This window comes from Ochotona princeps, chromosome 20, assembly GCF_030435755.1.
Source record: "Ochotona princeps isolate mOchPri1 chromosome 20, mOchPri1.hap1, whole genome shotgun sequence".
In the NCBI taxonomy this organism is placed as follows: domain Eukaryota; kingdom Metazoa; phylum Chordata; class Mammalia; order Lagomorpha; family Ochotonidae; genus Ochotona; species Ochotona princeps.
In genome coordinates, this window is record NC_080851.1 from 3511601 (window position 1) to 3579214 (window position 67614).

At 51.1% G+C, this 67614-nt stretch overlaps 3 protein-coding genes across 5 annotated transcripts; 2 read left to right on the forward strand and 1 right to left on the reverse strand.

Annotated features, from left to right (window-relative positions):
- Positions 1–14636: 14636 nt before the first annotated feature.
- PURB (purine rich element binding protein B) lies at positions 14637–15963 on the forward strand. The gene has a single exon (XM_004582235.3). It carries the CDS (start codon positions 14923–14925, stop codon positions 15865–15867), a length of 945 nt encoding a protein of 314 aa, XP_004582292.2. The 5' UTR covers positions 14637–14922; the 3' UTR covers positions 15868–15963.
- Positions 15964–34659: 18696 nt separating this feature from the next.
- LOC101516897 (histone H2A.V) lies at positions 34660–47944 on the forward strand. Of its 3 annotated transcripts, XM_004582236.3 has the most exons (5): positions 34661–34814; positions 40747–40824; positions 43895–44008; positions 47023–47152; positions 47698–47944. In XM_004582236.3, exons 1-5 carry the CDS (start codon positions 34812–34814, stop codon positions 47757–47759), a joined length of 387 nt encoding a protein of 128 aa, XP_004582293.1. In that variant the 5' UTR covers positions 34661–34811; the 3' UTR covers positions 47760–47944. The 3 variants fall into 3 exon arrangements, with proteins under 3 accessions (XP_058534207.1, XP_004582293.1, XP_012781561.1); XM_058678224.1 differs by lacking the exon at positions 43895–44008 and having other exon boundaries at positions 34660–34814; XM_012926107.2 differs by lacking the exon at positions 40747–40824 and having other exon boundaries at positions 34691–34814.
- A 3394-nt stretch (positions 47945–51338) lies between these two features.
- PPIA (peptidylprolyl isomerase A) lies at positions 51339–53825 on the reverse strand. Its single transcript, XM_004582237.3, has 5 exons — positions 53691–53825; positions 52365–52395; positions 52190–52278; positions 51882–52054; positions 51339–51665 (listed from the first exon to the last, which is right to left on the reverse strand). The coding sequence occupies exons 1-5, from the start codon at positions 53757–53759 to the stop codon at positions 51533–51535; spliced, it is 495 nt and encodes a 164-aa protein (XP_004582294.1). The 5' UTR covers positions 53760–53825; the 3' UTR covers positions 51339–51532.
- Positions 53826–67614: the final 13789 nt, after the last annotated feature.

A 67614-nucleotide genomic window follows, 5' to 3' on the forward strand; every position in this document is an offset into this window, starting at 1 on the left:
TCTATATATCTGACTTTGCAATACAAATAAATAACTCTTGGGCCCGGCGGCGTGGTCTAGCGGCTAAAGTCCTCGCCTTGAAAGCCCCGGGATCCCATATGGGCGCCGGTTCTAATCCCGGCAGCTCCACTTCCCATCCAGCTCCCTGCTTGTGGCCTGGGTAAGCAGTTGAGGACGGCCCAAAGCTTTGGGACACTGCACCCGCGTGGGAGACCCGGAGGAGGTTCCAGGTTCCCGGCATCGGATCGGCGCGCACCGGCCTGTTGCGGCTCACTTGGGGAGTGAATCATCGGACGGAAGATCTTCCTCTCTGTCTCTCCTCCTCTGTGTATATCTGGCTGTAATAAAATGAATAAATCTTTAAAAAAAAAAAAACAAAAAAAAAACAAAAAAAAAAAACAAATAAATAACTCTTAAAAAAAAAGAAAAGAAAATGGAAGGAAGCCCAGCACCCCTCACTGCCTGCTCAGCCCTGCACAGTGGGGTTTGTGCAGTGCTGTCATTAGTCAGTCTTGAAAACAAGGGAAATAGAGACCACAGTGTGGCACCATGGCTTACCCTGCCACCAGCAGTGCCAGCATCCCTTAGAGTGCTGGTTCAAGCCTGGGCTGCTCCACTTCTGGTTTATCTTGCTATTAATGCACCCAGGAAAGCAGTAGAAAGCAGCCCAAGCGTTTGGGCCTTGCTACTCATGTGGGAGAGCTGAACAGAGCCCCTGGCTCCTGGCCTTAGCCTGCCCCAGCTCCAGCCACCATCTGGGGAATGAACCAGGCAGAGGATGGAAAATCTCTATCTTTCTGTCTCTGTAACTCTGCCTTTCATGGGCCTGGTGCAATAACTTAGTGGCTAGATCCTTGTTTTGCATGCACCAGGATCCCATATGAGCACTGGTTCATGTTCCAGTTGCTCCACTTCCCATCCAGCTTCCTATTTGTAGCCTGGGAAAGCAGTAGAAGATGGTCCAAAGCTTAGAACCCTGCACCTGCATGGGAGACTCAGAAGAAGCTCCTGGCTTTGGATCAGCTCAGCTCCAGCTCAGCTCCAGCTGTTGCGGCCACTTGGGGAGTGAACCAGTGAATGGAAGATCTTTTTCTCTGTCTCTCCTCTCTGTGCATCTGTCTTTCCAATAAAAATCCATAAATCTTTTTTAAATTTATTTTTTATTTTTATTGCAAAGTCAGGCATACAAAGAGGAGGAAGGACAGAGAGGAAGATCTTCCATCTAATGATTTACTCCCCAAGTGACCACAACAGCCGGAGCTGAGCCAATCCAAAGCCAGGAGCCAAGAACTTCTTTCAGGTCTCCCACATGGGTGCAGGAATCCAAAACTTTGGACTGTCCTCAACTGCTTTCCCAGGCCACAAGCAGGGAGCTGGATGAGAAGTTGAGCTGCCGGGATTAGACCCGGCACCATATGGGATCCCAGTGTGTTCAATGGAAGGACTTTAGCTGCTAGGCTATCACGCCAGGCCCCATCTAGGGTCCATTTCATGCCAAAATTAATATCAGGTTCAGGATTCATGGTAAGATTAGCAGTACTGCTAGGGTTCAAGTAAAGTTAATGATAGTGTTGGGGTTAGGGCCAGTAAAGCGGTGGAGTTTACAACTGTAGTTAGGTTAACATTTGGATCGAGTAAAATTAGTGCTGGGTTAGGGTTAAATTAAGGGTTAGGATTAAGTTTGAATTAGGTTGGACAACAGGAGTACATTTATGATTGTGGTTAGGCTTAAATATTTGGTGGGATGAAGACTATGGTTAGCATTAGAGTTGGAGTGAAAGATAAGGTTAGTGTTTGGGAGCTAGAATGAGTTAGAATTAAGGTAAAATTGACTCTTAGAGCTAGAGTGGGGGCTTCAGTTAAGCTCTTTAACTTACTTTATTTGAAAGCTGGAGAGACAGAGTTCTGTCTCACTCTCCTGATGCAGCAGCAGCCAGGCAGGGCAGGCCAGGCTGGAACTAGGAGCCAAGCACTCAGTCTAGCTCCGTCGTTTGGGCAGCAGGGACCCAAAGCCTGGGCCGTCACCTGCTGCCCAGGGCAGCCGCAGGCCATCAGCAAGGAGCAGGCCTTGACTGGCCCGCAGGAACAAACCCCGGGGCTCCCTGATCCCAGCACAGGGCCCCTACCCTGCTCCCAGCACCCATGGGCCACCAGGCTTGCGCTGTTCGTCTCTTCCTTCCTGGGTAGCTTCTCTGGGCAGATGTTACAGCAAGGACAAGCTGACCCGTGCCCAGAGACCAGCAAGCTGGCCACAGAACGCTGCTGTGTCTTCTTCGGGACCCCTGAGCACCCAGAATCTCAGTGGGCCCTGGTGGACCCAGACAGCTCTGCTGACCACAGCCTTTCTGTGGGCATTTCAAATAATCTTTTTTTTTAAACACTGCCCAGTTCCTGGCAACAGGAATCTTATTCTTTTTTTTTTTTTTAGAGATTTATTTATTTTTATTACAAAGTCAGATATACAGAGAGGGGGAGAGACAGAGAGGAAGATCTTCCGTCCAATGGTTCACTCCCCAAGTGACCACAACAGCCGGTGCTGCACTGATCTGAAGCCAGGAGCCAGGAACTTCCTCTGGGCCTCCAACGCGGGTGCAGGGTCCCAAAGCCTTGGGCCGTCCTTGACTGCTTTCCCAGGCCACAAGCAGGGAGCTGGATTGGAAGTGGAGCTGCCGGGATTAGAACCGGCGCCCATCACCAAGGACTACATCCCAACTGCCAAAGAGACCACAGGGAATTGGAGTGCCTTCGGAGGACGAGAACTCTGAGGTCATCCACCCCCTTTTGGATCTACCACATGGGATGGAAAAAGCCCAAATCCTTCCTCACAAGATCTAAGGTCATCGGAACAACAGTCAGAAACCCTGAGTGGTCCGCAGAAACAGAACAGTAAACTTCCTTCAGGACTAGGGAGAGGAGCTTTCTCTGGTCCTCACTTAGTTCCAACTTTAGATCCCCACCCATCAGGGTTGCTCCGGAGCCCCCCCCCCCAAACACACACACACACACACACACACACACACGAATAGATAGAGAAGAACAAGGAAAGCTTAGAACCAGACAGGAAACGGTCAACATGGACTCACACATGCCTTACTAGGTGTGACACAAAGATTACTTACTCCTCACTAGGGTATTGAAGATTTCTCTGCACACCTCAATTGTCGACATATGCCTTATTAGAGATACAACCCAGTTTAGACTATCCTAAAATCTGCCAAGTTCAGCAAAATTATGCTTCAACACTATAAACTGCTAAATACTAAAATGAAAATAGACATGAGACAATCGAATAGTACCCTATAGCCATTGTAAGGTGTATAGAAGCCGGTAGTATATAAACTAAAATTGAAATGTCAATGAGGGCCTGGCAGCGTGGCCTAGCGGCTAAAGTCCTTTCCTTGAACGCCCCGGGATCCCATGTGGGTGCCGGTTCTAATCCCGGCAGCTCCACTTCTCATCCAGCTCCCTGCTTGTGGCCTGGGAAAGCAGTTGAGGACAGCCCAGTGCTTTGGGACCCTGCACCCACGTGGGAGACCCGGAGGAGGTTCCAGGTTTCCAGCTTCGGATCGGCGCAGCACCGGCCGTTGTGCTCACTTGGAGGTGAATCTCACTTGGGGAGTGAATCATCGGACAGAAGATCTTCCTCTCTGTCTCTCCTCCTCTCTGTATATCTGACTTTGTAATAAAAATAAATAAAATCTTAAAAAAAAAAAAAAGAAATGTCAATGAAGTAGTTACAGGATGTGGTTAAGAACTTGCATTTTTTTTAACATATTGGTTACTCAATACCATGTCAATTAATTCCATAATGTTGTAAATTATCGTTGATGTTATGTTGTGGCTTTCAATTGATCGGGATGATATTCTGTCAGCTCTGCCTTCAGACCAGAGATAGTCTCCCCAAGAAACTGTTGAATTTACCTGGACAATAAGATGCTAGACTCTGTGCTTGGTATACACTTGCAATGAAAGAATCTTGACTGAATTTGAAATGTAATACAGCAACAAGGTGGAGGAATCCACCATGGGGGAGGGTACGGGGAGGGTTGGGTGATTCCCAGAGCCAGTGAAACTGAGTCACATAATGCAACATAATTAATAAATATATATATATATATATATATTTAAAAAAAATAACCGGCACCCATGTGGGATCTCGGTGCATTCAAGGCGGGACTTTAGCTGATAGGCCATCGTGCTGGGTCCCCAAATATCTTTTTATTTAATAATCTGAATAGCTGCTGAGGTATGAAGTTCACAGACCCGGCTGGTGTTAGAGAAACTGCAGCTGGAGGGGATCGCACCAGCTCTGGGGCACACGGGGAGCATGGCCGGGAGTGGGGGGCCTTTCCAGGGCCTGCAGGGGTCAGCCATGCACCTCCCTGTGCTGTCACAGCTCGGCAACTGGAGTTTGGCATCAGGGTCTCTCCCGCCCACACTATGGGATGGGTCCACCAGGACAGCCTCAGTGAACTGCTAAGCTGAATCCTCGCCAACTGCTGAGAATTCAGGGTTCTCAGACCCCCTGGCGGCACCCGCTTGTTCCTTGGCCACAGACTGGCACCCAGCTTGTTCCTCGGCCACAGACTGGCACCCAGTTTGTTCCTCGGCCACGGACTGGCTTCCTGCAACCTTCAGCTGCTTCTCATCATGGGGGACTGGCCCGCCAGAGGTTGCACCCTGAGGAACTGGGTGCTTGCAGTCACCCTGCACAGGTGACGCTACGTCGGACATGACCTGGCAGGCAGGCCCTTGTACCCTTGACTTTGCACTTTGTCCAGCTCTCCGTGGGGCACAGAGAGCCGGCATCCTGCCAGCAGTGGGCACTCAGGGAAGGTGAGCCATGTCTGGTTGCTCTTTCCCACACAGCTCCTGGAAGTGTTTGTGTGCATCCAGCCTGGCTCAGCACAGATGGCTGCCAGTACCTTAGCAGGGGGCTGGATCAGAAGTGTAGCAGCTGGGTTGTACATACGGGTTGCTCCACTTCCAATGCTGCTCCCTGCTAATGACTTGGGAGAGCAGCGGAAGACGGCCTGAGTGCTTGACCCTGTACTCATGTGGGAGACCTGGAGAACCCAGGATGCATTTGCCCCCGTCCTCAGTGCCAGGCTGCCCAACAGGTACCAGGCACCCGCAGGATGCCCAGGTCAATTTGAATTTTGGGTAAGCATGACCATGTGCATCCCTGGTGCTTCTCTTTCCTGCGCTGAAGCCACATGGCCAATGGGGAGCAGATGCAGAGGGGTCCAGACAGGAGATTGGCACAGGCCCGGCCCCCATGTCCTGCCACATCAGTGGAGCAAGCTGGGCTGAGTACAGGCACTGCCGGCAGCTGTTTGTTGTATACCTGGTCAGCACACAGCACTGCGTGAGCTTTGCTCCCTGAATGGTGTTCAGACCCCTCACTGTGAGTGTCACATAGACAACAGTGCCTGGGACCCCGTGTTTGCCCTCTGGACCATGACTGGGTCAGTGATCTTGCTGTCCCTGTGGGTGGCAGTTGTTCCCTGCGGTTCTAGAGAGCTGAGTCTCCAGGACCTGACAAGTCATGGCTGGAAACTCCCATTTGCCAGCTCTTTGGGAAGACGGTGGAACGGGACCCGGAGGCACTGGGTAGGGGCAAGGACAGCTCCAACCTGCCCTCTGCCTACCCTGGGCCTTCAATGCTGTGGGGCATGGGGCAGCCATAATGGCCCCTTCACCACCCTGGGCCTTGGGCTCTCTGCCCCCAAGGAGACTGACCTCCTTGCCTGTGTCTCCCTGCCAGGAGACACCTGATGCTGAGCCCGCTCTATGGGTTGCAGCCGGGATCCCCTTCAAGTGCTGGCCCTGACCCCTGGCCCCAACCCTGGAGCTGCCATCTGGGAGCAAGTGATGTGGATTGCTCAGATTAAACATTTGTTCAGCAACACTGCTGCCATTTGAACGACCCCCAGGGCTCCCAGTAATATGCTTTCTCACGTTATTTTTCTTTTTTTAGATTAACACATTTTTATTTGAGAGGCAGATTTTACAAAGGAAGGAGAGATAGAACGACATCTTCCATCTGCTGCTTTACCCCCAATGGCCGCAGACTAACACTGAGCTGATCCAAAGCCAGGAGCCAGGACCTGCTTTACCCCCAAATGGCCGCAGACTAACACTGAGCTGATCCAAAGCCAGGAGCCAGGACCTGCTTTCTGGTGTTTCGACCACAGTATCAGACACGCGTGGAGCTTCCCACCCAAGAGCCGGGGCGCAGGGGCACTTCGTGCGCCATCTCCTCCTGAGCCAAGGACAGCGCACAGCTGTCCTCTTGGCAGACACACCCATCCGGGGCCTTTGCCCTCTTACAGAAGATTTGTCTAGTGGGTAAAAAATGCTTTTAAACGTCCCTCAAAATTTTAGTAAGATTTTCACAAAAGATACTTTGAAAAAGACTTCTGTCACCTCTTTCACCATGTCTTGCAAATACATCTACACAGATAATGTTTTAGCAGAGAATCCTTCCACCGGACAGGTGGGTGTTTCATGACCTGAGAGCAGGGACACAGCTACTACGCTCATTCACCGACAGGGGGCAAGTGTGGAAGCTGGCAAGTGCTGGCACAGTGCTTTGGCAGCTTCAGGGCTGGGGTGGGGATGGGTACTGCCTCTTGGCATCCACCTCCTTCTCTGATGCCCCCTCCTCCGGCAGCCACAACAGATGGTGTGGCCAGGCCTCCGGCAGTGGGGACTGTGGGGTGAGGGGGCTGGCGGGAGGGCAGGAGGCTGGCCTCGAGCACATGGGGGTTGATATGGAGGCTGGACTTCCAGGAGCAAAGTGAGCAGGCAAGCCAACAGAGATAGGAGGCCCAGGTCTGGCCACTTGGACAGGGCACCATGGCAAAGGCAGAGCGGAGTCACCTAGTACAGCCATGTTCCCTGGGAGCTCGAGGGGATGAAAGAAGTCAGCAGTGTCAGGCGACCAGAACGGGCACCCGGGGCAGCCAGGGAGAGATCTGCCAGGGTTTCACATGGGAAGCAGGAAGGTGGTGCCCCCTGGATGGGACAGGCTATTGGCAGAGTGATACTGCGGTATGGCAAGCAGCAGTGAGTGCTACCGGAGACCATCTGCATGCTCCTGCTCTGTTGGGGTCTTTTCCAGGGAGAGAGCACCCTGGTGCTTCCCAGAAATAGTGCTAATCACACTTGTGTCTGCAGGACACCAGAGGGATGTGAGACGCACTCAAATGGGGTTTGCTGAGGAGCAGGAGGCTCTGCTGGACGCACCTGTACCCTGTGGGAGGCAGGCAGGCAGGGCAAGGCAGGAGGCACCCCCGCCCCACTTTGCCCCACCTTCAGGACAGTGGCCCTCAGCTCTGTGCCTGCCCTCTGTTCCTCCACCTGTGGCTGGGACCCCCTGAGTGCTGTCCCTGTGAGCATGGGGCTTCTGTTCTTACTGCGCTGGGGAGTGCCTCTGGACCCTCAGTGCATGAAACTCAACTGGGAGCTTTTTTTTCTTTAAGATTCATTTATTCTTATTGGAAAGTCAGAAGGAGATAGGGAGCAAGAGGGAGCCAGACACAGGGAAAGAGACATCTTCCATCCACTGTTTCACTCCCTGGCTTCTGATTTAACTCTGCAGCTGGTGCCCTGCTACTACTGCAGTAGCCGGCAGGAGTGTCCTTGTGTGCCCTCGCTCTTGGGCACGTTCTACCTTCCAGCCGCAGGATATTCCAGGCACGACTTCTTGCTCTCGCCAGCCCTCTCTCCCAGGAGCTCCGGCTCCAGGGAACGGGTTTAGTGATTAGGGCATGCTCCTTCTCTTGGAGCACAACCACGGCTGGGAGGCAGGGTGCGCACACATGCATGTGGTCATCAGCACATGTAAAAATGTGCCTGGGTGGTTCTGCATTTGCATATGTATGAATACACACATGTATATTTTGGTACCAATCTATGTGCGAATAAGAAGTGTTCTTTTTAGGTCTGTATGAACAGGCACAAGTGTTTCTCTGCTTGTGTGTGTGAGCACACCCGCGGGTATATTTCTCTATCTGTGTGTGTGACTATGCTGGTGTATTCCAGCATCCACCCGTGTGTGGAATAGGCCATGAGCTCATACCGCCATCTCTGATTCTAGCCCAATGCTACAGGGCTAGAATGCCTTCCCTGCGTCACTTTCTTTCAGGAAAGATCTTTTAGAGGCTACGGGCACACTTTGCTTTAGGCCCTTGTCACGTGGCTCTAAGCAGTGCCCAGTGCAGACCTGGGCACTGGCCAGCCTGCATGAGGTCCTGGCATTGGCCAAGCAGAGGAGCAGACGGAGAAACAAGGCAGGAGCCAGGGTCTGAGCCAGAAGGCGCTTCTGGAAGGGGAGGGAAGAAAACGGGGGCACCGAGATTTTCTGGGTGAGAAGCCAGAACAGATGGACTGTTGGCTGGTCCCACACCAAGTCCCCGAGTGACCTAGGGCACCCGGAAAGGGCAAACTTGTTGCCTGTGGCAGCTGGCACCACAGCCCTGACTCAAGGCTTTGTCCACGCAACAGCTGGCTGCACGGGCTAGGGCAGCTGGAGTCTAGCCGGAAGCTCCTCCCTCTCAGCTGTTGGCCAGAGGGCCTGCAAGAGCCACGGCCACCCTGGGAGGAGCTGTGGTGTGTCCTCTTCCTGTGGGGTGATGGGGCTTGCACACCACCAGCAGGAGCAAGCTTCTCAGACCTGCCCATGGCAGGGCGACTGGTGTGGGGTGTACTGCTCCCTTGGAAGTCATGGCGCTGGGGCACCTGCATTTGTCCTCTGAAACTAGGCATGTGTGTTGGGGAGCGGGGTGGCTGGAACCCTGGTAAAAGCTGGGTCTTCTGAGAAGAGACCCAGCACACACACTGCAGCAGCTGCACTGTCCCTTCCTATTCAAGGCCATTCAGCAAGGACTTCATGGGCATCCCTGCCAGGCAGCTGGAAAGGGGAACATGGGCCCCAGGCAGGCAGACCACACTCGCAGGGTGCCAGGCTGCAGCAGTCTGGAACAGTCCACAGCTCCAGCTTTGTCACAGACATGCCTCCTAAGGGTTCCCAGGACCGGGGCAGCGCTGGGGGACTACAGGTTCCACAATCAAAGCTCCACCTCTGGGGTGCCCCAAGAGGATGCCCCAAATCACAGAGGGGTTTGAGGGTGGCCAATAAGCCCCAAGTCCAAGAAGAAATTGCATTTTCTGGAACCCAGTGTCAGGGTGAGGAGATAGTTTTCACCCTGTGGAAAACAGAAGCCCCAGAATAAACAGCAGGTGCAAGCCCCCACCCAGAGCCAGGATGAGGCAAGCTCTTCAGACTGTACGAGAGGCACAATTGTACTTCGAGCACACGAATCCAAGCCCGAGGCTCTGGCTTGCGCCAGCTGGATGCTAGGCTCTGCCAGCTGCCATGCGCTTGCAGCCGAGGCCTGGACTGGGTGTCTGGGGTGCGCCCATGCCAGGGTGCTGGGCCCACCACACAGCCGCCTCCCTTCTCACCTGCTTCTCTCAGATCTAGTTTCATTTCAGATGCCAAGGGGTGGAAAAGACAAGACAACAGCTCATAGCAAGGGCTCTGGGAGCTGCATGTGGCTTCCAGCCCAGGTTAGGCATGAACCCCTTTGGATGGCTCCCAGGCCTTCCTGGCAGCTCTTCCCGCCAACCCGGGCATCAGGCACAGGCTGGCGCAGCACACAGGCAGCACTGTGTGCCGGGCGGGGGTGGGGGAGAAGGGCAGACGGCAGGCTTCTGAGGATCCAAAGCTTTTCAAACCCCACAGGGGGACAGTGGACACAAGACCCAGTCCCCGCTCCTCCAGATGCCGTTGGTATACTAAAGAATCAACCAGGGAAGCCATGGACGAGGGAGAGGAAGGCCTGGGCCACTGAGTGCTGGGGAAGTGCCCTTGCTGCAATCAGGACACTGGGCGAGGCGGGAAGGAAATGCCAGATGGGGCGGCAGCAGTGTGTGTGTGTGCGTGTGTGTGTGCGCACGTGCGTGCAAGTGCTGCTTTCTCAATTCTGACTTGGGTGGGACAGCGGCCTTGTTTTAGGAAACAAAAATGAAAAAATGCACACACACACACACACACACACTGAAAAGGAACTGGAGACGGAGGAAGAGGCTACAGAGACAGCAAAGCAAACGTGGCAGCAGGTTAGCAGGACTGCTCTTGTAACCACCCAGCCACCTGACATTTTCTATTTCAAAGTCCAGAACTCGGAGCTCATTCCCTCCTTGTCACATGTAACCACCTCTTCCTCATTCTCCTGGCCCAGTTCCATCGAATGCCGGGCCTGGCTCTGCTCAGGACTGCCCATCTGAAGCCATCTCTCAAGCTTGGCATCCCCACCCACCCCGGCCCGCCTCCCAGCCCTGGCAAAGCCCACTCCCATCTGCTGCCTGCAGCCCCGCCGGCAGGTTCAGTGCCGACACGCAGTTCAGGCCACCTTGTCTCCACACCAGGACGCTGATCCCTTTCCGAGCCCCCAGCCCCCTCCCAAGTGCCTACCTCCTGCACCCACTCTAGGCCTCCAGGGGTTTCTGGCACAACCCCATGGAACCCCTTCTTGCCTCATGGGCCCATGTGGCCTTTGGCTGTGCCTTCTGCCACCGGTGACCTCTCCCCGCACACTTCCCGCCACACATTCAGGTGTGAGCACTTGTTCTGTTAAACATTTGTTTTTTATTTATTTGGAAAGCACAGGCAGAGAGACAGAGAAGCGAGACAGTCCTGTTGAGGTGAGGTGGGCTGTGCCAGACTGGGCCACAGCACCCAACTAGCACATATGAAACCTGGGGAGTGGTGAGGACAGAGCCAGTGGGAGGACTGGGGGTACCCCTATTGGGCCACTACTCCAACTGGTGAGCATGAGAGCTGGGATGGGGGCAGACCAGGTCAGGCAGGGTACCAACATTTGATGGGCTACATGTGAGCTGAATCAGGGAAAAGCCAGGCTGGCCTGACTGTACCTTCTGGTACATGCATAAGCCAGAGTGGGTGTAGGTGGGTTGGGCTTTGCCACAGCATCAGCTGGCAGGTACTGGCACGGGAGGCAAATTCTGCCAGGTGCAAGCATGGTTGGACAGATGGTGGTACCCGCTGGCACCAGTGTGGACTGGATAGTGGGGCTGGTTGGGATGAACTGGGCTTCAATGCCTTTTGACATGTATGAGTCGAATGGGATATGGGACAGACGGGACCAGTCACCTGTACATATTGGCAAGCACGGGAACCAGGATGGGGGCGGGCCTGGTGGGGGTTATTGCGGATCACTCCAACTAGGCTGCAGCACCCACTGGTTTGCATGAAGGCCGAGTATGTGGTGGGTAGGATCAGGCTGGACTCCAACATCCTTTGGTTTGTGTAAAACACAGGGCTGGAGATAGAACTGACGCAGTAATTGCAACTACCAGTGTGTGTGTAAGCTGATTTGCGTGACAGATTGTGCCAGACCCTGTATTGGCACAGATGGAGCAGTGGACAGCATATCCAAATGGAGGATATGGCAGTACATTGGAACCTCCAGAGGACACCTGATACCATGGCAAAGGACAGAGGTCAGAACAAATTGATCAACTGCTCCAACCAAGTGTCAGCAGTGAATATCAGGGCATTCAGAAACTATAAGTTGGACCATAGCAGCCAGTGGATTCTGGAGAGATTTCATTGCAATTGGAGTGGCGGGATTGACAATTCAGGACTGTTGAACTATCAAAACCTCTTGAGAACTTCATGGCGTTGTAAATTTCTATTTTTCTTCCTGTTGTTGATTTTGCATTGTGGCTTTTCATTTAAGGGGATGTATGGTAACTGTGTAATGGAGACTATCATATCCAGATGTGAGGATACAATGCAGTATGCATCTCTACTTCCAGATCAGAGATGAACTGCCAATGAAACTGTTAACTGTGTCTTGACAACAGAATGCTGGACTCTGCCACAGTTAGTGCCTGCCGTGATGGACATATGACTGTTTACGAAGAACAATGTGATAGTAATAATATAAGGGAACTCGGAGGGGGATCTGGAGTGGTGGTAAAGGAAATCCCAAGGCCTATGGAACTATATCATAATATGATAATAACAATAAAAATAAGATGGGCGAAACAGCCCATCTGCTGGCTCATCTGCCCCCAACGACTCACCCTGCCACTAGACTCGGGTGTCCCAATCAGCCAGCTCCACTCACGCTATCCCCAACTTGCCAAAACACAGTTGATGCAGGGGCTTAAGGCCGCCCAGAATCATAAACTTCTGGGGACAAAGTGTGCTATTGCCAAAATGCCTGGGAACAGCTCTGAGTGCCAAGTGCCAGGCCCCTGATGCCCACAGCAATAGGTAGGTACAGACCTCAGCTTAACACTGAAACTCTCTCCCCTATGCTGAGAAAGGCAGCTGCACCCCAGCCACCCTCCACACTCACTCAGGGCCTCTCAGCTGCCTCTTGAATGCTCCAAGTTCCTCCCAGACCCACAGCAGCCTTCCCCTGCCGCTCGCTCCCACGGGTCAGCTCCACAAAGCACAGGGCAGTACAGCACTGGCACAGCTCCAAAGCTCCCCACCTACATTTCAACCCAGCCGGAGCTCTCTGCTGCCTGCCACCAAAGGTGCCCACGGTGGCCTTCAGCCCAGCCACCCTCATGGCCTCCCCCATTCCACTCCTCACAGGTCCTGGGCTCCAAACACCCGTATGCCGCAGCTGGGACATATGTTCCCTCTGCCTAAAATAACCTGTCCCTATGTCCACCTGCTGAGCCCCGTCCCAGGAGGATTATCCAATAAATAGTATTGGAACAATTGGCTGGCCATTTGAAGGGCATTGTTTGAATTCTTCACTTCACATTACACACCAAAATACATTCCAGACAAACTAGATATGGGACATAAAAATTCTATGATCGCAGGCATTTAAAAATCAGAACCACGAAGTTTCCAAAAATGTGTGAATGTTGACTATCCGGAAGCGGAGAAAAATCCCAGGTCAGATTTAAAAAAAAAAAAAAAGAGTAGAATTTCAAAGAGAGAAGGCACTGACCCAACACAGGAAAAGCTTTCTTTGCTCACTCCAAAGGGCTCAGAGATGAACAGACAGACTCCTTGGCACGAACGGAGCAGCAGGAGCCCCTACACAGGCAGGTGACTGCGGGCCAGTGCCGTGACGCAGTAAACTAATTTTCCACCTGCAGTGCTGGCATCCCATATGAACTCCAGTTTGTGTCCCAGGGGCCCCACTTCTCATCTAGTTCCCTGCCTATGGCCTGGGAAAGCAATAAAGGATGACCCAAAGCCTTGGGACCCTGTACGCAGTGGGAGACCCAGAAGAGGCTCTGGGAATCACACCCGCATGGGGAGTGAAATCAGTGGATGGAAGATCTTTTTGTCTCTCTTCCTTACTTTCAACTAAAAATAAATACATCCTTTAAAATTTTTTTATTTGAGGGCCCGGCAGCGTGGCCTAGCGGCTAAAGTCCTCGCCTTGAAAGCCCCGGGATCCCATATGGGCACTGGTTCTAATCCCGGCAGCTCCATTTCCCATCCAGCTCCCTGCTTGTGGCCTGGGAAAGCAGTCAAGGACGGCCCAAAGCTTTGGAACCCTGCACCCGTGTGGGAGACCTGGAGGAGGTTCCTGGCTCCTGGCTCCGGATCAGCATAGTACCAGACATTGCGGTCACTTGGGGAGTGAATCATCGGATGGAGGATCTTCCTATCTCTCCTCCTCTCTGTGTATCTGACTTTGTAATAAAAATAGATAAATCTTAAAAAAATAAAAGTAAAATTTTTTATCTGAAAAGCAGGTGGAGAGGGAGAGATCTTCCATCCACTGGTTTACTCTCCAAATCGCCTCAACAAGCAGGTGGGGTAGCCCAGGCCAAACCCAGGAGCTGGAGCAGTAACATGGAGTCCAGAGCCCACGGGTCCTCAAGTGGTGTAGGGGCCCAAGGACTTAGGCCGTCTTCTGCTGCCTTCCCCTGCAAATAGCAGCGAGCCAGACAGGAGGAGCGGAGGAACCCATTGCCTGGGTCAAGGTATGCCTGAAATTCCTTACCTTTTTTTTTTTAAAAAAAAACGTTATCTATCCGGAGTTACATCGGTTCTTGATACACTCTGGGTACGGGTCCCTTATCACACTGTTTAATAACACCTGTATTTCACGACAGAAAGGAAAGTTCAGCTTGGGCACATTAGCTAGTCAAGCTTACACATTTCGAACCGGGTCGCGCAACCGCAGGGTCTGTCCTCTGTAAGTGGCTCTCGTGACACTTTACAAGACCCCCAGGACGGGGAAACAAACTCAGCAAGTTAAGGCGTTCGAAGGCTTTGTCAGGCTGCTGAACGACAGCGAGGGCTCACTGATCTCTGGACCGTAAGAGCCGCCTCCCTGCTGGAAATAACACCTCTCATCACGGCTGCGGGGGTCCGGACTCCCGCACGGCTGACGGCCCGTCCGGGCCGACCCGCATGTCTCCGCGTCCCCCACGTCCACAGCTCTGGCCCTGGCACCCCAAGCGGCTTCCGAGGCCCTCGCCAACCCCGCCGGGAACCGCCTCCTGCACGAACCGCGTACACAGCCGTCGACCGACGCCTGCACGGACACCGAAGGCCTCAGCCGCCCGACCACGCGGAGCCCAGCAGGGGCTCGGCCCGCCCGCCGCGAGGCTGCGCGGCCCGTGACGTCACCCGCGCGCCGGGCCTCGGGGCGCGCGGGCTTCCGGCCGCCAGGGGCCGCGGGCGGGGCGGAGGGCCGTCCGGGACCGCCGCGCGCCGGAAGCGGGCCGGGCGGCGCGGAAGCGGCGGGGGCGGGGCGCGGAGGCGATGGGGGGCGGCGGCGGCGGCGGCGGCGGCCGGGGATGAGCGGCGGGCGCGCGTGAGGAGCCGGCGGGCGAGGCCGGGGGGCCCGGACGCGAGCCGCAGGGCGGAGGCGGGGGCGCGAGCGCGGCGGCGAGAAGATGGCGGACGGCGACAGCGGCAGCGAGCGCGGCGGCGGCGGCGGGCCCGGCGGCTTCCAGCCCGCGCCCCGCGGCGGCGGCGGCGGCGGCGGCGGCGAGCAGGAGACGCAGGAGCTGGCCTCGAAGCGCCTGGACATCCAGAACAAGCGCTTCTACCTGGACGTGAAGCAGAACGCCAAGGGCCGCTTCCTCAAGATCGCCGAGGTGGGCGCGGGCGGCTCCAAGAGCCGTCTCACGCTGTCCATGGCGGTGGCCGCCGAGTTCCGCGACTCGCTGGGCGACTTCATCGAGCACTACGCGCAGCTGGGCCCCAGCAGCCCCGAGCAGCTGGCGGCGGGCGCCGAGGACGGCGGCGGCCCGCGGCGCGCGCTCAAGAGCGAGTTCCTGGTGCGCGAGAACCGCAAGTACTACCTGGACCTCAAGGAGAACCAGCGCGGCCGCTTCCTGCGCATCCGCCAGACCGTGAACCGCGGCGGCGGCGGCTTCGGGGGCCCGGGGCCCGGCGGCCTGCAGAGCGGCCAGACCATCGCGCTGCCCGCGCAGGGCCTCATCGAGTTCCGCGACGCGCTGGCCAAGCTCATCGACGACTACGGCGCCGAGGACGACGAGCTGGCGGGCGGCGCGGGCGGCGCGGGCGGCCCCGGGGGCGGCCTCTACGGCGAGCTGCCCGAGGGCACGTCCATCACGGTGGACTCGAAGCGCTTCTTCTTCGACGTGGGCTGCAACAAGTACGGGGTGTTCCTGCGCGTGAGCGAGGTGAAGCCGTCCTACCGCAACGCCATCACCGTGCCCTTCAAGGCCTGGGGCAAGTTCGGAGGCGCCTTCTGCCGCTACGCCGACGAGATGAAGGAGATCCAGGAGCGCCAGCGGGACAAGCTGTACGAGCGCCGCGCCGGGGGCAGCGGCGGCGGCGAGTCCGAGGGCGAGGAGGTGGACGAGGACTGAGGCCGCAGCCGCCCCCGCCCGGCCTCCCCGCTCCGCCAGCCCCCTTCCCGTTCTCCCGGTGGGCCGGAGAAGAGGGAGGAGGGAGGCCCCACCGAGAGAAAACAGAAGAAAAAAAATCCTGTAGTTAAGAGAAATAGCCCTAAGCCAACAGCCACGGACAGTTAGAAAAGCAGTAACGTCCCGAGGAGCTGACAGCACCCCCAGGACGACAGCGTGTCCCCCCCGGCTCCCCGGAGCCCCCCGTTGGCCACCGTGAACTGGGCCGGGGGTCCCGAGGTCGCTGCCCGGCTCACATGGCAGTGTCCCTTCACCTCCATTGAAATCAGCATTTGGATCTTCACGGAGCCTAGAGGAGAGAGGCCTGTGCAGTCCCCGTTCTGAGGGTTTATGGGAGGGAATGCAACGAAGAGCAGTCGTGGACAGGGCAGGATTGAGTGTGCAGAAGCCATCGGAGAATCCACAAATGAATTGGATCCATTGTTTCGAAAAACAATGGTTTTGATGGAACCTGGACCAAGGCCCCTGTCTTTTCTTTGCAGAATCGTTTTCCGGGATGCAGATGAATCCAGAGACCAATGCTTGAACCAGAATCCAGTACTGAAATAGTTGGCCAAAAGGTGTTTTTGTTTTGTTTTGTTGGTTTTTGTTTTGTTTTGTTTTGTTTTTTTTGAAGTTCAGAATAATGGGGATTGCTGAGGTAGGCGCAGAAAGCCAGGCCGACTGCTTGAGCGGATTCCTTGCTGCTCACTAAGGTCCCTCCCTGATCCCTCCTTAGGTGTGAGGCAGAGCCAGCTCCCTAGGCCTCCCTGTGTGAGCCAGCTAATTCTGACAAATTGGCTGTTATGGCCACTGGTTGGCTGAATTTTAAAGCATAAACCTTGAAGATTACTAAAGGAACAGTGTGGCTATCCAAGCCTGAGCTTTAATGGATTACACATCCTCATGGGAAAGTTGGAAATAATCAAAGCTGAAGTCTTAATTTACCTTCAGTTTAATCTGTGGATTTGTTCACACACTAAAGATCCTCAGGTTCAGAATTCCAGCATCATTTATTCTTTTAAAATAGATTTTTAAGAACTTGTTCCATTGTACCAGTACCTCACAGTCAAAGTTGGCGAGTGACGGATGAGCGATTCAAGCAGTGCTCCCGGTGCAAGCCGAAGTCCATCTGAGTGGAACTGAAGGAAGTGTGAGTATGCTGACTCTATCCTGGAAGCATTTTTATACCATCTTGGAATTTCAACAAGCTGGCTTGTGCCAGTTTATCCAGCTGTCTTTCAAGAATAAAAGTTGGGGTTTTCAAGGATCGCCTCTTCTAAATTTTAAATGGATTTTCAGTAGAAATTATTTTTACTAATCAAGTTAATTCGACCTCCATCCAAAGGTATTCCTCGAAATGCCATAGACCTAGGCAACTTTGAATTGAATGGTAGTTCATGTTCTTTCCAGAGTTTTCTGGTATTCTTTGTGTGACACCTTCTCAACCTGGAGGCAAGTAACCCCACCTCCACAGCCGTAGGATTTTTTTTTTTTTAACTGCATGCATGCCCTTTATTTGAGCTGCCTTTTTAATTTATTGCATATCCTTTTTATTATCTTACTTTGGTATTATTCAATCTATACAATCTTTTTGTATTTATTGGGAAATAAGTAATTACAAAAAGGTCGTTTTCATGTATTTGTGGTTAAGGGAGGGAGATAATTGTGTATATATAATTAGGCTTTTTTTTAAAAAGGACTGATTCCAAATACTGTTGATCTTAGATTTTAAAACAAAACAAACACACACAGTGGAAAAGCCACAGACGTTGGTGCCCTTTTCAGACTATTTCTCTACTCATCATCCACAGTAGATTTTTAAACAGGTTTTTTTAAAGCTTTTCTTTTAAATTTTTCTCCGTTGCAAAGAATGTTTCCTAAATTGTATGGGAGCAATAGTATTTTTGATGTTTTAATGACATCCGTATACTTGTACTGTATTTTGTACTACAAGGCAGCTGTTTTCAATAATGTCCTGCTGTATCTACCTGTGTGTTTTGAGTGTTTTTTTTTCTTTGCTGCGGAGAACAAATTCCTAACTAGTTTTAGTGAAAGAGCTGAGAAGTTAGCATTAGGATTGCAGAAACTGTCTACGTTTCAGACTCCAAGGCAGCAGTGAAAATCAAGGTTGCAGCTTTAGTTGATTGCTGTAACTTTGTTTTGTTTTCAAGCCACGTACAATTTTGTGTAGACCAACTCGGTTGTTCTCTCGCTTCAGTGTGGTTCTGTGCTCAGCTGCAGTGAGCCAAGGTGCAGCACCTCTCCTTTTCAAAGGGTTGGTTGATTTTTTTTTTCCTTTTTTTTTGGCGGAATTGTTGGCTGAACTGCAGTAACAAGCCTTGCCTTTCTATTCTGTAGAAATGACAGGGTCTTCACAATCCTTCACCAGTGGCTACTAAGCTATAATTAGCTGAATAGAAAGAATGTGGAAGTGGTCTGAGGCATATAGAGTGTATGCCAAGAACACTACCATATATGGCATCAGCTTTGGTTACCAGAGAAATTTTCTTAGTCATTAGACCATGTAACAGTAAGATATCATATGTAAGTCTTTAGATATCAATTTGAGAATCCTCCAAAACAAGGAGCAAAGAATGCATAAGCTATGTGTTGGCAAAAGTAATTTATATTAAAATTTTGACCTGCCTATGTAAGATTAAGTGGTAAATATCATAGTGGTGGGTTTTTAAGTCTTAACCAATCTCTAAGGGTTGTTTCTCCTGCAGGGGTGGTTCGCGGCCTCTCTTCCCACTGCAGGAAGGTTGCAGAAGGATGTGGGTGGATTGTAGCATTTCACTGATCCTCATTCCAGTCACTGGGGACAACAGAAATCTGAAGCGCATAGATTCCTTCTTAACTGTTAGCCTGCTAAAGGAGACAGTCTTCGTGAATCCCAGCCAGATGACGGCATTGTGCAGACTGGGAGACAGCCGTTTGCCTGCTTTAGTTTGCAGTTGTTCCTGTGAACTAACGGAGGTTCTGTCTGTACGTTGGCGACCCTCCTAGCTGCTCAGAATAGTGCTACTCCTGGGAGGTTAAGCACTAAAACCCCTTTCCACATCATTGGCAGGGGTTGTTTCTGAAACTACTGTATTCAGAAATGAAATACCAAATTTTAGGAATAGAATCAAAGGAGAAAAAAAAAAAACTTGTGAAGAGATTCTACTCGTTCCTGATTTCTCTTGTCCCCACGCATCGTTTCAGCAAGTGGAACAGCAGTTCTAGTCAGCAAATTGCTCAGTGCATATGCTGCAGAAAATGGGAGAAATCTGTATGACACCAAAAATCAAAGTGAAAACCAAACCAAAAACCCAGACACCCTATGTAACTGTCGGAGGCACGTAGGTGGTACCAATGGCCGTGGCTGTGATCCACACAGCTGCTGTCGCGTCACTTCCCATAATTATTTCCTGCCAGGTGACTGAGGGGCTAGGGTGCGGGCAGCCGTGAACCTCCTGCTTCCTTTGGCACCTCTGGCCCATTGGCAGGAAATCGCAGGTCTTCTAAGAGAGTCAAGCTTCGGTTTTCTCAAAACAAAACAATTATCCTGTCTTATCTGAAAATGCAGGGTTGTGGGCAAAAGAGGCTGGTTATGTAATGCCCTCATATTGAGTGGTCTGTAAACGGCTGCACACTTCAGGCACTCTCGTGGCTGGCTGCACAGGGTGTAGGATGTAACCCGCGCAAGGTGACTAACTGCATCCTCCTTGCTGCTGGGGGTGGATGCCATTAAGGAGAAGCTGGAGTGTGTAAGCCATGCACATAAGTATTCTTCACTGTAAATTTTGTTTTCATTCTTAACCCAATTATGGTACTTTGTCCAATGCACAACTGATCTCTCAGTAGATATTCATCTGAAAATAGTGTGGCCTTGATGAGAGGGGAAGGAGACAAGTGACTTTTTTGCTTAGGTGAAAATGACTCGTTTACTACGAGTGGTTGCTCTGCAGCACTCGGTATATGTTTGTGATCAGTCTCCTTTTTGATTGGGGAAAGTTCATGTTTTTGACCCTGGAGTTAAACCAATTGAGTTGTCTTCTATTTTTAGGAAGTGTCAGAATTGCTCGGATGAGTAACAAAGTTGACGGCTTTGATGTCCAATCTCAGGTTTTAGAGTAGAGTGGTGTGAAACCCCGCTAGTATTAATTCTTAAAACAATTTTACTTTAATACCCCCAGAGTCGCATGCAGAAGGCCTGTTCAGAGAGCAGAGCCTCCATCTTTTTGCTCCTTTTTCCTCTTTGTACTTCACTTGAAAAAGTTGTCAAGTGATTTTACATTGTATATTTCCATTTTATCCCTGACATTTCTCAAAGATAAAGCACTTTTTGATCACAAAATACATGGACTCTTTGTGTAATGTAGATCATGGTTTCTCAGGCTCCCCTACATAATCTGCTTATAAATATTGTTCTAACTCTCTGTAAGAGAAAAGTAGAAGTCTTTGCTAATGTTAGAAAGTTTGTATTATTGATCCAGAATGCATTTTGCTAGTTTCCAATGGACGGGAGAGTAAACAATGCTGCACTCACAATTTAATAAGTTACTTTCCCTTGAGCCTTAAGGTAACTTTCTTTTCTGTCGACAACAGCACTGAAGTTCCAGTAAGTGAATGAGATGATTAGTTTTCAGGGTTGGTTTTTAGAGTACTGTAACTCAGTTAGCTATCTGCCTGAAGAGTTACAACTCCCATTCGATATACTGAATAAGGGCGTTGTGGGTGGGGCAGGGGAGGGGGGAGTTAGTTTGTAGAAAAGAAAAAAAAGAACTACATTTCCTGTAAGAAAATAGAGACAAAAAAGGACATATCCCATCCTCTGTTCAAAATTTCTTATGATTTTACCATGCACAGTCATCACTTGTCAGCCAGATGGTAGCCCCAGACACTCAAGAGATGACTCGTGAGCTGGAATGGTGCGTTCTGTGGCTGGCTGAAATCATCTGTTTAAAATCACCATTCTCGGTCCTCAGTTGGAAAATCTAGCTTTGTTTCCGATGGATATAACAGACTTACATAAATGCAGCCCCATTGCCACTACTGAAAATTAAAATTTAGAAAATGAAAATAGTATCACATCAGGAATATTTATAACCCTCCTGATCCCCACTTGGTATCTACCTGAATCTAAAGTCTATGAGTGTGTTTTATATTTCCTATTGGAAATAGGGAATGTACCATCAATACAATTTTAATTTGAAAATCTAACCCCTGCCTCCTTAATTCCAACTGGGACAGGTGGAACCCTGTGTAGACGGGAGGTGGCAACAGTTTCAGTACTCAGTAGGACTGCTAATAAAGGGAGGGCAGAAGGATAAGAAGCTAAAACCTTTCTTCAACAAATTCAGGGAAATTGATTTAGCTGTCTTAGAGGCAAAATATTTCACGTACAGTCTAAACCTGTGTTACAAGATTGGGCTGGTGAGAAAAATCGATTGTGTTTGGAAACACCATGGCCAGTGGCTTGCTTCTTACCCTTCTAAATTCCTTTTCAGAAGGAGGAAGAATCCCAAGACGAATGATGGGTTGTATCACTGAACAAATTTGTGTTTTAAGAATTTGGAAGTTGTATTTTACACCAGTAAGATGCTAGCCATAAGCTCTGCCCACCTGTGCGTCTCCCCAGACAAAAGCTCTGGACTTTTAACATGAGTAAATTGGGCAAAAACTTGGGAGACTGGCTGGCGTGGCCCGTGCTGATGGCACACACATCTCTCTCAGTGGCATCAGCATTTGAATAGGAACCCAGCTTAGCCTTTTGCTGAAGTTCTTCCCTTTGGACCCTCAGATCTTCTCCAAGATCATTGTTTAAAGCTGTCTGCTGTTCACGGATCCAGAAGACACAGCTTTTAGAATTCTTACTGCCAGGCGTATCCATAGCTTCTGTTAGCTGGGTTCTTCACTCCAAGCTGGGACCGATGTCCTGCCAGGAGCGAATCTACAGAAGTCATCTGAATTAATTAAAACCAAATCTTAATAGCAGGAGACAGCTTCCTGTTTTAGATGTACAATTAAAGTTTAGATTGAAAAGTACTTTAAAATGGGGTTTGGGGGGAGATGTCTTCAGTCTTTATGAATACCCACATGCTTATGCATTGTACACTAAGTGTGTATTCCTATGTATGAATTTGTAGAACTGATAGTTCTGCTTCAAAAGAAGCTGCACCTTGAATTTTGTAAGGTCCCCTCCACCCATAGCCCTATAAACGTCTGTAAATAAAACACTAAAATTTGTAGTGATAGGATCAATTTGGGAATATCTGCTGAGAGACCAAAAAGCTCATTTTTTAAGTACCTTGGTTAAAGAGTAAAGATTATTCCTCTTGCTTATTTTTTAAAAGAAGAATGCACTTTAACAAGCATAGAGCTGCATAGGCAATTCAAACAAATCCGTGAAGTGCAGTACCCATTCAGAAAGCAAACTTCCCGAAAACCGTTCCGAAGCAGAGTCCAGACGGGCTGTTGATCTCACTGCCTGTAGGTTGAAGCTCAGATCTGACCAACTGTGAGACAAGCAGGGCTGCTTCAAAGGAGCAATGTGAATACAGCCAGAAGCTTCAGACAGGTCTGTAAAATGGCGGGTCCCGTATTTACCACTAACTAGCAAAACTGACAGAAAAACTCATAGAGAAAAAGTCTAAGAATCCTTCCTGCTGGTGTGCACTCCTTACAATAGCAGACTTTTGCAAATGGAGTTTTACAGTCTATATTTAAAAATTGTATGTTTGTAACAAATAAAGTATGCGGAAAAGTGGATGACAGTGTTGTGCTACCGCGTCTTATTTGCGTGTCTCCGGGGCCACAGATGGGGGTGGAGTTCGGTGAGCTTCCTCTTTGATCTGCAGGACAGCCAGTTCTCGCCCCTGCAGAGCCCCATCTCTGAAGGAAATCAAAATCGCCAGTTACACTTTGCTTTGACTTTTAACCTGGACAACTCGCCTCCCTTAAAGTCTTATTTACACAACTGTCAGATGTGTTCTCATTATCTGCCAGCATTGTGGCTGCCTAGGGGTAAATTATGTCGAACACCACTCCTTTGCTAATGGAACAAACTGTTGGGCCCAGAGTTCCTGGCCAAAAGGTTCCCAGCCTTTTGCTGTCAGGCACCCTTTACCTTCAGGAATGTGTCTACATTCTCAGGTTAAGAATTTCTCTCCCTGCGCCCACCTTCCCTCTACCCCGTGGCTGCCTCCCCCACCAGAATAAAGGACTGAAAAAAAAACATGTTCAGGTCAAGTAACATGCCTGTGTTCCACCTACTGTGTGAACAATGGCGTCACCGTGTAATTTGGCCTCTGGAAAACAAGTTTCAGAAGTGAGCAGAGCTCTCCCTCCTGGGTAGCAGGAGTTCTACCTCTCCCTAAAGCCTGGCGTGCTCATTCACGCGTTGTCTCCCCTCCGATTCTCGTCTACCGCAGTGTGTTAGTGTGTGGGCTAGACTCCTCTCCACTGTGCCAACAAGTAAAACCCACTCAGCAACAGCTGGTTCCAGCGGGTTTTCCAGCCTGTCTTGTTGGACAGTATGGCTGGCCCTTTGGGCTGTGCAAGACTTTACTCAGATAACCTCTGAACAAAATAGGACCAGTCACCAGTGAGGAATCCCCGGAAGCAGCTCTACACCCATAAGTCAGTTATAAAGAAAATTGAGAAAGTGGACCTTCGTTCATGGGACCTACATAAGATTAAGGTTACTTCTCTTGAAGTAATTAGGCTGAGGTAACTAGGTAGACATGAAGCTCTGTGTAGATGCAGGGCTAAAGAAAAACGGGAACTTCTGTTAATGGAACAAGAAAGGTTTGAAATATGGGCCCACTGCAGTAGCCTAGTGGTTAAGGTCCTTGCCCTGCACTCACTGGCATCCCATATGGGCGCCAGTTCTAATCCCGGCAGCCCTGCTTCTCATCCAGCTCCCTGCTTGTGACCTGGAAAAGCAGAAGAGCACAGCTCAAAACCTTGGGACCCTGCACCCACGCGGGAGACGTGGAAGAGGCTCCAGGCTTCTGGGTTCAGGTCGGCTCAGCTCCAACTATTTCGGGAGTGAATCAGCAGACAACAGATCTTCCTCTCTGTCTTTCCTCCTCACTGTGTTTCTGACTTTGCAATAAAAATAAAAAGTTTTGGAAGGAACCAGCAGCATTGGCATATCAAAGTCTTGGAGCCGGCATGTGGTGCAGCAAGCTAAGCAGCAGCCTGTTGCTGGCATCTAATGAGCACCAGTGTAAGCACCCCTGCTGATGAGCCTGGAGAAGCAGCAGGGCATGTTCCAAACACTTCAGTCTTGGATCCTCACAAGGGAGACCCAGGACACTCCTGGATCCTCTGAGTAAGGAAGCTGGAGTCTAGAGCCAAACCTGGGAGCGGAGCACGGGCACCTTCCCTCCGACTCAGCAGGTCTGAGGGGAGTCAGGGTTGCATTTCTAATAAGTTCCTTGGCAACTCTGAAGCTGCTGTTCAAGGAACACAGTTTGGGACCCACTACAGAAATCAGAAAAGTGAATTCAATGTTGCCAAGTGGCTGGGACCAAGGAACCCACTGTGCTGAGGTTCAGATTTGTTCACTGGAAATCCTAAGGGTACTCCTTAAGCACATGCTTGCTTTTAAAACATGATGGCCTGCGCTGGCCTGTGTGAGTGCAAGTCCTTCCAACAAGAATTGGCCTTGTGTGTGTTTATGCTACATACCAGGCCCATCCTGCCCACAATGGAGACTCCCCAGGCTACACAAACCAAGGAAGCTGACTGGAGAATTATCCCGGAGGCCAAAGTCATCATGGCTCAACAGGTTAATCCTCTGCCTAGAAGCATCAGCATCCTAAGTGCGTTCCCATCTAGTAGCTGGCAGAGGCTGGCACTGGGGGCTAATTCTGTCAAGTTAAACTGCAGAACCACCTAGAAAGTGCATAATCCAAGAGTGGGAGTGGCCTAGTAGGGAAATAGTGGGCTCCTCCCTCTTGGGTTACCACTCCCACTGGTTAGCATGAAAACCAGGACTGGGGCAGGAGTGGCCAGACAGAACGACACCCTCCAGTATGTGTATGGGCTGGGTAGCAGGGCAGACTGGGTTACACTAGGCTTCAATGCCCACTGACATGTATGAGAGCTAAATGGGATGTGGGACAGACTGAACAAGTCTGCAGTACATAGTGGCAAGCATGGGAACCAGGGCAGGGGACAGACCTGGTGGTGGTTATGGGGAGTCGCCCTGACTAGGCTGCAGCTCCCAATGGTTTGCGTGAGGGCCACGTATGAAGTGGATAGGATCAGGCTGGACAGCAACACCCATTGGTTCGCATGGAAGACAGAGCTGGAAACAGAACTGACCCACCAATTGCAACCACCAGCATGTGCATAAGCTAATTGGGGCGATGGACTGTGCCGGACCCTGTCCTGGCAAGCACATGCAAGAATCAGGTCCAGGATCACCTCAGACAAAGTTTCTTTGGAGATCCCTCCAACTGAATTGCTGATCTCAGAACCCCAACCATGAAGAGACTGTCAGCCAGTAGATTCTGAACAGGTTTCATCATGCTTGGAACTGTGAGATTGGCAGCAATTCAGAAATGTTGAACTATCAAAACTGCATGAGCAGGACCCTCGGAGCATGCCCCACATCTGGGACCTAGGATGGGTGGGAGGCTGGGTGAGGCTTTTCCCTTTATCTCTCCCCTTACGCCAGATACAGAAAAAAATAATAATATTAATGTGGAAGCAATGGTCTTATCTACTTTCCTGTAGCCCTTGACCCTTTGTGCCCTAATCAACTATGTAAAGTTTATTTAAAAATTCTTTTTAATTGCAAAAAAAAAAAAAGCAGGGCTATTGCTTCAGAGTTCAAATATATTTCATGGTGCTAAGCCAGGTTCTATGAGTTAGTGAGTCTAGGATACGCATGCATTTAAGCATTTTGAACCAAAATAAACACATTTAAATACATATTTTCATTAATTTTTTTAAAGATTTATTCTATTTTTTATTATTGCAAAGTTGGATTTACAGAGAGGAGGAGAGTTAGAGAAAGATCTTCTTCTATCCACTGTTTCACTTCCCAAGTGACCACAATGGCTGGAGCTGAGTCAATCTGAAGCAAGGAGCCAGGAACCTCCGATGGGCATCCTGTGTGAGTGCAGGGTCCCAAGGCTTTGGGCCGTCCTCCACTGCTCTCCCAGGCCACAAGCAGGGAGCTGGGTGGGAAGCAGGACCGCTAGGATTAGAACTGGCGCCCATATGGGATCCCAACGTTCAAGGCAAGAACTTTTTTTTTTTTAAAGATTTATTTATTTTATTACAAAGTCAGATATACAGAGAGGAGGAGAGACAGAGAGGAAGATCTTCCATCCGATGATTCACTCCCCAAGTGAGCCGCAATGGGCCGATGCGCGCAGATCCGAAGCCGGGAACCTGGAACCTCTTCCGGGTCTCCCACGCGGGTGCAGGGTCCCAAATCCTTGGGCCGTCCTCAACTGCTTTCCCAGGCCACAAGCAGGGAGCTGGATGGGAAGTGGAGCTGCCGGGATTAGAACCGGCACCCACATGGGATCCCGGGGCATTCAAGGAAAGGACTTTAGCCACTAGGCCACGCCGCCGGGCCCCAAGGCAAGAACTTTAACCTAGCCACTATGCCAGGCCCCCACCAGATGTTCTTAACCACCAGGACTGGGCCAGGCTGAAGCCAGGAGCCAGGAGCTTCTTCTGGGTCTCTTTCATTGTCAGGGATCCATAGACTTTGGGCCGTCCTCCACTGCTCTCCCAGGCCACAGGCAGGGAGCTGGGTGGGAAGCAGGACCGCTAGGATTAGAACCGGCGCCCGTATGGGATGCTGGCGTGTGACGTTCAAGGTGTGGACTTCAGCTACTAGGTTACCATGCCCTCAAGTTCATTTTAAAAGGTGAGGAAATCGCGGACACACGTTCAGAGATAGAGTGGGCAGAGAGGGGAAGGTGGGCGAGAGATGTTTCTGCATTTTGTGTCCACAGGGAGAGTGCGGCCCTCCCCACTGCCCTATTTCTCCTGACTTGGAAGAGGGGTGGTTACATGACACCTCTCTCCAGTCCTATGATAGGGGGAGTTCAAACTGGGGAAGGAGGCAGACTGTCACAATTTTTTGTTTGTTAAATTTTTATTTTGAATTTTTGAATTTTGTCGTACAATTTGGTAGACTGGGATTGCACCCCAATCTCCAACCCCCCGACAGATTTTTCCCCATGTTGCTATAATAGCATAGTCCTTAAGAAGGAGTCAGGGTTCCATCAGTCTGCCATCTACGTGTGCCCTGACAGTGCTGGTGCAGTGTCAGACAGTCCAGCATCCCACTGTCTACACGTTTCCAACAGTTTGATTGGGAGTCCATCTTTGATTTGCAAGCAGGGATTGATATTGCACTGTATCCCCGCATCTGGATATGGTAGTCCCGAGTACTCCATCACTATACATTCACATATATGAGAAGCCATGAAATAAGGTCAACAACTGGCATGAATTAGAACAGCAGCCACAACAACAAAATTACAACACCATGAAAAAAAGTGCCAGAGTAACAAACACACGGGTGACAAAAAGAAAACACAAGTCTCTTGAGTAAATGATGCTACCGTGTAATCCATGGGTCTGTGATGGATTCGACAAGAGAAAAGAAAATATTTGGAATAAATGAAACTGAAATCAAAAACATCAAAACACATAGGATCGAGCCCCTCCCCCACAAAAAACAGTATGGAACAGGTTATGGAAGTTACACGTTGCATGATGGTTTCCCTGTATTAGAGACTACATGGCATTTGTTCTTTTGTGATTGACTTATTTCACTGAGCATAATGGTGTCTAGTTGGGACCATCTAGTTGCAAATGGTATAATTCCATTTTTTTTTTTGTATCTTAGGAGGTTTATTCCAGCGGGGGAGGAACAGGATGGAGGGGAAAGGGAGTGGGGAAAGGAGGCTGAAGTAAGAGCATAATTCCATTCTTAACAGCTGAGTGATATTCCATGGAGTAGATGTACCACAGTTTCTTTAACCACTCTTCTTTGGATACACATCAGGATTGTTTCCGTAATTTTGCTATTGTGGATGGTGCTGCTGCTACAAACATAGGAGTACAGATCCCCTTCTCATATGCAGATTTCATTTCTTTTGGGTATATTCCTAGGAGTGGGATAGCTGGGTCACATGGCAGACTTATTTGCAATTCTCCAAGCACTCTCCATACTGATTTGCACAGTGGTTGTACCAGCCTGCACTCCCACCAGCAGGGAAGGAGTGTGCCTTTCTCCCCACATCCACACCAGCAGTGTTGTTAGTTGAGCTCTGACTGTAGGCCAGTCTCACTGGAGTTAGGTGGTTCCTCAATGTGGTTTTCATTTGTGTCTCCCTGAGGCTAGGGAGCCTGAGCATCTTCTCTTATGTTTGCTAGCCATTTGAATCTGTGCATTTGAAAAATGTCTGTTCATTTCCTTTTTGTACAAGGCATTGTTTTTTTGGGTTTTTTTGTTTTTTTACTGTCCCTGGGATTCTGAAACTCTTTGTAAATCCTTGATATTAGTCCCCTATCACTTGTGTAGTGTACAAAAATTTCCTCCCATTCTGTCGGTTGCTTCTTCACTTTGTTACTTTTTTTTTCAAAGATTTTTACTTTATTTTTATTGCAAAGTCAGATATAGAGAGGAGGAGAGACAGAAAGAAAGGTCCTCCGTCCAATGATTCACTCCCCAAGTGAATGCAACGGCCGGTGCTGCACCTATCCGAAGCCAGGAGCCAGGAGCTCTTCCAGGTCTCCCACATGGGTGCTGGGTCCCAAGGCTTTGGGCCATCCTCAACTGCTCTCCTAGGCCACAAGCAGGGAGCTGGATGGGAAGCAGGGCCATTGGGATTAGAACTGGCGCCCATATGGGATCCTGGGGCGTGTTCAAAGCAAGGACTTCAGCCGCTACACTATCGCATAGGCCCTTGGCGTTCTTTCGAAGAAGTCTTTCCTTGTTCCTATATCTTGCAGAGTGCTTCCTATTTTCCTTTAATAGTTCAATGGTTTCTGGGTTTAGATTTAGGGCTATGATCTATTTAGAGCTGATTTTTATGTAATATAAACTTCACACTTTTTAATAGATTTATTTATTTGAAAGGCAGAGTTGCAGAAAGAGGGCTCTTCCGTCTTCTGGTTCACTCCCAAAATAGCTGCAATGTCCAGGGCTGGGGCAGGCCGAAGCCAGTAACTTCCTTTAGGTCTTCCATGTGGGTAGCTCTTCGCAGGCGTGCAGGAGGGAGCTGGATCAGAACTTTAACTGGCGGTTTTAATGAATGCAGGGACTGCCGACAGTGCGGCTCTGCCAGCTATGCCAAAATGTCAGTCCAATAATATTCCCATTAACCGTTGCTTGGGCCCGGTACGATGGCTCAACGGCTAAATTCTCCCCTTGCCAGTGCCAGGATCTCACATAGGACCCATTCCACGGGTTCAGGTCCCAGATGCTCCACTTGCCTTCCAGCTCCCTGCTGGTCCCAAGCAAGGCAGCACAGGACGGCCCAAAGCCTTGGGCCCTGCACATTTGCTTCTCTTCTAAATTCTGTTCACCAAAGAGGAAGAAACCTGGAGCTGACAAAATGTTCAGTTTGTATCTTTAAACAAAAATGCAGCAGTTACATCAAAAAGAGAGCTAGCAGTCCGTCAGAAAAGCATAATGTCAAATGAGGGGCACACATCTGACTGCTCCCGGAAGCTCTAAAGAAAGTTCCTTTACAATGCTCCACCACCTGCAGCACCGGCACCACAGAAGGGAAGGCAATGGTTGGAATTCAAGCTGCTTCACCTCCAATCTCTCTGCTGATGTACCAAAAGAAACAGTGAGGGACGGCCCAAGTGTGGGAGACCTAGAGGAAGTCCCCAGCTCCTGACTTCAGTGCGGCCCAAGCCTAGATGCTGTGGCCATTTGGGAAGTGAACCAGCAGACATATCTCTACTTTTCTCTCACTTTTACTCTGTAACCCTGCTGTTCAAATAAATAAAACATATCTTTAAAACAAAAGACAATACTTGGCCCATAAGGGTGTGCATTCCTCTCAACTATGAAAGCGATGCTTAAAAAAAAAAAAAAAAGGGCCTGGCGTGATAGCGTAGTGGTTAAAGTCCTCGCTTTGAACGCACTGGGATCCCATGTGGGAGCTGGGTCTAATCCCGGAAACTCCACTTCCCATTCAGCTCCCTGCCTGTGGCCTGGGAAAGCAGTTGAGCACGGCCCAAAGCCTTGGGACCTTGGGACCTTGGGACCCTGCACCCACGTGAGCGACCCAAAAGCTCTTGGCTTCTGGCTTCAAATCAGCTCAGCTCTCATCACTGCAGTCACTTGGGGAGTGAATCATTGGGCGGAAGACCTTCCTTTCTGTCTCTCCTCCTCTCTGTATAGCTGCCTTTCTAATGAAAATAAGTAAACCGGGCCCGGCGGCGTGGCCTAGCGGCTAAAATCCTCACCTGAAAGCCCCGGGATCCCATATGGGCGCCGGTTCTAATCCCGGCAGCTCCACTTCCCATCCAGCTCCCTGCTTGTGGCCTGGGAAAGCAGTCGAGGACGGCCCAATGCATTGGGACACCTGCACCCGCATAAGAGACCTGGAAGAGTTCCAGGTTCCTGCCTTCGGATCTGCGCACATCGGCCCGTTGCGGCTCACTTGGGGAGTGAATCATCGGATGGAAGATCTTCCTCTCTGTCCTCCTCTGTGTATATCTGGCTGTAATAAAATGAATAAATCTTTAAAAAAAAAATAAGTAAACCTTTAAAAAAATAAAACTTTTAAAGAAGGTAATACTTGAAAGCAGGAAGACATGAAACTTCATTCTACAAAAAGGAAAAAGCTGAACAAAGGAAATATCACTCTGAAATATCATGGCATATGCATTTGGGACCTTGCACCCACGTGGGATACCTAGAAGCTGCTGGCTCCTGGCTTCAGATCGGCCCAGCACCAGCAGCTGTGGTCACTTGGGGAGTGAACCAGCAGATGGAAGATCTTTCTCCCATGTCCTCTCCTCTTTGTAAATCTGACTTTACAATAAAAATAAATCAATCTTAAAAAAAAAAGAAAGTCAAAGTTAAACAGGGTTATATCTTCCATGTACCATCTGATGGCTACAACAGCCAGGGCTGGGCCAAGTCAAAGCCACAAGGCAGGAGCTTCACCCAGGTCTCCCCAGGGTTGCAGGAGCCCAAGTACTTATCACCCACTGCTTTTCCCAGGCCATTAGCAGAAATCTCGGTTGGAATCGGAGCAGTAAGACACAAACCTGAAGAACCAGCAGGGAGCAGCTTTGCAACACAGGCCATCCGACAGCTTTGCTTTTTTCAAGATCATTTTGGTTATTATGGTTCTCATGCATCTCCATATGCCTTTTAGGATGATGCTCTCAGGTGTTTTTTTAAAGATTTATTTATTTGTATTGTAAAGTCAGATATACAGAAGAGAGACTCCCCAAGTGACCGCAATGGCCGGTGCTGTGCCAATCCAAAGCCAGGAACCAGGAACTTCTTCTGGCTCTCCCACACGGGTGCAGGGTCCCAAGGCTTTGGGCTGACCTTGACTGCTTCCCCAGGCCACAAGTAGGGAGCCGCATGGGAAGCTGGGCTGCCAGGATTAGAACCAGTGCCCATATGGGATGCCGGTGTGTTCAAGGCGAGGACTTTTAGCCATTAGGCCACTGCGCCGGGCCCTGATTATACTTTTTTTAATCATTTTAACCCAAATTGTTTTCAAAGTCTCCTGCATGTTTTATGAAATCTATTCAAGCATTTCATTCTCTTTGATGCTATTTTAGTTGGAACTATTCGATCATTACTGGTGGATACAACATAGCCAATTTTTAAAATTTTAATTTTATTTGACAATCACAGAGAGGAACAGAGAACTCTTCCATCCATTGGCTTACTCCCCAAATAAGCCACAACAGCCAGAGCAGGGCCCATGAGAAGTCAGGAGCCAGGAAGTTTCCTTTTTAGGCTTTTTCATTGGAAATGCATATTTACAAAGAGGAATGACAGACAAAGCTCTCCATCTGCTGGTTCACTCCCCCGAACAGCTGCGATGGCAAGACCCGCGTCCATCCCATGGCAGGAGGCAGGAACCTCCTCCGGGTCTCCCACACGGGCCGAGTCCAAGCACCAGAGCCATCCTGTGCTGCTTTGCCAGGCAACAAGCAGGTCACTGGAAGGGAACTGGAGCAGCTGGGATTCAAACTGGAGCCCATGTGGGATGCTGGGCTTTTGGGCAGAGGATCAATTAGTCATCACACCAGCCCTTAGGAGCCAGGAACTTCTTCCGAGTTTCCCATGAGTGCAGGGATCCAAAGCCTGTAAGATCCTCTGTTGTTTTCTCAGGCCATTAGCAGGTAAATGGGTTAAAGTGTGGCAGCTGAAACTAGAACCAGTGCCATATGGGAGGCAGAAGATTAGCCTATCACATCACCACACTGCCCATATAGTTGTCTTATATCCTGCAATTTTGCTGTACTTACCATATTTTAAGATAACAAAGAAATTCAAGGCATAATATGAAGGTAGCAACTAGTAACTATCTCTCAGAAACAAAGGAATAATTTCAGGAGCCCTGTAGAACTGGAACTCAATCCTCCACAAGGAAGCTGGCCAGTGCTGGTGAGGGTGTTGGCAAAAATGAGGCTGGTTTTACAAGTATTAAAAAAAGGGGGTGGGGGGGCCCGAAGCGTTGGCCTAGCGGCTAAAGACCTCGCCTTGAATACGCCAGTTCTAATCCCGGCAGCTCCACTTCCCATCCAACTCCCTGCTTGTGGCCTGGGAAAGCAGTCAAGGACAGCCCAAAGCCTTGGGACCCTGCACCCGCGTGGGAGTCCAGCAGGAATTCCTGGTTCCTGGCTTCGGATCGGCGCAGCACCGGCCATTGCGGCTCACTTGGGGAGTGAATCATCGGACGGAAGATCTTCCTCTCTGTCTTTCCTCCTCTCTGTATATCTGACTTCGCAATAAAAATAAATAAATCTTTATTTTAAAAAAAATGGATTCAGCTGTCATCATGTGAGAAACTGCTAGCACCATGGCGATGAGCCTGTGAACTGCCTGGTGTGGCTCGGAGGGACAAGCGGGTTCAAGTCCATCTCCCTCCTTCAGTCTGTTTTCCTCCAGTCCCCAACCCGTCCCGGGGGTGAGGGGCAAAGCCTAGCAGAGAAAACCTAAGGATTGTTGGCCATGGTCCCTGCTCTGGAATTACAAATCTAAAGAAAAAGGGAGGTAGTTTCTGCGTTCTCATTGGTCCCACGCAGAAGCAGGCAGCTGCTGATTGGTCCTCAGCCTCTCCAGGGACGTCCACACAATGTTTCAGGAGAATTTAGGGGCTGGAGTTGTGGCACAGCCAGTTAAGCCTCCTATTAGAAACCGAGCCATTTCTCCCTGTCACACCACCTTTTCTGCAGAGAAAAACTTCGCACAAATACATTTCTTTCTAGCCTCCCACGTGGGTGAGGGGCCCAAGGACTGGGCCATCCTCTGCCACTCTTCCTGGCCATACGCAGGAAGTTGGATTGGACGCGGAGCAGTCAGGACTGGGACAGTGCCTGTGTGGGATTCTGGCGATAGCAGGTGGATGATTACCGTGTGGAGCCAGCGTACCCGTCCAAAAAATAAACTTTCAAATAGGAAAATAGTACGCCAGTGCTTTACAAGAGAGACCAAAAGATAATTTCTAAAAAAAACTATCTCTTAAAGGTTGTACAGCAGTTTACAGAGCGCTGCATTGTTACAATGGAATTTAGAGCAACAGAACACGGGGTTACGAGTTCCCGCGATCAAGCTATAGCGACAACTAAGGTTCACACCCGCGCGCTGTGCGGGCGACAGGGGAGCGCGTGACGCCGCAGCCTCGGGGCAGTCTCTCCAAGGAGCCCCTTTGTGTCCTGCGGATCTGGTCAACGGGAATGATCTTACCCATTCCAAAAACAGATGAGCCTTTTCCAAAGAAAAGCCATTATTTCGGGCTTGTATCCTGGTTATCTACGGGGCAGTGACTATGCCTGCCTGAGCCCGTGTCCTCCGCGGCGAGCTGGAGCTCGTGTCGTCCGGGCTGAGACGTGAGGCCACGACGAAGGACCTTTGCAAGCGGCACAACCAGGTCGCCGGGACACGCTCCCGCGGCCAAGTGCGTTCACGCACATTCACTTCCAGAACCTCCGCCACGGGAAGGCAGTTCCACCTCAGCTCTCGCTTTCCCGCGGGGAGTTTCCTTGAACTTCACCCTAAGGACCCGAGGAAAGCAAGTGCCCTGACGCGACACCCGCCCGGCACTAAAGCGGCCGACGCTACTGGCCGCGCTGCGCGAAGAGCCCGGCTGCCACGGAGCAACCCTCCCGCGCCTCCGCAAGCCGGCTAAGCAACACACGCCGTTGTCCTCCCACACAAGTCGGAGGACCGGGCGACCCAATGCCGAGAATGGGCGGGAAAGCTACAGCCGCCTGAACTCGCTCCGCCCCATTGGCAAAGCCTGCTGTCAATCTCGAAGGCCCGCCTCCCATGCTCACGGGCGATGTTTTTGTTGGATTCCGTTTATTTGGTGTGCACTATTATTGGTCCGTTCTTCTGTCCTTCAAAGCTTGGGCGCGTTGAGAGAGGCGGCGAACATAACAGTGTTGGGGCTAAAGACCCCGCTTCCGCGTGCCGTGTGCAAAAACAAACAGCCGTTAGGGAGGAGGTGCTGGGAGGGCGGAGTCTCACTAGAAGGAGGAGTGCGATTGGGTAATTTGCGGGGTTCAAACCAGCAAAGCTGGAGGCCATTGGCCGCCGTGGAACGAGGCGGGCCCAGGGTATTGTCCGGCTCCGGCGGCAGTGGTCGGGGCTGCGAGAGCGGCGAGAGCGGCTCGGGCGGCAACGGAGGGTTCACGGCCGCGCAGAGGAAAAGTCGGCCGAGACCATGGTGAGGACGGCCGGCCGGTGTGGCGCCCAAGGAGCGCGACAGGGACGGTGGAAAGCAGAGACAGGGCGGCGGGGGGGGCCCTGCCCCGCCGCCGCTACCTGTGGAGTCGGGGGGCGGCGGGGACCCCGTTGTGCGCCATCGGGTGTGCGCTGGGCCGGCCGGCGGAGTCGCCCAGCCGGTGCCCACCCGGCCGTCCCGGGACGCCCGAGGCGAGCGCTGCACTAGGTGCAAGTGCGGGGAGCTGTCTGGTTACGTAATGTCGCCGGCGGTGCTTGCGGGGCTCGCTGCGCAGAGGGGGCGTGTGGCGGGCCGGAGGGCAGAGCCGCTGCCCGCGTCCCTGCGAGGCTCCCGTGGGCGAGGGGCGCACTGGACCCGCGGCTGTGCGTGGGCAGCACGGGTGGATGCGGGCGTTGCTGCGATCGCGGCCGCTCGGCCGGTGGAGAGGACGAGAGTTGGCTTCTGCGAAACTTGTCCAGACCGCGTGGGTAGTTTATTATTTGACAGTGCTTCGTCGGAAGGTGCATCAGGCACACACCGCGGCACAGGTTGCATCCACTTAGTTGCTCCTGCAGGTAACTTTCAAGGTGACTCTTTTTAAAATAGTTCTCAGTCTCTAGTGACACGTTATTTTACATATTTATACCCACATGCCAGTAGCATTAACACAAGCCCGAATGGGGAGACATTGGATTGTCTTTCTTGATGTTAAGATTTTAAACTTGAAAAAAAAAAAAAGATTTTAAACTTGAGACGTAACGATTTGCTGTTAATTTAATAGGAAAGTATATTAATATCCATTTTCCAAGTATTTCTGAGGAAAATGCTCTCTCAATCTGGAAGCTTAATTGATCAGGTTGTTTCTGGTCAGCCGCAAACTATTAAAATGAGCATGTGAACTTGGGAAGGTATACACAGTTTGAAGGGATTTGCAGAAAGAAAAAAATCCATTTGTTGTGTGATCTTATATTGACAGGTTTGATAGTATACAGCTGTAATTTTGTTGAGTAGGAAAAAAAGTTTGTCAAGACTTCAGTTCTTAAAAGTGATCGTTTTCTGTATCGAGGCTTTAAAATCTGCTTCTGTTACTTCCTTAAAAGGCAGGTAAGTGACGTGCTCATAGTAGCAGATCTGAAGCGGGATCAAATGGGAAGCCTAAGGAAGCTTGCAATGAAAAGGTCCTGTTTGCAAATGCAGTGCCAGGCAGATGGTGTTAAGATTGCCACCCTGTGCCAGCCAAGAGGCTCGGATGTTTTCCACTAGAGAAAATGGAGATGTGAGGGCTGCGGGATTCTAAGAACAGTGAGCATATCCGGCAATGGAGCTAACCTCGGAGGGCCTATGAACCTGTTCCAGCGTGGAAATGTAATGCCGAGTCCCTGGGATGGAAAAGGCTGGAGCAGCCGCCTCTGTGCGAGCCCTGTGCGGGCCTCTGTGCCCTCTGTGCGGGCCTCTGTGCCCTCTGTGCGGACCTCTGTGCGGGCCTCTGTGCGGACCTCTGTGCGGGCCTCTGTGCCCTCTGTGCGGGCCTCTGTGCCCTCTGTGCCAGCCTCTGTGCCCTCTCTGCGGGCGATTCGCTCCGGGAGCAGGTTGGGGGGAAGCCTCCTTCTCCGCTCCTCGCTGAACAAAGCGCATGACAATACACACCCACATGGTGTTCTGGTAAAAATGTCCCCACTAAACTGAAATCAGCCGTCTTGTTGAATTTAACAAAGAATATAAATCAACTCTTTAAAAAAAAAAAAGCTTTATTTTTCTCTAAAAGGGAGAGTTAGAGGAAGAGGACAGAGAGAAGGACTTGCCATCCACTGACTCACTCCCCAGTGGCTGTGAGTCTGGAGCACACTGAAGCCTGGACTCCTCGGGTCTCCCAGGCAGGTGCACGGTCCCTTGGACCGTCCTCTGCTGCTTTCCCAGGCCACAGGCAGGGAGCTGCATGGGAAGCAGGGCTGCCAGGACAGGAACCGGAAAATAAATTTTCTTAAACCAGGTCCTTTGTTTTCTCTTTTGATAGTAAATAACTTTTCTAAAGTAAGTCAGCTTTTAGAAATGTAAGTGAGCATATATATTCTGCAAATACCCCCTTTTTACATAAAGAACAGCTCATTGCACGTGCATGCCTTTTGGATATAGAAATATTGTTTGCTGCTTCATCTGTATTGCCATAGATTTTCACCTCCTTTGTTGAGATAACAACTCCTTTGCATTTTTTTTCTAAGATTTATTTATTTTTATTACAAAGTCAGATATAGAGAGAAGAGGAGAGACAGAGAGGAAGATCTTCCGTCCGATGATTCACTGCCCATGTGAGCACAACGGCCGGTACTGCGCTGATCCGAAGCCGGGAACCAGGAACTCTTCCAGGTCTCCCACTTGGGTGCAGGGTCCCAAAGCTTTGGGCTGTCCTTGACTGCTTTCCCAGGCCACAAGCAGGGAGCTGGATGGGAAGTGGAGCTGCCGGGATTAGAACCGGCACCCATATGGGATCCCGGCGTGTTCAAGGCGAGGACTTTAGCCGCTAGGCCACGCTGCCGGGCCCTCCTTTGCATTTTTTAAAGATTTATTTATTATTTTTTCTTTTTCTTTTTTATTTTTTTTAAAGATTTATTTTATTTTTATTACAAAGTCAGATATACTGAGAGGAGGAGAGACATAGAGGAAGTGGAGCTGCCAGGATTAGAACCAGCGGCCATATGGGATCAAGGCGAGGACCTTAGCCACTAGGCCAAGCTGCCAAGCCCAAGATTTATTTCTTTTTATTGGAAAGGCAGATCAGATTTATAGAGAGAAGGACAGGCAGAGAGAAAGATCCTCAGTCCGTTGGTAAACTGCCCAAAAGGCCACAACAGCCGGAGCTGAGCTGATCCGAAGCCAGGAGCCAGGAACTTATTCCAAGTCTCCCATGCAGGTGCAGGGTCCCAAGGCTTTGGACCTCGACTGCTTTCCCAGGCCACAAGCGGAGCGCTAGATGGGAAAGGGAGCAGAGGGACACAAACCAGTGTCTAGATGTGATCTCGGTGGTTTCACGGTGAGAATTTAACTACTGAGCCATTGAGCCAGGCCCACTCCTTTGCACTGTTATGCAATAATTTCTTTGGCCATTCTCCTTCTAGTGGACATTAAGATTATTTGAGGGCCTGGCATGGTGGCCTAGTGGCCAAAGTCCTTGACTTCAACGCACCAGGATCCCATATCATCACCAGTTCTAATCTGGTTGCCCGCTGCCCATCAAGCTTGCTGCTTGTGGCCTGGAAAAGCAATCAAGGATGGCCCAAAGCCAAGGGTTTCTATACCCGTGTAAGAGACCTGGAATAAGCTCCTGGCTGCTGGCTTCGGATTGGCACAGCTCTAACCATTGTGGTCGCTTGGGGAGTGAATCATCACAAGGAAGACCTTCCTCTCTGCCTCTCCTCCTCTCGTATATGTGACTTTGCAATAAAAATAAAATAAATCTTACCCAAAAAAAGATTATTTGAGAAGTAATTTCTGTCAGTTGAAAGTAGCGTTTCATAGAAACTTGGACGTCCATTGCCCATGCCCACAGTGCTGCCATGTGACTGTTTATGATGATGTGCTGTCGTGATGATGTGGGGCAACTCTGTGGGGGAAGGGACTTGTGGAGGTGGCAAGGGAAATCCCAAGGCCTATAGAACTGTATCATAAAATGATTTAAAAGAGAGAGAAAGAGAGAGAGAGGGAAAAACTGAAGAAAAAAAAAAAGAAGAAGAAAAGTGGGGCCCGGTGCGATAGCATAGCAGTTAAGGTCCTTGTCTTGAACGCGCTCGGATCTTATATGGGCACCGGTTCTAATCCTGGCAGCTCCACTTCCCATCAAGCTCCCTGCTTGTGGCCTGGGAAAGCAGTCAAGGACGGCCCAAGGCTTTGGGACCCTGCAACTGTGTGGGAGACCCAGAGGAGGTTCCTGGCTCCTGGCTCTGAATCGACACAGCATTGACCATCACAGTCACTTGGGGAGTGAATCATCAGAAGGAAGATCTTCTGTGTCTTTTCTCCTCTCTGTACATCTGCCTTTCCAATGAAAATGAATAAATCTTAAAAAAAAAAAAAGAAAAGTGGACATCCTTTTTGTGTATGCGATGAAGTGTATATAGCCAAATATCTGTTTTAAACCTCTTATTGAAGCGTAGCTCAGTGGTGATCAGTCTGTTCACTTGGTGCAACTGTCACTGCTGTCCTGTGGAACTTGCCTACTTGCTCAGCTGACGCCTCTGTCCCCAGCAGCCGCAGGACACCCCTCCCTTTCGGGGCCTGGCCTCCCTGGGCGCCGTTGTTTATTTTTGTTGGAAAGGCCGATATACAGGAGAGCCCGAGAGGAAGATCTTGTGTCCACTGATACGTTCCCAAAGTGGCCACAACAGCTAGAGCTGAGCTGATCCCGAAGCTAGGAGCCAGGACCCTCTTCTGGGTCTCCCATACTGGTACAGGATCCCAAAGGTTGGCCGTCCTCCACTGCTTTCCCAGGCCACAAGCAGGGAGCTGGATGGGAAGTGGGACTGCCAGGATTAGAATCATGGCCCATGTGGGAATCCCAGCATGTTCAAGGCGAGGACTTTAGCCACTAGGCTGCTGGGCCAGGCCCTCATCTTGCAGTTTTAAGATTTCTTTAACAGAGTGGCCGAGAGGAGTGCTTTCCACCCTGTGGTTCACTGCCGCTTCGGGAGCAGTGCAGGCTGCACCAGACTGACGCAAGCAGCTGGGCACACCCTCCTGGCCTAGGGGTGGGCACGAACTCAGATACTAGAGGTATTTCCACTGTTTTCCCGGGAATATCAGCAGGGAGCTAGGCGAGAAGTGAACTGGCTCTCAGATGTCTGAGTAGCAGGTGGTAGCTGAAATTGCTGTGCTACAGTGCCAGACCCAGAATTTCTTTTTAAAACTATTCCATTATAAGTACGTATTTCATTTTGCTTACCCGTTCATCCACCAGTGGATTGATTCTGCTTTTGGCCCTCGTGGATGATGCTTGGGTGGAACGTGGGTAGACAAATAACTTACTTTTCAGTTGGCATATACCTAGAAGTGGAATTACTGGATCATATGAGAGGTGTTTAATTTTTACAGGATTTTTTTATTCATCCCAAGACAGCTAAGTTCTGAATTTTTCTGTGCAAACAAAACATATTATGTTTACTTTTTAAGCAATCATTTAGGGTCCAAGGTGGTAGCCTAGCAGGTAAAGTCCTCGGTTTGCATGCACCTTGATCCCATACAGGCACCAGTTCTGATCCTAGAAGCCTGGCTGACCATCCAGCTCCCTGCTCGTGGCCTGGGAAAGCAGTCGAGGACGGCCCAAAGCTTTAGGACCTGATCCGGCGTGGGAGACCCGGAAGAGGCTCCGGCTCGAGATTAGCGCAACTCCAGCCATTGGGGCTTTTGGGGAGTGAATCAACCATCGGAAGATCTTCCTCTCTGTCTCTCCTCACCTCCTCTCTGTTTATCTGACTTCCCAATAAAAAATTTATCAAGAGGGCCCGGCAGCATGGCCTAGTGGCTAAAGTCCTCGCCTTGAAAGCCCCGGGATCCCATATGGGCACCGGTTCTAGTCCCAGCAGCTCCACTTCCTATCCAGCTCCCTGCTTGTGGCCTGGCAAAGCAGTCGAGGACGGCCCAATGCATTGGGACCCTGCACCCGCGTGGGAGACCCGGAGGAGGTTCCAGGTTCCCGGCTTCGGATCGGCCCGTTGCGGCTCACTTGGGGAGTGAGTCATCGGACGGAAGATCTTCCTCTCTGTCTCTCCTCCTCTGTGTATATCTGGCTGTAATAAAAATGAATAAATCTTTAAAAAAAAATTTATAAAGAGATTATGCAATATACAAAATCGGGCATAAAATTATATTGACTTGCACATTCTTCAGTGTGAAAGGCAAGGAGTTTTCATCTTACAGAAATTTCCCGTTTTCAATTTTTGCACAGGCTGGAGGCAAAGCTGGCAAGGACAGCGGAAAGGCCAAGGCTAAGGCGGTGTCCCGCTCCCAGAGAGCGGGGCTGCAGGTAAAGGCTCCGTGCTGCCATCTTCATTACGGGCGTGTTTGGTTCACTAATGCAGGGAAGGTTCCATTACAAAAGGTCTGCTTCATTAGTCAAGACTTCACTGTGTTCTCTTCTAAACAAAAACAAGTTGTAAAAGGTCTTAATGAAGTTGTAGTAGTTTTATTCTGTTTAAATGTTAAGAATATAATTGTATGCCGAGGTCCTTTCTGATTGTATCCTACCACAGGAGTGTGGCATGGCTTGCTTGTCCTTTGCAAGGTGTCTGGCGCTGCATTGACTTTCAGAATGAGCTGGAATTTAAGGAGACGGTGATGAACTCACCAGCACATCTCTGCATGCATTGCCCCGAGGCCCTTCCTCCTTGAACAGTGTAATCTATTCAGAACCACTAAATATTTTTATTATTTATATATTGAAACCATTGCAACTTTAACTCACACCCTCAGAATATTTTGGATTAGTAAACATTACTCCTACATTATAGAAGCAGTCTTTTTTCTAAGATTTATTTATTTATTTTAACTAAAAGGCAAATTGACAAAGATCTTTTTTTTTTTTTTTAAGATTTATTTATTTTCCTTTCAAAGTCAGATATACAGAGAGGAGGAGAGACAGAGAGGAAGATCTTCTGTCCGATGATTCACTCCCCAAGTGAGCGCAACGGCTGGTGCTGTGCCGATCCGAAGCCAGGAGCCAGGAAGTTCCTCCAGGTCTCCCACTTGGGTGCAGGGTCCCAAAGCTTTGGGCTGTCCTTGACTGCTTTCCCAGGCCACAAGCAGGGAGCTGGATGGGAAGCAGGGCCATTGGGATTAGAACTGGCGCCCATATGGGATCCTGGGGCGTTCAAGGCGAGGATTTTAGCCGCTAGGCCACTGTGCCGGGCCCAACAAAGATCTTTTTACAGAGCCTGGCATCTTAGCCTAGCAGGTAAAGTCCTTGCCTTGAACGCGCCAGGATCCCATATGGGCACCGGTTCTAATCCCGGCAGCAGTGCCTTTTTGCTATATGTGTCTGCTTTACTCTTGCAGCAGCCAAGGATATTTTTATTGATTTTAACAATGAACACATTTCTGAAGCTAAAGAAGAAATGTTGCTGAGATCCTGCTGTATGTTACAGCTTACCATACTCAGGATCCCACTCTTCAGAAGCTTATAATCAGGGCCTGGCACTGTGGCATAGCTGCTGAAGTCCTTGCCCTGAACGCCCCGGGATCTCATATGGGTGCTGGTTCTAATCCCGGCAGCTCCATTTCCCATCCAGCTCCCTGCTTGTGGCCTGGGAGGGTAGTGAAGGATGGCCTAAAGACTTGAGAAACCTGCACCCGTGTGTGGGAGACCCAGAAGAAGCTCCTGGCTCCTGGCTTCAGATCGGCGCAGTACCAGCCGTGTGGTCACTTGGGGAGTGAATCGTAGGATGAAAGGTTTTCCTCTCTGTCTCTCCTCCTGTCTCTATATCTGACTTTGCAATAAAAATAAAATCTTTAAAAAAAAAAGCTCATAATCAGTGGAGAGTAAGTGTTTAAATAAGAGTATTGTTTGACCAGGAAGTACGGGACTTAAGATGTGCCTTTAAATTTTGTCTTCAGAAAGGAAGTACTACACTGTAACTAGAACTAGTCGTCATGAGTGTGCTGAGAAGTTTGATGTTCCGTCTGCAGAGGACAGTAGGTTGCAGAGGGAGCCTTGAGCTGCTGCGGTGACAGGGCTGTGAAGCAAGGAGCGCAGTCCCAGCACACAGACGGACAGTTGGGCCCTTTGGAAGCAAGAGCATACAAGGTAGAAAGGCCCAGTGGCAGAAGAGCGAACAGGTCAGCTCTCAACTGAGCGAAAGACAGTGAGGCTGGCGGCCCCCGGCAGTGTGGCCATGCTGAGTGTGCCTTGGACAGCAGTGCCGTGTGGCTTCTCTGTCCTGTGTAAGTTAACTATTGCGAGCCAGTTTCCAGGATATACACACAGACTCTGGAAACTATTAGTTTGCGAATGGATTTTAGAATATTCTGCTCCGGGCCCGGCGGCGTGGCCTAGCGGCTAAAGCCCTCGCCTTAGGCATTCCGAGTCCCATACAGGTGCCGGTTCTAATCCCGGCTGCTCCACTTCCCATCCAGCTCCCTGCTTGTGGCCTGGGAAAGCAGTCAAGGACGGCCCAAAGCTTTGAGATCCTGTACCCAAGTGGGAGACCTGGAGGAAGTTCCTGGCTCCTAGCTCCGGATCGGCTCAGCACCGGCCGTTGCGCTCACTTGGGGAGTGAATCATCGGATGGAAGATCTTCCTCTCTGTCTTTCCTCCTCTCTGTATATCTGACTTTGCAGTAAAAATAAATAAATCTTTAAAAAAAAATTTAAAAAAGAATATGCTGCTCCACAATAAACTCATCTTTTAAAGGTTTATTTACTTAAAAGTCAGTTACAGAGGGCCCGGCAGCGTGGCCTAGCGGCTAAAGTCCTCGCCTGAAAGCGCTGGGATCCCATATGGGCACCGATTCTAATCCCGATGGCCCTGCTTCCCATCCAGCTCCCTGCTTGTGGCCTGGGAAAGCAGTTGAGGACAGGCCAATGCATTAGGACCCTGCACCCACGTGGGAGACCTGGAAGAGGGTCCAGGTTCCCGGCTTCGGATCAGCGCAGCACCGGTCTTGTGCTCACTTGGGGAGTGAATCATCGGACAGAAGATCTTCCTCTCTGTCTCTCCTCCTCTCTGTATATCTGACTTTGTAATAAAATAAATAAATCTTAAAAAAAAAAAAGTCAGTTACAGAAAACAGAAAAGTCAGTTACAGAGAGAGAGCAAAGCAGAGATCTCTCATCCACTGGTTCACTCTGCAAATTCCTACAGCAACCAGAGTGGGCCAGTCCAAAGCCAGGAGTCAGGAGCTTCTTTTCCATCTGCCAGGTGGGTGCAGGAGCCTGAGGCTCTAGGCCATCTTCTGCTGGAGCTGGACTGGAGTGTACCAGCCAGGACTAGAACTGGCACCCACAGGGGATGTTGGGGCCCATGGAGTTAGCTTGCTATGTTTGCAGGCCTGATGTTGTTCAGCCTTGGTACTGTCTTCTCACGGAGCCCTCTCTTTCAGTTTCCTGTGGGCCGCATCCACAGACACTTGAAGACTCGCACCACAAGCCACGGGCGGGTTGGCGCCACGGCTGCCGTGTACAGTGCAGCTATCCTGGAGTACCTCACGGCTGAGGTGTGTGGGGCTGTCTGCGGGTGGGAGCTCACACGGTGTTGTGCACTGGGTGGCCATAGGACCTGTTACACACGAACAGCCTGTTCTTTGGCTTGTACTAGCGCAGGCTTACATGCTATCTTTCAGCTCAGCACCCAGGGGAGTAGCAAAAAGAACCTTGGTGTACTTGTTTGTAAGGTTAAGCGAGCATATTAGCAAAGCAGTATCCCACTTCTAATGTGAACTGATTATCAATAGGCAAGATTTTTGATGTTAACAAAGCCTCCCAAAACAAACAAACAAAGAAAAAAACATGAAGCAAAACAAAGCCTCCTATTATTTTAAGGATTGATGATATGTAAAAATCATACATGTATTGTGAGGTTAAAGTTTGAAGCTAATTGATCTCTGTGTGGCAGTACATGCTGCATTGACATTTCAGAAAGTGGGGCTCCCAGAGCAGGCCTGTAGCAGCCTTGGTCCCTCCGGAAAGCAGGTGCTCCAGGCTGGGGAGCGCTGGGGAGCGCTGGGACAGCCTGCGGTGAGGCCGTAGGGGCGGGTGCTGCAGCTGGAGCCTGTGCTTTGGACCGAGGCTGAGGGGTGTGGGTGTTTGTCAGCTCTCGATGCTCACATTTCCGTAACCTCACCAAGTTACCATGTCTCGTTGGAAATAGAACAGTAATTACAGTACTTTAGTCTTGCTGTGTCATGAGGAAGATGTGTGTATGCATTGTAGTTCTACTTGAGAAGCTTTTCTTCCTAGTGTTACAGTTTTTATCTGTTTAGCTGCAAACTCTTTAGAAAGTTACCTAGTTTGGGGCCGGTATAGTGCAGTAGGGTAAACTGCTGTCTGCAGTGCTAGCTTTCCATATGAGCACCAGTTAGAGTCCTGGCTGTGTCACTTCCAACCCGGTCAGTCCCCGACTGATGTGCCCGGGAGAATCAGGACAGATGGCCCCAACACGCGGGAGACCCAGATGCTGCTCCGGGCTCTCAGCTCCAGCCTGCCCAGCCCTAGCTGTTGTGACCGTGTGAGGTATAAACAGACAGAAGATCTCTTATTCATGCTGCTTTTCAAATTGTTTCAATTTTACTATACATGTGGCGAAGCACAATTCTTTAAAAAAAAATACTGCTCTACTTAAATGATTTCCTCTAGAGGAATTTATGTATTACTTCCACCAAAGGCTTTAAATAGGTAGGTAGGTAGGTACGTAGGTAGATCGATTTAGTTATTTTAATTGGAAAGGCAAATTTGTAGAAAGCAAGATCTTCCATCCACTGGTTCACTCCCCAAACAACCAAAGGGCTGGTGCTGTGCCGTTCCAAAGCCAGGAGCTCTTCCGGGTCTCCCACGCAGGTGCAGGGTCCCAAGGCTTTGGGCTGTCCTTGACTGCTTTCCCAGGCCACAAGCAGGGAGCTGGATGGGAAGTGGAGCAGCCAGGACCTGAACCAGTACCCGCATGGGATGCCACCACTTGGAGGTAGAAGATTAGCCAGTTGGGCCGTTGTGCTGAACCCAAAGGTTAATAATTTTAAAATGCAGTTTTGTACCTAAGGCTCTGAAATGTCTCTTATTGAAAATGTCCGTTATTAGGCTTCTGGCTTACTTCCTGTGGATTTACAGGGCTATGGATGTCACAGACAGAGTAAGTACTTTTCTGGGCAGGCATTCGCTTGCGGTGGACACCTGTGTCCCATGTCCGCATGTCTGTGGCCTTCCGCAGCTCTGACTCGTGGCTTATGGAGGTGACAGGGGTGCCTCCAGCACCTGGGTTTCTGAGTTCCCAGCCCAGCCATGGGGGGCAGCTGGGGGCAAGCACCAGCACACAGGAGTTGCCTGGTTTTCTATTTCTGTACCCCTCAGTTTTAAAAAAAATAAATAAGGACTTTTCTACAAATAAATAAATTCTAGTCACCAAGGGAAATGGACTACAAAATAGACTACCTGGGATATTAAACAACATTCCTTGATCACCACCCCTGACTCACTTTCCACATCCGAGTTCCTGTTTCAAGCACCTGCTCCTCTGGCAAGTGAGTTCCTATCGCCCAAGTAGGAGGCCTGGAGTAAGTCCTGGCCCATGGCAATAAAAAGAAAGCATTTTTAAAATATAAATATATGTTTTTTTCTTACATTTAAGATCTTGGCTGAAGGATACTATTCCAAGATGTGTGTATTGATTTAGACGTTAAAGAGAAAGAAAAGAGATCTTTGACCTTCTGATTAATTTCCTGAGCAGAACCAGGCTGAAATGAAGCCCTTGGAACTTGCCATCTGCATCTCATATGGATGACAGAGCCCCAAGGACTTGCACATTTTCCGTCACTTCCCGAATTGTCAGGGAACTAGATGAGACAGAAATGAAGCAGCCAGGACTGGAACCTGTGTTCAGGTGACAGGCTGGCTTTGCAGATGGCACAGTAACTTGCTATACCACACTGCTGGCCCCGGATTGGAGTGAAGTTTCTCTTTGTTGCAGATAATCAAAAGGGGGCAAATTAGAGAATGAGAATGATAAAAAGCATTACATAGAAATATAAGGAAAAGGGCCCGGCGGTGTGGCCTAGCAGCTGAAGTCCTCCCCTTGAAAGCCCCGGGATCCCATATGGGCGCCGGTTCTAATCCCAGCAGCTCCACTTCCCATCCAGCTCCCTGCTTGTGGCCTGGGAAAGCAGTCGAGGACGGCCCAAAGCTTTGGGACCCTGCACCCATGTGGGAGACCTGGAAGAGGTTCCTGGTCCCGGCTTCGGATCAGCGCCTACCGGCCCGTTGCGACTCACTTGAGGAGTGAAACATCGGATGGAGGATCTTCCTCTCTGTCTCTCCTCCTCTCTGTATATCCGGCTTTCCAATAACAATAAAATCTTTAAAAAAAAAAAAAAAAGAAAAATACAAGGAAAAAAGATGAGTTTTTATTCATCATTTGTGTTACACGTACAGGAGGCATAATGGTCTGACCGTAATGGATCCTTTAGCTGCAACGCAACGCTGTTAGCTTCCGTCTGACGGGTTAACCCCTGGGTGCTTGTAGGTGCTGGAGCTGGCTGGCAATGCGTCCAAGGACCTCAAGGTGAAGCGCATCACGCCGCGTCACTTGCAGCTCGCCATCCGTGGTGATGAAGAATTGGATTCCCTCATCAAGGCGACCATAGCTGGGGGTGGTATGTACTAAAGCCAGTGTTGTTATTGGTCTGACTAGTGTATCAGAGCATTGAGCCAGTGCATTCGGTTGATTAACTAAAAATAAGTTCCTTCATTCTGTGAAGTCTACTACAGTTAGTCATCTGTTCATAATAATCTGATATTCTCTGCTAGTCATATAATACTGTTTTTTTATTTTAGCCGTTTGTCTAATTTTTAATGTGCTATTTAAACCTGATGCTTAAAATATTCCCCATCTCTTTTAAATTATCTTAAGAAATTGTTTGACATGAGATCCTTGAGGGGGATGAGAGAATTGCAGCAGTTACAGGTTAGTGAAGGTGAGGCAGATGGCGCCCGCCCGGCCGGCCTGCTCGGGGAGCCCTGTTGCTGTCACCTGGTTGTTGACAGGTGGAGGGCAGCCCTGCAGGCGCTTCGCGTGGGGCCAAGCCGGGAAAGGTGCTTAGGCGGATCTCATGCTTTATAACGTTGTTTGAGTCACCGATTATTAAGATGCAGCCAATTAGGGCTTTTCTAATGATAATTTTCTAAAATTTTATTTCAGGTGTGATCCCTCACATCCACAAATCTCTGATTGGAAAGAAAGGACAGCAGAAAACTGCTTAAGAGGGCGTTCTCACGCAGCTCCCACCTGCCTCTGTACTGTGACTGGGACAGAAGAAATAGTGGGCGTATGTGGGGTTTTTAAGAACAGGTCATGGAAAAGCATAGACAATTGCTATAGACAGGATAAAAGAAACCTTTGTATGTTCTCCGACTGAGAAGTTTGATAAAAGTACCTTTTCATGTGGTGACAGTTGTGTTGATTGGCTAGGTTTGTCTTTTATACAAAAATAGAACTGATAAACCGTTTTTTAAAAAATTATTTGTCTCAAAACTGTTCTGTTAATGAAGAATTGGGAATTGTATCCTTGAATTTTTGAAACTTTTAAATCCTCATCTTCTGAATTCAGAGTAATCTTAAAAATCTAAAATTGGGGGCTGCATGCGATGGCCTAGCGGCTAAAGCCCTCGCCTTAGGCATTCCGGGTCCCATATGGGCGCCGGTTCTAATCCCGGCAGCTCCACCTCACATCCAGCTCCCTGCTTGTGGCCTGGGAAAGCAGTCAAGGCCGGCCCAAAGCCTTGGGACCCTGCACCTGTGTGGGAGACCTGAAGAGGCTCCAGGCTTCAGATTGGCTCAGCTTCAGCCATTGCGGCCACTTGGGGAGTGAACCAGTGGATGGAAGATCTTCCTCTCTACCTTCCCAATAAAAAAAAAAAATCTTTTAAAAAACATCTTAAATTGGAAGCATAGCTTTAATACCTTAAGATATTAAATCTTAGATGACATTGATTTGTAGTGTATACCATGATATACTCCAGGGGCTGCCTTTTTTTTTTTCTTAAAGATTTATTTTTCTTGGAAAGTCAGATATACAGAGGAAGATCTTCAGTCCAATGGTTCATTCCCCAAGCGGCACAAAGCTGCTACTGTTCCTGCCACCAGCACGTGAGCGCTCCTCTGCACTTCCATGTTCTTCAGCACAGACCCCGTCAAGGGTTACTCTAAAAATCAAATAAGCAGTTGAGTTATTTTCCTTCTGCTGCCCCTTCTCCCAGGGCCACTCCAGCTGCCATCAAATCAGATGTGACATTGACCCAGATCACTGTTGGGCAGGCCAGGTAGGAGCTCAAAGAAACGTGGACATCCCTGGCTTGTCTTCCTTTGGGGGAAGAAGTTGAGGATAAAGGCGCACAGCCTCAAATCCCCTATGCACCCCAAAGCAGGGGAGGCATTTAGCACAATGGCTTGGACATCTCCAGTCCCTTCCTGCGTGCTCAAGTACGTGGCAGCGACCCAGGGTCCGACTTCAGCCTGGCAGGCAAAGGCTATTCCCAGCCTTCTGGGGAGTGGGCAGGTGATGGGCCAGCCCTTTTCTTCATCTGCCCTTCAGTTCTCTTAAAAACCAAGATACACTGCACGTCATGTCTCAGGTGTCCTGATTTAGAAAGCAACTTTTCTAGGTTATAAAAAATCGCTGCCCAGCTCTGCTCCCTCACGTGATTGCCCAAAGTCAGTTCTCTTCCCAGATATGCTCGGGAGTCATACCTATTTTAAGTGCACAATTCAGCTAGCAATTATGTAAACCTATTATGAAATAAGCATGAAAAAATTATTTCTATAAAAAGCCAGTTTGGAAAGATTAACACAAATTACTTTTAAAAACCTACTGAAGCAGCTATGAAAGTTGAGAGTGAAGTATGAAGTTTATAAGGTTCCATGTTAAGGATCATCAACAGCAATGAGCAGGAGCCAAACAGGCTTTTAGGTAAGGATTTTGTTGGGACACTGTAGCGCTACAGGCCAAGCTGTTACTTCTGACACTTTGACCCTTCAGCATTCCTGTATCACGAAGCAGCTGAGTAGCCACGTGCTTGCGTCCCTGCCACCCATTAAGGGAACAGGCCTTAATGGAGTTTTGGGTGCCCACAGGATCAGGCACCTGGACTTTCAGACCCTTTTTATTTGAAAGGCAGTTAGAGCCCAGATGGCTGTGATGGCAGGAGCTGGGCTCATCTGAAGCCAGGAGCCAGGAACTGCTGTCTCAGGCCACTAAGCAGGGAGTTTGGTCAGAAATGGAGCAGTGACACTAAAGGTGTCCATGAAGTGTTGGCACAAAGGCTTAGCCTACACCACACCACTCCACCAGCCACAGTACTGAATGGCTGCTGGTAGTGCCCAGCTGTTTGTGAATAGCAAAGCAGAGTGGCACGAATCCTCAGGCCATGGCACCCACTTCGGAAGCCAGATAGTTACCTACTACATATCAGCTAAATTCTGCCCTTTGTTGACATCTGGAGTGTACCAGCAGGTGCAGACACTCCTCTCTAGGTACTTTTCAATCAATCCTATTTGCTGCCAGGATGATGGCCTAGTGGCTCAAGTCCTTGCCTTGCACATGCTGGGATCCAAACAGGCCCCAGCTCCCTGCTTGTGGCCTGGGAAAGCAGTGGCAGCCCTCGCCTTGGGACCCTGCACCAACCTGCAAGGCCTGGGAGCAGCTCCTTGCACAGAAAATCTTTCCATCTCTCCTCGGTATATCCGACTTTCCAAAAATAAATCCAAAAAAACACAAAGATAGTATGGCCCCTATGTAAGAATGTGCAAATTCGTGAACACAAAGATAGTATGGCCCCTATGTAAGAATGTGCAGCTTCGTGAACACAAAGATATTATGGCCCCTATGTAAGAATGTGCAAATTCGTGAAGTATTCCATGCTTTTATTAATAATTTAAAGATGAAAAAATCCATTGCTTGCCCAAATTTCACCCTGTAAATGCCGAGTTGCAAGCAAAAGCTGCACCAGGTTTCAGAATCACATGACTGGGCCTGGTGCAGTGGCCTAGCAGGTAAAGTCCTCCCCTTGAATGCATGGGATCCCATATGGGCACCGGTTCTAATCCCTGCTTGTGGCCTGGGAAAGCAATGGAGCACACAGCCCAGAGCCTTGGGAGACCTGGAGGCGGCTCCAGGATTTGAATTAGCACAGTTCCGGTCTTCACCTGGGGAACGAATCATCCAACAGATCTTCCTCTCTCCTCCTCTCTGTATGTCCGACTTTGCAATAAAAATCAATCTTAAAGAAATGAAAAAGCACATGATCTGGGCACGGCCTAGTCTAGTTCCTCCAAGATCATAAAGAATAATGAAATTATGGGCCTAGTGCGATAGCATATTGGTTGAAGTCCTCACCTTGAATGCACCAGGATCCCACATGGGCACTGGTTCTAATCCCAGCAGCCCTGCTTCCCACCCAGCTCTGTGCTTGTGGCCTGGGAAAGCAGTCAAGGACGGCCCAAAGGTTTGGGACCCTGCACCCACGTGGGAGAGCCAGAGGAAGTTCCTGGCTCCCAACTGGTTCAGCACTAGCCATTGTGGCAGGTTGGGGAGAGAACCATCAGACAGATCTTCCTCTCTTTATCTGCCTTTCCAATAGAAATAAATCTTAAAACAAAAAATACTGAAATTGACCCAACAGCCACAGGTACCCAAAATAGGAACTTTCCATCGCTATTTGACACTGGTCCAACCTGGTTAAAGTCTAATTCAGGCCCCTGCTTAAATTTCCACTATCCCACTCTGCCTGCATCAGGACACTCAGGCTCGGGAAGTAAAAAAACTAAGCACTGAGTCAGACAACTTGTCGTTTACGGTTTTATTTCATAATCATAACTTTAACTCTGCAATCCTGCTAAACGTGGAAGGGCAGTACAGAACACAGGGAACCCCAAGAACTGCAGGGAGCGCAGCGTAGGGTGTCAGCAGATGGGATGAAGGGTGCTCTCCTGAGCCGCAGGAGGAATGATCTGGTGGTGAGGAGAAACAAGTGGTGGATTAGAGCTGTCCACAGTTGGCAATGGTCACCTTCTTGCTGGTCTTGCCATTCTCAGACCCAAAGTTCTCCATGGCCTCCACAATACTCATGCCCTCCTTCACTCTGCCGAAGACCACATGTTTGCCATCCAACCTGGAAACAAGAAAAATCACTCCTGTCTAGCATTGCAGTTCAGTGAGCAGACTGCACTGTATTCAAAGATCAAACAATGACCTACAAATGCCCAATACAGAGCAAGAGAATGCGAGCAGCTTGTAAGCCAATGTTAAATGTTTTGGCTTCCAGAAGGAAGCTGCAGTGACCAGTACTGCTTCGTCTTTCAGCTTCCTTTCCTCAGCCCTCCCTTACCATTCAGTCTTGGCAGTGCAGATGAAAAACTGCGAACCGTTGGTGTTGGGCCCAGCATTGGCCATGGACAAGATGCCAGGCCCTGTGTGCTTCAGGATGAAGTTTTCGTCATCGAATTTCTCTCCATAGATGGACTTGCCACCAGTGCCATTATGGCGTGTGAAGTCGCCACCCTGTAAAACATGACAGGAGCCTGTCATTTGGCCACATAATCAGAAACTGCAGCCAGAAAGGCTCGAGCTTTGCGTTTGACATACTCTGATAAATCTTAGGGAGTAACTTCAATTAAAAATCAGTCAATGTCATACCTGGCACATAAACCCTGGAATAATCCTGTGAAAGCAGGAACCTTTGTAACCAAATCCTTTCTCTCCAGTGCTCAGCGCACGGAAGTTTTCTGTTTAAAAAACAAAAAGAGCATTGTAGAAATATAAAAACACATTAACATCACACCAACATGTCCAATTTAGAAAGTGAACCAACCTGCAGTCTTTGGGACTTTGTCTGCAAACAGCTGTAAGACAAAAAATGACAATCACCACCTGCTCCCATATTTTGCTGCTCTGCACCCAACTCTCGGGCTTCCCCCCTAAAGCCAGGAGCCAGCAGCTTGCCAGCACAGGGCCCAGGGCCAGTTAGGACTTCTGGTTTCTCAAATGCTTATTCCCACTCCCAAGTCACTGGAACGTTAAACGACAAAATTTTCATAGGAATAACACGAACTGACGCGAGGTCGGGGATATAGGGGTTTCTTGTTCAATCACTGCAAATGAAAATGCCTTTCCCTCCAATGCCTACAGCTCCATGAGTGCAATCACCACAGGAAGACAGCGGTAACATGGAATATTCCAGAGATGTGACCAAGTCAACTATTAATATCTGCTGCCTTTCTAGGAATTGTAAATTTGCTTTTAACTATGTGCGGGGAACATGATCTCTCCCAGAGCTTTGCAACCTGCACTTCTGGGCTGCAGTTTTAGACCTTTAAGGCCCTCAGTCCTTCTCAAGGAGCCAGCCAGCCTGACTGCCCAGCACGAAGCTCTGGCAGTACCCAGCCATCAGCCTCCTAGAGGTACAAGGTGAAGCGTAAAACCCAGGTAGCAGCCGATCCTCCTTGCTCTCCCGAGAGCATGAGGGGGAAGCTTCCATTTCTGGAATAGCCTAAAACCTCGCCACCGGTGGCTGCACCACTGTCTTCACGGCCCACGTGGGCCCACGCCCATCAGCTGAGAGATGATCGAGGACTGCACCCTTTTCGAGACCGGCCAGTCGTGGGGACGCCATGCTGCAATGACTAACCCACCTTTAGATGCCCAATTAGCACCCTCTAAATTAATGAGGTAACCATCGCAACCGGCCAGCCCCGCGGGGACGCTCGCGAGCGCCGCCGCAGCCCGGCGCGCCGCGTTCCGGCCGGTGGTGAGTCGCCCGGGGCCGGCCGGCCGGTCTCGCCGCCGCCGCCCTCGAGGGCCGATCGGCCGCCGCCCTCGCGGCTCCCGGGCCGGAGCCCACCGGACGGCGGGGCGCGGGCAGGGCCGAGCACGTGCGCCGGGCAGGGCGCGGCCACGTGGAGCGGCCGGGCGGGGGCGGCGCCCCTCCCCCCGCCCCGCCCGCCTTTGTCCCCCGCCTCGCCGGCCTCCTCCGGCTCCTCGCCCGCCTCCCAAAATGGCCCCTCGTCAGGAAATGGCGGCAGCAGCGCCGCCACCCGCCCTCCCTCCCCACCTCGGGAGTGTCGGCTCAGGCCCGCGGGGCACCACCGAGCCCCGGCCCGGCCCTGGACCCCACCCCGGGGACTGCCGCCCGCCCAACCTCGAAGGAGACGCGGCCCAGAGGCTCGCCGTCGACGGCGATGTCGAAAAACACGGTAGGGTTGACCATGGCTGACAGCGAGGAGCGACGGGAGACAACGGCGTCTGCAAAGCGGCACGAGCCGGGGCGCCCGACCATTATATAGAGGCCCAAGCCCCGCCTACAACCTGGTCGCGCGCCTCGGTCTGACCAGTTGCAACTGCGGCCCTGTCGGAGTGACGTCGCCGCCGGCCTATGGGCGGGAGGCTGCTCTGGCGGTCGGGCAAGCCGTGCGCATGCGCCCCGACGCGGTAAGGCGAGTTCCCGCCCGCGGGCTCCAGCGCGGTGGCTGCGGCGTGGGGCGGCGGCGCAGGGCGGGAGTGCGGGCGGGCCGGCCGGCCGCAGGAGGCCGTGGCGCGTGGACCCTCGAATCCTGCCCCCCTGTGCTACCCTTCTCTCTATTACACAGAGGGACAACTGAGGCGCAGGCGGCCTCAAGGTCGCGCGGCCAGTGAAGGTCGCGCAAGGTACGCGGCTCCCCGCCGGAACCGGCCATGTCTGGAAGGCGATGGCGAGGTGGCTTTTGAGCATCGCGGGTGGGTTCCAGGCTGTGAGGTGCTTGGCAAGCGCCCTACTTTCCGAAGGGGCCTCGCCCCGTCGGCTGGAATGTCCCCTGGGCAGCAGCCGTGGGAACGGGCGCCGGCAGGTCCCTGCCTGAGGACCCGTACGCGGCGGCACCCCCGTCCTCTGGATTCCCATGGCCGCCATGGCCGCGCCTCTCGGGTCAGACGCGGTGAAGATGAGCTGCGGGTGGACGTGAATTCCTTCAGGCAGTGACACCACTGATGCTTTTAATCAGTATCCACCCGTGTGCCTTGGGTAGATAAACCTTAAGAAAGGAATTTGTGTGTCTAGCTGCACTAGTCATGGCTAAAATTCAGGTCTGGGCAAAGCCAGGGAAGCCCGGGACCTGGCTTCTTGCTGTCAGAGCGGATGGCTTCCCAGTCGCTCACAGAGGACGGCTTCTCTCACACACAGAGCATCCCTATATTACAGACGGGAAGAGTAAGGCCAGACCTGGAAACTTTTGTGTGTTTTCTTTTTGCTCACTCCCCGTGACCTGGAGGAAGGTAGTGTTTGTCTTTGAGGAGGCCAAACGCAAGCCAGGGCCTCCAGGCAGTTTCCTTCTGCTTGACATTTAGAGCAGATGGGAACCCCTTGTCAGAGATCAATGCATGTGGCTGAACGCTCAGCTCGCCTGCTTTGTGGGGTCTCTTCCTTTGCTGTGTATTTGAGATTCCATCAGCGCAGGCTGTGTGCACCCAAAACGCCGCGATTGCTGCTTTGGGAAGGGGCAGCCAGTGTTGTGTGGCAGCCCTTAGCTTAAGTACCACCTGTTCAACTGGGCTGCCTGACTAAACATCAGTACACACACAGCCTCGGGAACCGGGGGCTGCCCAGGCTTTATTTGGTCAAATCGGACCAGAAACATCCTACTGAGCTCAGCGGCTGCCCAGTCTGGCTCTGCGAGCCGCGAATCCGCACCTGTAGCTTTTGTTCTCATGGCATCTTTTTTTTTTTTTTTAAAGATTTATTCATTTTATTACAGCCAGATACACACAGAGGAGGAGAGACAGAGAGGAAGATCTTCCGTCTGATGATTCACTCCCCAAGTGAGCCGCAACGGGCCAATACGTGCCAATCCGAAGCCGGGAACCTGGAACCTCTTCTGGGTCTCCCACACGGGTGCAGGGTCCCAATGCATTGAGCTGTCCTCGACTGCTTTCTCAGGCCACAAGCAGGGAGCTGGATGGGAAGTGGAGCTGCCGGGATTAGAACCGGCGCCCATATGGGATCCCGGGGCTTTCAAGGCAAGGACTTTAGCCACTAGGCCACTCCGCCGGGCCCCTCATGGCATCTTGTATAAACTCTGGTCTCACAGCAAGAGAGGGAGGGGGCCAGGGCAGGCAACACTGCAAACAGACCACCTGGGAGGTTGTAGCCTGCCCCCAGGTCCTTACTCCCCAGGTGGGTGGGACATCCAGAGCCAGGCTGGTCCAAAGCTGGGTCCTGGAGCTGCTTCTGCCGTGTGAATGCAGGTGCCCAAGCACCTGGGCTGTTAGTGCTTTCCCAGGGACGTTAGCAGGGAGCTAGATCAGAGGTGCGGCAGCCGGAATTCAAACTGGCGTCCACATGGGATGTCAGCACTGAAGCTGGTTCATCGGGTGTCTCTTGTCCAGGTCCCAGCTGAGCACCTCTGCCTGCCAGCTTCTGCCCCCTATCACCGTTACCAAACCCGGGACCGGGCAGCAGGTAGGCCTCGCAGTGCCCCAGGCTGCCCACGTGGAGCTTGTCTGGTTGCCTCACTTTGACTCTGGCTTTTCGCTCCTGCTTTCCTCCCTGGAATGCTTTCCCCTCTTAGCAGTGGCATGCATTTCACTTCTGTTACACATCTTCGCTTACCTTCCTGAAAGATTGAGGATGGGAGACAGAGCTCCATTTAATGTTTCACTCCTCAGCTGGCCACGGCGACTGGGGCTGGTCCAGGCCAAAGCCAGAAACCCTGAGTTCCGCACAGGGCTCCCACATGGGTCACAGGGACCCAAGCGTTTCAGCCTGTCTTCCACTGCCTTCCTGGGAGCATGAACAGGGAACTAGATGGGAAGTGGAGCAGCCAGAACTCAGACCAGTGTGCCAAGGTGGGATGCCAGCGTGACAAGCAGCAGCTAAATCCCCTGCATCATGAAGCTGGCCCCAGTTAGACATTTGATCCTCTTTTCCTTACTTAATACCCTCCACAATCAACCTGGCAGTACTCCTATATGGGACGTTAGTGTCCGAAGTAGTAGACAAACCCACAGTGCCACAACGCCAGCCCCTGCTCTGTGTTGTGGCAAGCAGGCCTTTGAGCGGCCAGGAAGGGAGGCTGCCCCACCTCCCACTCTGATCCAGTAGCAGACACACTCTTGGGTGAAGGAACAGGCTCCCAGAAGCTCCAGCCCCACCCCCCCAGGTTGCTTGGGACCTGGCAGCATACTCCTCCTTAGCAGCCCTGACCCAGCCACTCGTGTCTGAAGCCTGCCCTGGGTGGAGGGCCTTCTGAGGCCTGGCCGCTGCCTTGTTAACCTCCCTTCTGCCTTGATCTCTGCACCTCCTCTTCCCAGGATTTCCTCCATCCTCCAGCCACCCAAGCCACATCATCCCAGAACCACCCTCTTCCTCTTCACAGTGAACTGGGGAGGGAGCAGAGGGGGTCACAACACACATACCTCCCACCACCCCAAGATTGCCATAACCCTGAGCCTTGCACGCACTCACTGTGTGGCATTAAATTCTGTTCCTGCCATGGGATTCCTACTGTGTGGGAACGTGTGGAGGGGTGGGCCATGTGGGAGTAGCGGCTGGAGTTTTGGTCCCTCCACTTCTCATGCAGTCCATGTGTCTGGGAAGGTACCAGCTAATGGCCCCAGTCCTAGAGATACTCTCTGAGACCAGAGTGGGGTTCCTGCCTACTGGCTTGGGCCAGGCTCAGCACCAACTATTGCAGCAAGTTGTGCAGAACAAAAGCGGAAGTTGCCTTTCAGATATTTTTCAGATATTTTTACTGAAAAGGCAAGATTTACAGAGAGAAGGAGAGACAGAGAAGAAGAGCTTCCATCTGCTGCTTCACTCCCCAAGTGGCCGCAATGGCTCGAGCTGAGCCGATCCCAAGCTAGAAGCCTCTTCCAGGTCTCCCATGCAGCTGCAGGGTCCTAAGGCTTTGGGCCATCCTTTGCTGCTTTCCCAGGCCACAAGCAGGGACCTGGGTGCTAACTGGAGCAAGCGGGACATAAACTGGTACTCAAATGGGAAACTGGCACTTGCAAGGGTAGGATTAGCCAGTTGGGCCATTGTGCTAGGTCTTCAAAAAAAAGTATTTTCTTAAATTTAAGTATTTATTTATTTTTGGTTTGTTTGTTTTATTTTATTATTTATTATTTTTAATTCATTAATTACATTGTATTATGTGACACAGTTACATAGATACTTGGGTTCTCCCACCCCTCCCCAAACCCTCCCACCATGGTGGATTCCTCCACTTTGTTGCATAACCACAGCTCAAGTTCAGTTGAGATTCCCCCATTGCAAGCGTATACCAAACATAGGGTCCAGCATCTTATTGTCCAGTCAAGTTCAACGGCTTCTTAGGTATACCCTCTCTGGTCTGAAGACAGAGCCAGCAGAGTATCATCCCAGTCAATTGAAAGCTCCAACATACCATCAGCAAAAATTTACATCATTATGGAATTAATTGACATAGTAATGAGTAACCAATATGTTAAAAGTAAATGCGAGTTCCTAGCCACCTTCTGTGACCACCTCATTGACATTTCAATTTTAGTTTATACACAACATATAACATTTATAACATGCTATACATAACGTCATATCATCTTAAATTAAGGCAAGTATTTATTTATTTTTAAAGATTTATTTTTATTGGCAAGGCAGATATACAGAGAGGAAGATCTTCCGTCTGCTGGTTCTCTCCCCAAGTGGCTGCAACGTCCGGAGCTGAGCCAATCCGAAGCCAGGAGCATCTTTCAGGTCTCCCAGGTGGGAGCAGTGCCCCAAGGCCTTGGGCCATCCTCGGCTGCTTTACCAGGTCACAAGAGCTCAGCTCCGGCCGTTGTGGCCGCTTTGGGGAGTGAATCAGTGGACGGAAGATCTTCCTCTCTGTCTCTCCTCCTCTCTGTATATCTGACTTTACAATAAAAATAGATGAATCTTTAAAAAAAGGAGAAATAAAGTAATGGGTGAGGCGGGCACAAGCTGTTTCAGGTGTCTCAGATGTGTTGAACGGGTTAAACACACCGGACTTACAAAGAGCTTCCTATGATGGATGAGCTAAACTTGAAGCCTGCGGGAGGAAGAGGTCTTAACATCGCAGCTTTAATTACAGGTGGCTCTCGAACTCCTAATAAAGTACCCCCTGGAGAGTCCTTCTGCAGTAAACGTGCCTCGGAGCACCCAACCGCAGGCGACGCCCATCCTGGGGCGGAGCCGACTGCCGGCGCGCCGCAGGTTCAGCTTCAGGTTCCCTGGGGCAGAGAAGGAAGGAAAGGCTGGGGAGCCGATTGGACGCCGAGCAGATCCCGGCGGTCCAGGGAGTCCCGCCCGGCTGCGGAATCCGGGAGGAGCGGCGTCTGATTGGGCGCCAGGCTGCCCACATCCCCCCCGGGGCCCCGTTAATGAAGAGGAATGCGGGAAGGAGCTGGGGCGCGCGACTGCCGAGTGCCCGGAAGGGTGCGACCCCCCTACATCGCGGCTTCCTTCTCTCGCAGACCTCCCAGTTTGTCATGCCTGAAGAAGCCCGCCAGTGCGGGCGCTGCCACGGCCGGATTGCCACCGGGCCAAGCGGCCAAGAGCTACAGGCACGGCTGATCCGGCCCCCCGCCCCGTCCTGGTCGCTGCAGCACCAGCCACAGCCTCAACATCTGGAAAAGTTAACAGGAGCATACAAAGTGACGCAGTCCATTGTTTGAAGAGGAGCTAAAGTTTTTTTTTTTTTTTAAGTTTTATTTATTTTTATTACAAAGTCAGATATACAGAGAGGAGGAGAGACAGAGAGGAAGATCTTCCGACTGATGATTCACTCCCCAAGTGAGCGCAGCAGCCGGTTCTGTGCCGATCCGAAGCCAGGAACCAGGAGCCAGGAACTTCCTCCAGGTCTCCCACGCGGGTGCAGGGTCCCAAAGACTTGGGCCATCCTGAACTGCTTTCCCAGGTCACAAGCAGGGAGCTGGATGGGAAGTGGAGCTGCTGGGATTAGAACCGGCGCCCATATGGGATCCTGGCATGTTCAAGGCTAGGACTTCAGCTGCTAGGCCACTCTGCCAGGCCTGCTAAAGTTTCAAATATGTGTTTATTTTCAACCCCTTGAGAGGCAGAGCAAGGCAGAAATCAAACTTCCATCAACGGTCTCACTCCCCAAATGATGGGAGCACTAGGGGGAAACACCTACCTGTACATCCCAGGTAGGGGCTCAGCAGGCTGTGCTATACACACCTCGCACCTTTGCAGGCCAGTCCGATCAGTACCCATTTGCTTCCTTCCACATGGAAGCTGACATACTAAATAGTATCTAATATTATTAAACTATAATGCCCTGAGCCCCTCTCTGGCTTCCTGTTGCTGTACTTGCATCGCTGTAAGGCGCTCAGGCGAGCAGAGCACCCCACAGGATTCCTCCTTTACCCCAGACTCACTTTCCTGAACCGAGGGTCTTTGGGGCTCATCCACACTGCCACAGAATCCCCTTGGTCTGCAGCTGGACACTGGCCCCTCCTGGACTCAGCAGCACCCACAGTTCTGAGCTGTCACTCTAAGACTGAAGGACGCATTGGAAAGACCGAGAGTGACACGCTGAGCTTGCACGTGCTGGCTTCCTCTCCAAAATGGCCACCTAACAGGGGCTGGGCTAGGCAGAAGCCAGGAGCTTAGTGCCCCATTTGGCTCTCCCACGTAGGTGGCAGCGACCCAATGACTTGGACCGGATTCTCCAGCCTTGCTTCTGAGGCACATGAGCAGCCAACTGAGTAGGAAGTGGAGCAGGCCAGAATTAAACTGGCACTCCTGTGGGGTGCTGTTGTGCCACAATGCAGGCCCTCCCTTATCCATTTTTTAAAAATGGGTTGCTTTGGCTTTTGGTTGTTGGTTTTAGGAGTTCTGTGCAAATTCTGGTTATTAAGCCCTAGGGACTCATGGCTCCCAGTGGCCACACACGCAGGGCCAGCTGGAGTCTGAGGATAAGCCCAGAGAGCAGCCCTCTCCAGGGCAGGAAAAGGCTGTGTTGCAGGGAACCCAGGAAACTCCCAGGATACATGAAGCTGGCTGTCGGAGGTCCAGGTGACAGAAATGGGGGTGTCCCAGGGCCAACAAGCTAATCCTCCTGCAAATTAGCATTCCCTGTGGGCGCTAGTTCATGTCCCAGCTGCTCTGTTCCCAATCCAGCTCCCTGCTAGTGGCCTGGGAAAGCAGTGGACAATGGCCCAAGTCTATGGGTCCCTGACAATGTAAGAGACCCAGAAGAAGCTCCTGGCTTCAGCCTGGCCCAGTCCTGGTGGTTAAGAACATCTGGTGGGGGCCTGGCATAGTGGCTAGTTTAAAGTTCTTGCCTTGAACGTTGGGATCCCATATGGGCGTCAGTTCTAATTCGGGCTGTCCCGCTTCCCGTCCAGCTCCCTGCGTGTAGCCTGGGAAAGCAGTAGAGGATGACCAAAGCCTTGGGACCCTGCACCTATGTGGGAGACCCAGAAGCTCCTGGCTCCTGGGTTTGGATCAGCTCAGTTCTGGCTATTGTGACCACTTGGGGAGTGAACCAGCCAATTGAAGATCTTTCCCTCTGTCTCTTCTCTGTATATCTGGCTTTCCAATAAAAATATCTTAAGAAACAAATAGGGCCCAGTGGCGTGGCCTAGTGGCTAAAGTCCTCGTCTTGAATGCCCCGGGATCCCATATGGGCGCTGGTTCTAATCCCGGCAGCTCCACTTCCCATCCAGCTCCCTGCTTGTGGCCTGGGAAAGCAGTCAAGGACGGCCCAATGCATTGGGACCCTGCACCCACATGGGAGACCCGGAAGAGGTTCCTGATTCCTGGCTTCGGATTGGCGCGCACTGACCGTTGCGGCTCACTTGGGGAGTGAATCATCGGACAGAAGATCTTCCTCTCTGTCTCTCCTCCTCTCTGTATATCTGACTTTGTAATAAAATAAATGAATCTTTAAAAAAAAAGAAACAAATAAATTAAAAATTTAAAGAAATGAAAACATCTGGCCAAGGAAGCAGTGGGTGGAAGATCTCTCCGCCCCGCTCTTTCTTCCTCTCTCTGTGTAACTTTTGCAAATATCTTTTTTTTTTTAGTGCAGTAGCTGATCATAGAAGAGTGCATAAAGCAGTTCACTTTAGGATAACGATCAAAGGCTTGACATTCCAGCAGACTCTTGAAGGAAAGGGGGTGGGGTTCCTAGGCCTTTGCTCAGGCTGTGGGAGGAAGGGTGAGAGGATGAGGAGCCCAGGTCCAGCTGTCAGCTCTGGGGCTGCAGGGGGTGTCTGGACAGAGACAGGCAGTGGCACGGGAGGCCAACCCCCATCCCAGCTACAGGAGAAGGAGCCGGAGACAGAACCTTTACCCACCTCTAACATGCCCAGGATGCCCCGGCTCACTGCCCAGCCTCCCGCGGCAACCACTCCATGGCAAAGTCCACTGCCTCTGTCCCCTCTTGGTCCCTCCAGTCAGCAGCCTTCCTCTGGTGTCCCTTCCATCCGCAGCCTTCCTCTGGTGTCCCTCCTGAGCCCTCTCTCGATGTCACCCAGCAGCAGCCCCTGCCTGGGGTGCTGCTGGCCCTGGGATGGTGGAAGGCAGTGGGAGAAGACAGAATGCGGGCCTCAGCAGGTGCAGGAGCCAAACCTGGAGCGGCCATCACCCGTCCCCCACTGGCAGCTGCCATCCCATGTGGAGTCTTGGGGTAGGATTCAGCACGGAGCAGGCCAGGCCTAGGGGATGCCTGGGAATAAACTGGAAGGTGGCCAGCCCTAGCCTGCAGAGGTGGAACCTGCTGGTTAATGATCCACCTCTGTCCTCCCTCAGCACTGGCTAGTGTCTGTCACAGTCAAGGGCAGAGGACCGCTGGGCCACAGTGACCATTGCTTCCTGGGGGCTTAGCTTCGAGCAACACGCAGCAGAAGGCCATCCCACCCAAGCACCCTGGTGAATGGGGACACAAGACCCAGCACCACCTCACCTTGCTGCACTCTGAGCTGTGCACGATGGGTGGTCCCTCAGGACATTTGAAGAGTTCTGTCAAACAAAAGGACTAGGAGGAGGAAGGGGGCTAATGCAGGGGCATATGGGACTAAGACTCCAGCTGCAACGCAGGCATTTCATATGGGGCATTGGTTGAAGGCCCAGCTACTCCAGTTCTGACCCAGCTCTGTGCTAATGCATCTGGGACAGCACAGGAGGTTGGCTCTAGTGCTCGGGCCTCTGCACCCAACATGAGAGACCTGGAAGACGCCTGTAACTCTTCACTTTGGACTGACTCAGCTCCGGCTATTGCAGACATTTGGGGAGTGAACCAGTAGATGGAAGATCTTTCCCTGTCTTTTCTTCTCTTTCTGTAATACAATCTTTCCAATAAAAATAAGTATTATTACAGGGTCTGGTGTGATAGTGTAATGGCTAAAGTCCTTGCCTTGAATTGCAGGGATCCCATATAGGTGCCATTCCTAATCCTGGCGGCCCCAGTTTCCGTCCAGCTCCCTGTCTGTGGCCTGGGAAAGAAGTCGAGGACGGCCCAAACCTTGGGTTCCTGCATCCATGTGGGAGACCCAGAAGAAGTTCCTGGCTCGTAGCTTTGGATCGGTACAGCACCAGCTATTGCGGTCACTGGGGACTGAATCATCAGTCGGAAGATCTTCCTCTCTGTCTCTCCTCCTCTCTGTATATCTGCCCTTCCAATAAAAATAAATAAATCTCTTTTAAAAAATATTATTTTATAAAAAGGTTGGAAGGCCCAGCACAACAGCTCACTGGCTAAATCCTCACCTTGCAAGTGCCAGGCTCCCTCTCCAGAGCGCCTAGATTCATCCCGGCTTCCTGTGAACGTCTGTGGAAGGTGAGGGGTGGGGGCTGCCGGCACATGGAACTGGACCCCTGCCACCAGCCTGGGGAATCTGGATTGACGTTGCCCAGCCCTGGGTGTTCTAGACCTTAGGGACAGACTTTTCTGTCTCTGTTCCTCTTTTTTCCTTTTTAAAGATTTATTTATTTTTATTGGAAAGTCAGATATTCACAGAGAGACAGAGAGGAAGCTATTTCGTCCAATGAGATGATTCCCTCCCCAAGTGACTGCAACAGCCAGTGCTGCACCAATCTGAAGCCAGGAGCTCAGATCCTCTTCCAGGTCTCCCACACGGGTTCAGGGTCTCAGAGATTTGGGCCGTCCTCACTGCCTTCCCAGGCCACAAGCAGGGAGCTGAATGGGAAACAGGGCTGCCGGGATTAGAACCCCCACCCAGATGGGATCCTGGTGCGTTGAAGGCAAGGACTTTAGCCACTAGACCACCACGCCGGGCCCTCTGTTCCTCTTAAATAAATAGGAGCTGACACTGTGGCATAGTGAGTAAAGCCACAGCCTGCACACTGGCATCACACAGGGGTGCCAGTTTGAGTTCCAGCTGCTCCACTTTCAATCCAGCTCCCTCAGCAGAAAATGACCCAACTGCTTGAGCCCTTGTACCCAGGAGGAAGACCCAGTGGAAGCTTCACGCTGCTGGTTTCAGCCTGGCCAATCCTGGTCACCGCTGCTTTTGGTGAAGTAACCAGCGGCTAGAAGGTCACGCTGGCTTTCTCTGTCCAACTCTGCCTTCCAAACCGATCAATATTAAACAAAAAAGTACAAATAATTGTAAAAAGAGACCTCAGAGTCATGCCAATCAATTGCAGCCAGCAAGGCAGGGCCACCCAACCTGGCCTGGCCACCACTGCTGGCTCAGCCCTCCGGCCCAGCAGCTGGTCTCATTGGATCAGGTTCCACAGCACCAATTCCAGCACGTGGCAAAAGCTGTGGACGTGGTTGTCCACGTGCAGGCAGGAATTTCACACTGGAGCCACTGGGCCATGAACTCAGGCGCTGCCCTCTGGGCCAAGTCTCACATGATCTCACAGCCAGCCAGAGGACATCTGCGGGCAGAGGGCCATGGCCACCCAGGCTTGTCACTTCTAATTTCTAGAAGCTTGTCCCCACCTGCCAGCGCCTGGACAGCCTTGCACGTAGCCTACTCAGCTGGTTCCCGTTGCCTGCAGCATCTCCAGTTAAAGGGAAGTGGCAGAACTGGAGGTCTCTCTCTAATGGGGTCCCCACTCCTGCTGACCCAGAGCTGGAACTTGTAGCTTAAGAAGTGCAGTGTCAACAGGCAGTACACTACACAATCAGCCACAGCCAACACAGGGACCCATGCATCTTTTTTTTTTTTTTTTTAATATCATTTGTTTTTGGTCCTGGCATGAGAGCCTAGTGGCTAAATCCTCAACCTGCATGTGCCAGGATCTCATATGGGTGCCGATTCATATTCTAGCTGCTCAACTTCCCATCCAGCTCCCTGCTTGTGGCCTGGGAAAGCAGCAGAGGATGACCTAAAGTCTTGGGACCCTGCACCTGCGTAGGAGAGCCTGAGGAGGTTCCCGGCTCCTAGCTTGGGATCGGCTCAGCTACAGCTGTTGTGGCCACTTGGGAAGTGAAATCAGCAGATGGAGGATTTTTCTCTCTGTAGATCTGGCTTTCAAATGAAAATATTTTTTAAATAAAAATAATTTTTTAAAATTTATTTTATTTTTAATTGGAAAGGCAGATATACAGAGTGAAGGAGGTAGAGAGAGGAAGATCTTCCAGACCTCCCATGTGGGTGCAGGGTCCCAAGGCTTTGGATTGTCCTCTACTGCTTTCCCAGGCTACAAGCAGGGAGCTGGATGGGAAGTGGAACTGCTGGGATACGAACCGGCACCCATATGGGATCCTGGCACATGCAAGGTGAGGGTTTAATCACTGAACCATTGTGCCACTCCATGTCTTTACCAAAAAATAAAATTAAAAAAAAACAACTTTTTAATTGGAAAGGCAGATATACTACGAGGAGACACAGAAAGATCCTCCATCCACTGGTTCACTCCCCAAGTGACGACAACATCCAGAGCTGAGCTGATCCAAACCCAGAAGCCAGGAACTTCTTCCAGGTCTCCCGCACAGGTCAGGGTCCCAAGACTTTGGCCATCCTCTGCTGCTTTCCCAGGCTACAAGCTGGGAGCTGAATGGGAAGTTGAGCAGCTGGAGTATGAACTGGCACCCTTATGGGATCCCAGCGGCTATAAGACAAGGATTTAATCACTAGGCTATTGTGTTGGGTCCTACACATCCTTTTTAAAATTAAAGCAAAATGTTTCAGGAGCCAGTGTTGTGGCACATTATGCCACCAGCTGCACACTGGTGCCCCACATCAGGGCACAGTCCCAGCTGCTCTGCTCCCACTCCCTGCTAACGTGCCCTGGAAGCAGTAGAAGATGCCCAAGTCCTTGGACTCCGTCACTTACTGGAACATGCTCTGCTGCCTTCCCAGGCCTACAGGAAGGTGGCTGGATTGGAAGCAGATGCAGGACTCCATCCGGGGACAAGCAGCAAGCATCCCAGCGGCTCACTGGCCCTGCCCCAGGGCCTGCTGCGTGCTCACAGAGGCACGCGCAGCCCCAGCTCTCAGGCTGTGCTATGCAGTGTTGGTTTTGAGTCACCTCATTTTCTGATTTCTGTTGCGACGTTGACCCTTTCATTGCTGAACAGTGTGTTAGCTGCCATGTACTTAGGAACTTTGTTCTTTTGTTATTATAACTTCCTCTGGTCAAGGTCCTGTGCAGGCTGCCTCTCACTGGGGCCACCGTGGGATGTGGCACACGGCCTGTCCTGGAGCACTCACACACAGCCGACAGCAAGGTGCTCTGTAGCAAGGAACGGCCTCCTGCTAGGTACCAAAACTTTGCCCAAGTCACGTGCCACATGGCAACATGTGGCAGAGCAGGCCTAATAGAACGAAAGCCCCATGGCCACTGCTCCCCTAAGCTCCCCAGCCTCCCTCTTCACACCCATGGGACGTTCCAGGCTGGGCTGAGCCCTGGTTTCCCCCGTGGGAAGCCTCAACACACCAGATCTGGATTTGCACTTTGTGACTAGTGTGCACCTTGCTTGTGAGGGTGCCAGCCCCCCTGTGGCTCCAGGCATCCTGTGTGTCCCGTGACCTCCCCCGCCTGCACCCCGTGGTCGCGGCTTCCCTTTCTCTACCCTGACTTCTCCAACTAGCCCCTCGCTCTGCCCCACGCCCCCCTTTCACAGCTGCCCCTCTCCAGTGGTGGGAAGACCCTCGTAGGCCGGGCTTCGGAGAGCAGGAAGAGGGGCTGAGTGGGACCTCCCGAGCCAGACAGGCAGCTGGGAGCCAGAACACTGTCCTGGTGAGGGAACAGTTGCCTCTTGGGCAAGGGCTTGGGCTGGTGGGCCCTGGCTGAGTGGGACCCTGCCCTGAGGCACACCCGGGGAAGGTGACAGGGTGCACATGTCTTTCTTGGGCGAGCCTGGGCTACATCACTAACAGGCCCAGCTGAAGCCAACTTGGAAAATTCCAGGGACAAGGAAATTTACCGCGGGGAGGGTGGGGGCAGCTGAACCTTGGCTGGCAACACCCAGAACATGACTGGGGCTGGGGAGCTACTGGTAGCCCCCAGCAGGGCCCTGGCAGGGGACCTTGTCTCCACCCCGTCACCGCCCCCCCCCAAAGCAGGGACTCAGCCCAGCCACAGGAAGGAGTCCTTTAATGGAGGCTGCACAGATGGGGCCAGGCGGCCCAGGAGCCCCGCCGCACGCTGCCTGCCGCCTGCCTGTGGAGGCCTGACCCAAGAGGAGGCACAGCTGCCTCCTCCCACCCCCGCTCCCTGCCACCCTGGATGTGGGCCCATGGGGTGGAGTTGGGAGAGGTGGTTGTACTAATTCTTTGCGTTCATGGTAAAAGGAGACAGGAGAGCAGCTTGCTGGGCAGCCGTGCCAGGGCACATGTGGAACCCGCCCCAAGCCACAGCTTCCCTGGGCCATCTGCACACCTGAAGAAGCAGAAAGCCCAGGGAAGCCGGAGAGGGAGCGAGGCGAGGGACAGCACCACAGCAGGTAGCCTGAGGGCCCCCTGCCTCAGCTGTTGGGGTCCCTGCGCAGGTTCACCCTTGCGCTTTGTGGCAACCTCGCCCTGGCCTTGGCTTGTGCGGGTGAGGGGATCTGATGCACATGGCCGGCCAGGGTGGGAAACGGCTCTAGGTCCTCGGTGGCCAGTGAGCCATGGAGCTCTTGGAGCCACAGGCCCAGCCTTACTGTACACCT

Bases quoted from the DNA above. Each gene is read 5' to 3' on its own strand.
- PURB (XM_004582235.3), top strand. From the start codon at position 14,923: ATGGCGGACGGCGACAGCGGCAGCGAGCGCGGCGGCGGCGGCGGGCCC.
- LOC101516897 (XM_004582236.3), top strand. The intron at 44,009-47,022 runs GTGTGTGGGGCT...GGGTGCTTGTAG, and splicing joins TGGAGTACCTCACGGCTGAG to GTGCTGGAGCTGGCTGGCAA. The intron at 47,153-47,697 runs GTATGTACTAAA...ATTTTATTTCAG, and splicing joins GGCGACCATAGCTGGGGGTG to GTGTGATCCCTCACATCCAC.
- PPIA (XM_004582237.3), bottom strand. From the start codon at position 53,759: ATGGTCAACCCTACCGTGTTTTTCGACATCGCCGTCGACGGCGAGCCT. The intron at 52,396-53,690 runs GTTGGGCGGGCG...TTTGTCTTACAG, and splicing joins TGGGCCGCGTCTCCTTCGAG to CTGTTTGCAGACAAAGTCCC. The intron at 52,055-52,189 runs GTATGACATTGA...CATGTTTTACAG, and splicing joins TTCCAGGGTTTATGTGCCAG to GGTGGCGACTTCACACGCCA.